At 38.8% G+C, this 64,101-nt stretch overlaps 1 protein-coding gene across 1 annotated transcript; it reads left to right on the forward strand.

Moving 5' to 3' along the window:
• Positions 1-5,548: 5,548 nt before the first annotated feature.
• TRAPPC8 (trafficking protein particle complex 8) lies at positions 5,549-54,325 on the forward strand (the record flags this gene model as incomplete). The annotated part of the gene is made up of 29 exons (XM_009084628.1): positions 5,549-5,743; positions 11,259-11,348; positions 12,652-12,826; positions 13,223-13,376; positions 14,532-14,619; positions 16,406-16,653; positions 18,163-18,278; positions 19,580-19,730; positions 21,044-21,144; positions 22,597-22,702; positions 24,231-24,362; positions 26,286-26,510; positions 27,544-27,652; positions 28,392-28,586; positions 28,780-28,910; positions 29,993-30,067; positions 30,768-30,894; positions 31,936-32,093; positions 32,854-33,296; positions 36,850-36,997; positions 38,278-38,374; positions 39,201-39,269; positions 39,385-39,425; positions 41,073-41,258; positions 41,764-41,865; positions 48,469-48,516; positions 49,868-50,013; positions 51,578-51,667; positions 53,684-54,325. Coding segments are annotated over 29 exons (4,181 nt in total), but the record flags the coding sequence as incomplete, so codon positions are not given.
• Between the last annotated feature and the right edge of the window lie 9,776 nt (positions 54,326-64,101).

Raw genomic sequence — 64,101 nt, forward strand, 5'->3', positions numbered from 1 at the left:
CCCCTTCCCCGGGGCCTGGCGCTGGCCGTGGTTGGGCGCCGCCTGGAGCTGTGACGGGCTGCGCGGAGACACGCGTCTGCCCAGGGATTGTCCCGGGTGACAGCTGTTAAGTCTGCTTAGTTTCATTCGGTCTGGTCGTCTCCGTAGAGCCTGGGAAGTTAGGCTTTTGCTGGAGGGCACACGGCTGAAGAGGAAGGAAGGTGCCTGTAAATCCAGCTCTTCCAGACGGATTTTTCAGTTCGTAGAATGTTAAGTGGTTGGAATGGACCTTAAAGATCATTTAGTCCGATCCGCCCCTGCCATGGGCAAGGACACCTCCCAGCAGACCAGGTTGCTCAAGGCTGTGTCCAGCTTGGCTTAACCTTTTGTTAAAAGGACTGTTACCTGGCTAATACTTGTACCTGACATTTGCTATAGATCTTACTGGATTATCACACCTGTGGTACCCAGGCAGGTCTTTCAGGATCAGTAATTGTAATTTCAGTTGCAAGACTTTGCTTTTTCTTACCTGTAGGTTTATCCTATATATTTTCTTTTGGTTGACATTTCTGTGAGGAAGAGCTGTCAAAGAGGAGGTGGGAATTGAGCTGGTTATGTAGCATAGGTGAAATGACCGCACAAAGTGGCCGGAAAACTGGAAATTGACCACTTAAGGTAAACAATAGTATCTTTCAGTTGTAGTGCTTTTACTTGCTATCTGAAATTGTTTGGTTTTTATCATTTAATTAAGCTATGCCTTTCAGGCTGCTGCTCATCAAAGTAGTGTGCAGGACAACAGTTTGACTAGAGCTGCTTGTCAGAATAGTAATGCTCTGGCACTTGTCAGATTTGGTTTCTGACAATCACTTAGCTCAGACTTCGGCCTCTGCATGTCATGTGCTGAGGAAACAGTGCAGGAAAATGAAGCTTTTACAGTCACTCGAGTTAGATTTTTGCATTTCTCTTTTAAAATAAAGGCACTGACTTAAAGCTAAATATGTGTTAAAAATCTGCCTTAATTCTGTGGTGAGTTCTAGTAATTTATTAACCATAACTTGTTTATGAATATTTTTCACTTTGTTTACCAACAGTCATGAGCTATGTGAGAATTCAGCAGAGATAAAAATAATAAATGCAGATGCTCACATCCTTGGAAGTTCTCAAGTTAATTATCTCTCTAGGTTCTTCGGCAAAGGGCTTTCAAAATGTATGCAGCAAAACAGGCAGACTGTTCACAATGAAGCATTCACTCTGAAGAATACTCAGTCCTTTTGTTGCTTAGCTGCAACTATTTCTATTCCAACTATTGTGGCAGTTAAGGAACTTGCAAACCTGAATCATCCTCAGTGTTCCCCAAGTGAAGCTTGGTATAGTGGGTTTTGTTGCTGCACTGCTTTGTGTGTGTTCTGATTCAACAGGCCACAGGCCTGACTCCTGTTCTTCACTCCATGTGTGACTTCTTCTTCTAGCTTCGTGCAAAAAACATTGCTGTCTCTAACTTTTTGTGCCAGCACGTATGAGGGGAAGGAGAGCAGTAGTAGGTATTTTCTACAGGCAGAAGAGTAGTTCAGTGCAATAAAATTTCTGATGAGTCTGTACAGTGGTAAGCAATTCCTCTAGCTCCAGAATTTCTGGAACTCTATGACAGGAGAACATGCTTGTTGGAATCACAGAATCATTAAGGTTGGAAAAGACCTCTGAGATCATTGAGTCCAACCTGTGACCTAAGACCACCATGTCAACTAGACCGTGGCACTAAGTCCTTCCTTAAACACCTGTAGGGATGATGACTCCACCACCTCCCCGGGCAGTCCATTCTAGTGCCTAATCACCCTTTCTGTAAAGAAGTTCTTCCTAATGTCTAACCTGAACTTCCCTGGTGCAGCTTAACACAGTGTCCTCTTGTCCTGAAAGCACTGTTGAATAGTGTCACTGTTATCTATATCCTGTGCACAAGACGTGAAAACAGGGTAAGTTTTAAAATTGCTCTACCTTAATAGGTTTGACCAGACTTGGCAGTAAATTTTTTCCATGGTGATTTTCATTGGGAATTAAGAGAGGCATGTTTAATGTTCTGATCATGGTACAGCAGGATGTGTGCACAAGCCACCACAACGGTGTATTTCACTGCTTATGATTGTTATGGTGTCTTCATTTCTAAGCACTGTTTTTCTTAAGGGAGCATGGAATACTGTCCTTTTTAAATTAATACTCCTGTCTTTACTTAGTGGCTATTTCATTGAACTTGTAACATGAAATTGGGTTGATTGGTATTTCATCTCTTCAGAAATAACCTGTCCCTTCTACTTCTGCAAAACTTTAAAGTGCATGCATTGCATCCTGAACTCTTCCATAATTGGAAAAACTCAGTTGCTGGTTTGCTGCTGTGTTTTTATTGTCCCGTTACAATACATATTTTTGTCTGAAATTTAGGATTTGCATAGCTTATGAACTTGCTGAACAGCACAGTTATGAAATTAATCTCCTGATTTATGTGCAATGCAATCTTGACACAGAGGAGTTAAGCTGAGCTCTATACTGTGCATGTGTCAGTTGTCCTACACATGTTAACAGAGAAGTGAAGTCCAAAACCACTGCTTGGTTCTCCAGGGTGTATAAGACCACGTGCTGCTGGAGGTTGCTCAATCCAAGGAGGGCAGATTATATTTAACTGCAAGTAGAACCCCACAATGATACGTAATGTAGATGTAGGAGGGTTGCCCTCTGCACTAATCAGTGTTTAATCTGCTCATCAACTTTGGCCTACCAGTGACTTGCTAATGTTGGTGTAGCCAAAAATATCCTTAGAATGTAGCAAATTGTGATGGTAGGAAATCGTGAGCACAGGTTTAGAGTGCTCTGTACTGTAATTTTTAGCTTCTTTCGCTTTTGTTACTGGAGGGAAAAATGGTTAAAAAAGTGAGAACAACTTTACTGTCTCAGTAAGTCTTGACTTTAGAGGAAAGCAAAACCAAAACCCTCCCAAACTTTCAATTTCCTTTGATAAGGAAAATCAGAAGTATATTGATGATGTTATACCTTCGTTTACATTCTTACAGTGTCAGGCGTTCTTAACTGTCATGTTTGTTAGTAACAATGCCCAATTTAACAAATGTATATATTATATAGGTAGGTTTTCTTTAAAACAGCATCCTGCTGTTAAGAATCTTTAAAAATACTATATGAACTAATACTGTCTCGGTGGGAGGGAGAATTGTGTACATTTCAGCTAGCGTCACTTTAAGATAGCCTTGGTTAGTCTTAAACTCAAGTGTTTTACCTTAAACACAAAAAAAAAAAGGGAGAGAAAACTTCTGGATTCTAAGCCTTAAATATGGACTGGATGTAAGGAGGTATAATGGGAACACTGTTTATTTGAGCTTAGTTTGATGTTACGAATTCCTTGTTCATGAGTATCTTAGTCAACATCTGACTATTTTCAACTTCTGATGAAAAAGACATTGTTCTGATATATGTTACTACTACCACTTTTGGCAGAGTACTTTCTGAAACAATGTTATGAACACTCACAGGAAGTGTATAACAAGAATGTTTTTATTGGGGATTAAGACAAGCACTTTGTTGGGTCCTGAGTATGTGCTTTATTTCAGTCTATGGCATTGCACATATGCCAGAAATGTCATCTGCATTCCATATGGAACTGTTTGCTCTTTATTGTTACAGCTAATATATTTTAGGACGGACACCAAAGATGAGTTGTGCTATTATAGTTGCAGTGGTGAAGGCAAACTAGGTTCTTTGTTGTTTGTCCCTCCTACTTTATGTTTGATATTTTCAGTAGTCATTTGACAGTAGAGTTGATAATTTACCTATGTGATAAGATGGGAAAAACCCTGCAAACAACTCCTTCAACTTTCTGATGGAAATGCTGAACTGAATGAATAAAGTTTAGCTAGCACAATTTCCCTTCCCTGTGCTGGTATATCCTTGCGATGAACCAGTTCACCATCTGAAACTTAGAGCTGAAGAAACCCACATGTTTTTAGGTTGTTTTATGCAGGACTAGTTTTCTAAACTGCTTTGCTGTGTTTTTGCATGAGCCTCGGTGCTGGGTGAAGGTTGGGAGTAAGTATATATTTGTGGAGAGTAGAAATATGCCAGTCAAGACTTGAACTGCATTAGAAATCTGCTTCAACATTTAAGATGGATTGTGAAGACTTCTAGTGTGATTTGTTTTGGGCTGCATAGTTGTTCCTTCTGAAAATGTTCATGGAAAATTTGTGGAGTGCTCTCCAGGCTGGAGGGGTGAAGATTCAATTTCAGACATTGACAGTGTGAATTTTGTGGTTAGTTGAAAGATGAGAAGAACAAGAATTTTCTTTTGTGCTGCCTTTCGTATGCTGTGCATGGATTGGTGAAATTAAGATGCAAAGGAGTCAAGGGCTGTGGTGTGGGGCATGTGGTAGCACCAGGTGGCTCAGGCAGCCATAGTCAGTCAGCATGTCCTGCCTGCACTTACTGTCTGGTTTGCTTGGTGGTGGTTGTGGCTTGAAATAGGGAAAAATGACATGAAATATCAGAGCAGGCCAGAATTGTAATGAGTGTTGAAAAATGTCACGAATACTGTTTTAACAACAGATGGCTTGAGGGAGCAAGTTTCACATAGATTGCACAAAGGAAGCCGTAATATTAAAAATTATAGAATGGTTTGAGTTTAAAGGCACCTTAAACAACATCTAGTTCCAGCCCCCCCCCCCCCCCCCCCCAACCCCTCTGTTACAGGTAGGGACACCTTCCACTAGACCAGGTTGCTCAAAGCCCCATCCAGCCTGGCCTTGAACACCTTCAGGGTTGAGGCATCCGCAGCTTCTCTGGGCAGCCTGGGCCAGTGCCTCACCACCCTCACAGTAAAGAAATTTCTTCCTAATACCTAATCTAAACCTATTCTCTTTCAGTTCAAAGCCATTTCCCCTTGTCCTGTCACTACATGCCCTTGTCCCTCTCCAGCTGTCTTGTAGAGCCCCTTTAGGTACCGGAAGGTTGCTCTGAGGTCTCCCAGCACCTTCTCTTCCTCAGTTTGGACAACCCCAACTCTCAGCCTGTCTTCATAGCATATGTTGGTTTTGGGTGAATGAATAATATGCTATCCCTGTCAAGTTTCTTAAGTGCTGTTTATTGTGTACTGGGGTTTTCTTGGAAACTGGTGATTGCTTGGAATATGAGATCATTGTGTGAAGTCCATTTGTGGTTGCAGTAGCCTTTCTGCGAAAGCTGAGTACATTCCACAGAAAGGGGGTGCAGTAGTGTAGGAGGTGCACTTTGAATGCTTTGGTAGCTGGAGTCAATGTTCTGACAAGCTAAGATCCAATGCTGTGTTTTAATCAGTCTGCCTAGATGAACCCTAATGTTGAACATGAAGTAATTTTTTGTTATTTCCCCCCACTCCATTCTTGATACTCAAGTATTAAGGACTATGATCTAAAAATGCTGATGGAGAAGTTTAGTGAAGTCATCTTTCAAGAAAAAATTTGTTGGGAAAAGACTAATTTATAACTGTTTTGCCTATCTGTTATGATCCTTAACAAAGCCTTTTCTTTCTCTCTTTCAGTTCACATGAGAGATCCTAATAATCAGCTTCACATAATTAAAAATTTGAAGATTGCTGTCAACAACATCATTACTCAGCCACCTCAGCCTGGTGCCATTCGAAAACTGCTGAATGATGTTGTGTCTGTCAGTCAGCCTGCTGAAGGACTAGTAGCTAACGTGATCACAGCTGGAGATTATGATCTCAACATTAGTGGTATGTAATGATGGTTTTTTGTACCTTAAACTGAAATTTGCTGTAAGGTTTCTAACCTTGATTTCAGCTTCATGGCATGTATTGAAATTAGTTAGATCAGTTTTCAGTCGTTGTTTCTACTGAAACTTCAGGTTTATCAAATAGTTTGGGTTTATATATAGCTAAAAGAGTGGTTGAACTTAATTAATAATTTTAATGTTTCCTAAATGTTATAATTCTTCTGAACTTGTGTTAAGTCATCATTGCTTTAATGTAGAAAGTACTCATACTTTGATTGTGTTGTTTTCTTGTTATAAAACGGATATATTGACTTGTTACACGTGGCTGAATAAATCTCAGGATTTATTTATGATGTTGGTACTAATGTACAGTACTATGTTGAGGTTAGTCCCCCTGACTTCTCTTTTTTTGTTTGTTTTTACTTATTACTTAATGTGTAGAGTTCATAAAGTTTTCAGAAAAAGTTTCTTGAGGAAAGGTGTGAGATTACTTGTCTTGTTTGTTTGGGTTTTTTCTCCATGAAACTCAGTGATTCATATTTCATTGTCAAAATGACTAGAATATCCTAAAAATGTTGGGGTTGGTTTTTTTTCCAAATGTCCAAGGGATGTGGCATTGTGAATAATACTAAATGAGACCTGATCTTGGGGGCTGAGAAGATTAAACTCCTCCCAATTAAAACCGTAATCCATTAAAGCCTTTGAGTACATACTTAGTTCAAAGCATATATGCAATGCCCTATTTAAACAGTGGTAACTTATTGTATTTAAAGGTCAGCCTGCAGTGAAAAATTTCTCTCTGCTGTAGCAAGGGACTGATAAAACTTCATGAGGATTAGTAACTGTTGTTGTAGTAGATTGAATTTATTTTATTTTTTAATGTTGATGATGGCCAAATGGCATAATTCTTACATCTTCAATACTTAATTTATAAGGCCCATCTTCAGCTTGATATGAAATGTTGGTAGAGACTTGAGCCTAGAAACTCTGGTGTTTGAGAGCTGTTGAAAACCACATGCTTTTCCCAGTTTCTGTGCCCTTGTTTGTCTGTCCAATCAGTGAATTGCCTTTTTTGTGATTTTTATTTTTTTCTTTAAATGGAAAGTTTGCTTCAATTCTAGAGATTGGAAGTCCCAGAGAAAGCAGAATGGTTTCAGTGAAGAGACTTGTCTGTAAGGTTTCTAATGATCTCAGTTTTGAAGTGAGGTATTAGAAGGAGGGAAGAAAAATAGTGGCTATATCAAGCCGTGGTTTGTAATAGTAGAAGGAAATAACTCTCCTTTGGTTTTCCTTGTTTACTGCTGGAACCTCAGATGTATAAGTTATCATATTTGATTATCTTCTTTCAGTGATTAGGTTCTCATTTCCATTCAGCCTGGCTGTATGCTGTTTTGACAGGAGGAGAGATATATAGGCTGTTTAAGATGATATAAAAGGACAAAATCACGTAACAGCTTTGTAGTTCAGTGATACCCTATTTTAGGGGCTTAGCACAGAACACTGGCAGTGCTCTTGGGGAAGAAACTTGTCCTATGACATTGTAGGAGGATGTGAGGAAGTACCTAGCTTGTCAAGTAGGGTTCTGTTTCTGTTTAGTAAACTATGAATGTTTACTAACACACTTAGGGTTTTTTCAGCTTTCTTAGAGCATTTTATTGACACCAATGGAAGCATTCATTCTTGACAACAAAACAAAATCACTTGGCATGGAAATGTGAAATACTCTATTAGTTTGTTCTTTTTTGGGGGGATGAATTAGTTTTCTAGGATAACAATATTAAACAATATTTCCATAATCTTTAATGGTGATCAAGTGCAGTCTGTTTTAAGAAAGACGCGGACGTTTCTGGCACTGGAATCATGATCCTGCTCTTTTTTAGAAAAGTTTTGGAACTGCTGAGGTGTATTAATTTAATTATTTGTAATCATTCTTTATTACAATTGTTGTTAATAGTTTCAGTTCCATAATCTTGCACTGGCAGACTTGGCTGATTGCTGAAAAGTTGTTAGGTTCTGCCGTGCCTGCTTCTCCCATGTACTGGTGTGTGTAGAAAGTGAGGAAGAACGATCCCACTCAAGATTTAACTTACATGAGAGAAGAATAAATTCTTTCAGCTGGATCAGTTCCCTGGTGATGTTTGCTCAGGGCTGCATGATGTTAATGCTGGCATGATGCAATGCAGGAATCTGGTAGCAGCGATGAAGAATGTTTAGGCAACCACCTTCAGCAGCTAATGTATTGAATTGCTACTTTAGCTAGTACTACCGGCTGAGAAGTCTCAGAACTTAGTGTCTTAGATTTAGAGTATCTTCCAACTAGAAAAATAGAAATAATGTCTAGATATAACTTAAATCTTTGCCACTTTGTAGAATTTCCATTTTTATTCAAGCCTAGAATTGGGGCTGAACTAGCAATAAATATTGATTTCCATTAAAGTACACTGTCAAATGTTGAGGAGCCTAAAATGGTCATGATTTAAGGTTAGCTGGAATCAAATGTCTTCAGTCCCTGGTGGCCTGCATGGTACAGATTTTTCTACTTCATGCTAGCAGAGTGTAAAAACCAAGAGTGTGTTTGCACCTGACCCTTGTTAGTATAATAATATGATGTTTTTTCTATCAGATCGCTCAGTTAAGGCTAGTGTTCCTTGGTACAGTAATTGGAAAGAGACACTGATGGAACTGAACACATCCACGTTTTATTCAGGTATTTTTTTGTGGTTGGTGCCAATTTACCAAATTACCCTTTATTCCTTCTCCATGTGCCCCATCCACCTTTCCTTACCATCTGCTACACTGTTTAGCACTTTTCTTGGCGTAGATGTGTGTTCCTTCATTTTTTCCTCCCTAAATGAAAAATTGCTGGTGATGGTTGTTCTAATTTTTCTTTGTCACATTTCTACTCCTGTTAATCAAAATCATTTGGTCTTTCCATACAGTCAGTAATAGTGGTGGTGGGAAATTACCTGATGCTGTAAAAACACTGGATTGTTGATCCTATGGAACTGTATACTGTCATTATGCTGTGTTTCAAATGTACTTTCTGCTTCTCTATAGAACTTCCTTCGCAGGGGATAGTAACACTTTTTGAGTTGGTTCTCAAGTGCTGACTGTACTTAGGGCACAGAAGCCTCTGCTATATTGAGTATTCTTTTTGAAGTATGACTGTTAAAAAATGAAAAAGCTTTATAATACACATTCACCTAGTTTATAAGACTTATTGCTTCTAAACCATATTGGTTATTGACCTCTCAACTTAGTGAGGCTCTGTTGTGGTCTGTAAGGGCCAGCTATTGATGTTTTTCAGTCTCTGATATTAACAAAGTTTATGCCTTCAGTTACTATTAGCTATTCTTTCAGTAGTGTTTGTTCAGATGCTGCTAAATGCCTAAAGAGTACAAACCTTCATGACTTAGGCTTCTTAAGCTGTTATGTGTGAATATGACTTAAAATATTTTTCTGAACAATTTCTGAATGCTTTAATGAGTTTGCCTCAACTTCAGTTCTGCCTGTGTAAGCGTAGTGGGAACATAGTACTGGAAACATGCAAAACATACAGGTTTGGGTTCCTAAATGATGCGGTGTCAGTATGCACTGCAGTAGTTCTACAAAATGTTACATCTGTGAAAAGTTTTTCTAATGCTGCCTTTGTTTTGAATATGTTGTATGTTTATTATTTTAATATCAATTGCAAGTGATTACAGCCCTGTGAGTGCTTGAGTGAATCCTGTTAATGCATGTTGTGATTGTGTAGAGGGAATCCAGTTGTATTTGAGGCCACTTGCAAGGTTCTTAATGGGCTGAATGAGAAAGGTGGAGTCAGGGAGAACCCAGTCCACAAAACAAAGTAGTACTTCCCTGTTTGTAACTGTCAGATTTAAAAAAGCTTTTTGTCTTTTACTGTGATTCTGCTGTAAAGCAGAAATGAAAATATGAAAACAGCACTTGAATCTACAACACGGTTGAAAATTCTGCCTTGTTTGCTTTGAACCGGAGTTACTGCAAGGCTTGTCATACTTGTGAAAAATATGTATGAGTCACTTTCTCATGGTTTCTTTTTAATAACAAGCTGTGCTTTGCTTAATTTAAATAGTCTGCATCTTTACGTGCAGGCCTTACTAAGGCCAAGAACTTTTTATACCCTCTAGGAGTGCTCAGAGAGGAGTGGCTAGAAAGGCAATAGTCAAAAGCCGAGAGTTTGTTTCCTGTTGATCTTTGTGTGATGTGCTGATTGCTAGACTGAGTTAAGTTACGAAGTGTGACTACATCTGATTTCTCTGTCACTGAGGCTGATCTAAGATGACCTGACAATGTAGGCTGAAACAAAATATGTTAACTTAATGCACTAGAAGATAATTCCAACATAAAAAGAAACCTGTTTTCTAAAGTCAGCTTAGGAAATCAAGGTGGTGGTTTGTTGTTGGTTTGTTGTGGGTTTTTTTGAGGGGTGCATGAGAGATTTACAAAGCATTAGAAATTCTTACAGGAGTTAAATCAAGCAATGTGGGGTGTTCTTGGGCTGTGTGAAGTAGATAAATACCTTCAGGATTTTTTATTAATGCTACCCTCTCCACTCCAGTTGCTGTTTTCCAGTTTGCAGGTGAGTTGACCCTGGATTCCAGTTACTTCAGTGTGCAGTCAGGTTATAGGGAGTGGACTGATTTTGCTCTGGGATCTTTTTTTCACTCCAGGGAAGGAGTTGGAGAATTGAAATGGCATGAAACAGCCTTGAAAGGGGAGGTAATAATTCATTACTTGACTGATAGTTGGAGTGGAAAGGAATGATTAGGTTGACATGTTTTTTGGTTGTCCCAGACATTCTTGGTTTCCCTTGATTTGTTACTCTCAGGAAAATGAAATCCTTATTGTAAAAGGGCATTTGAACATGGCAGGTTAAAATGGTAAGGCATTAATGTCACAGCTCAGATCTGAATTTTTATCTGCTTGGATCTTTGCTTTGCCAGCTGACAGCTGAACTGTTTACTTTAGAGAGGTGTAGAAAGGGAACTGCTGTCAGGCCAAGTTGCAACACTTGGCATAAAACTTTACGCAAACAGGCAGTATGGGGCTTTGGTAATCTTTAGATCACCTACATACTCAAAAATTAATTTTGCTTCTTGGTCAATTCTTACATCCCTAGCTCAGCAAATTGAATGACTGTTGGAAGAGTTTTTGATTTTCTTTCTTTCCTGTGTGTGTGTGTGTGTGTTTAAAGGGGTGGTAAGTTGTTAGTTCAGCAAGGACTGAATACATTTGAGCCTACTGTGTTCAGGAATTTGGTGCTTAAGATGCTATTCAGTTTCACAGGATTTGATTCAAAGTGTTACTGTTTCTCTTACTTTGTTTTAGAGGCTTTTTCCTTGGACTGTTCCCCCTTCTTTCCCCTGCCATGCAAACCCTGTCAGAGTTTGCAAACTTCACTTTTAGGTGTAGTCGTTCATATTCCCTTTTCATAAATGGGTAAGCAGAAGTTTCACTGAATAGACTAATTTGTCCTATTTTATTGTGTATTTCAGCTACTACTCCTTGGTTTGAGTCTTACAGAGAGTGCTTTCTTCAGTCCATGCCTGCATCAGATCATGAATTCTTAAACCACTATGTTGCTTGTATCCTTTGAGTGTTACGGACCACGTATGGATACAAAATGTGGGAGACGCCAAAATTTTGCAGTAACTCTTTTGCAATTATGATTTGATGACAATATAAAACTATTTTTCAGTATATCTGACTACACAGACTGACTTCATGAGGGTGTCAGGGTTTTCTTTGTGGTTATTGTTTGGCCTAAAGTTTTTTGGTGCTGATGTATTGTGTTTGCCTTCCCCTTCCCCTCACACTTTCTTGGATCAAAGTGAACTCAGAGCCAATACCTGTAAACTAAACTTAATCATCCTAAAACATTTTCTGCTGTAGCTCTTGAGTTATCTGCTGACTGTCCCATATCTACAACAGGGGTTTGTGTGCTTGGGATGCACTTTCTGGTTTTTATAGCTTTTCGTAAACAGGAGGAGGTCGGGGGGGATGTTTTGGAAAACTGATGAACTTTGAGCTATTTTGGACAAAAAGAAGTCTGAAAAGATGCTCAAATTCTTTCAATTTTTTTGTTTTTAACCAAAACTTAGTCTGAATTTGCTTGTCTGCAGGAAAATTAAAAATATGCACTGTTTCATGATGTAGCTGGTGTTGAGCTTTGAAATTATAATGCTACAGGTTTCCTAACATCTACTCTGTTCCTAACTCTTTACTGTACATTATCATTGCAGTATGGTGGAAAGGTATGTTAATGGCTATTAGAGAGAACACTTTGTGCAGGATTAACTTGGCAAAATAGTGCTTCTGGCTTTCAGCTTCTGAATTTCAGTAACATTTAAAGTACAACTTTGTTTTCTGACTAAATGTCTTTTGATTTGGTGAGTAGATGTAGCAGAGCAGGATGTTCCTTGTTAATGATTCTGTAGTTGCATTGAGGTGAAAATGTGAACGCTTCTGCTTTTTACTCAGAAGATGTTGCTGTGTTTATGAATGTTGGTCACCTCTCCTTGGAGGTTGAATGCTGAAGTACATTGGGGATGAATTTCAGTTACATGCTTCCTATGTGAACATTTGGTCTCTATCTAAAATCTTAAATGACCTATTTATGTATCTACTTAAACGAGGATGCAGTGTCAGTTGGATTGGATCAAACTCCTGTTGCATCTCATGTTACAGGTGTTAATTAACTGATTGTTTAAATGGTGTTTTTTATTGAGACTTAAGACCAAATTCTAATCACATATATTTTTGTGGTAATGTGTTTTACAGGTGTCAGTATTGTATTCATCTGTTTTGTTTCAAACTCTTCCTATTTTATTGTATGGTCAGTGGTTGCCCCTGTGTTCTCTTGATATGTGTCCTTAACAATGAATTTAGGTATGCTTGTAGTTTCTTCTAGTGAACCAGAGCCTGTGGAGCAGTTTCTGAAGCTGTCTCAAGAACAACATCGGATTCAGCATAGTAGTGAATACTCATACCCCAAGTGGTTTATACCAAACACACTCAAATACTATGTGTTACTACATGATGTAAGCACGGGAGAAGAACAAAGGTGGGTTTTCTGCCTGCAGTGAACATACAGATGAGCTCTTTGACTGAAAAGTGTGCATTTATGAATTCTGTTGAGATTAGGCATACAACAGAAGCCATTATCCAGTGTGCTGTTATCAAGGCAGATTTAAGTATTATTTTTAGATCTACTTCTTGTGTTCACATTAAGTGAAAAGAATCAGTCTCAGCTTTTGAGGTAGATGCTTTCTTTGCTAGCTTGCTGAACTAATTCTTAAAGATTCTCAGTTTTATTCTTCCATAAAGGATTGCTTTAAAACCAGGAGAATTTTCCTTTGAATTGCTATGGATAATAGTCTAAAATAGCTTGTTGCAGTACATGCTTTAAATAAAATTAATTTGATATCAAGGCAGAGTAAATGTTGTTTCACTTTTTCAGAGCTGACTCCATTTATGAAGAGATGAAGCAGAGGTATGGTACTCAGGGTTGTTACTTGCTGAAAATAAACTCTCGGGTGTCTAACAGAGGAACAGATGAGCAGATCCCTGATCCTTGGAGTCAGTACCTTCAGAAAAACACTATCCAAAACCAGGTACTCCAGTATTCTAAGAACAATTTTTAAGGTGCATGTGAGAACCCATTTTAGTTGTGTTAAGTTTTGCCTTAGTGTTATCTATGTTTCTACAGAGTAGTCTAATAGGCAGTCAGGATGCTTTTAACATAGTTGTGACTTTGTGAGAGCATGAGTCCTCTCTAAGAACTGTGTCTGTGCTACTTAAATTGACAGTAAGGAGCACTGAAACAGTAGACTGAAGTAGACTGACAAGAACACTGAGATAATAGACTTGTGCTGTATGCACTAACAAGAGCAAGTAACCTCAGAAGTGTTCTATTCATGCTTTCTACCTTCATAATCTTCACTCTCTTAAAAATCGGGATTTTTTTTTTTCTGGGTCTTCTGTACTTCACTAAATAGTGTTGGTGGGTTTTGTGGGGTATTTTGGGGTTTTTTTTGGGGGGGCATTTTTTTTTACTTTTTTTTTGTGTGTGGAGTATGTGTGGGTTTTCTGATAACTTCTTGCAGTCCAGTGTGGTCAGTCATCTGCTAAGATTGCAAGTGATAGTGTGTTTTTTAGTTCAGTTTGCCATAAATGTCTGTATTTTCAGCCTTAGGACCAAAAATATTTCTTCCTGAGTTTGCTTTTGACCAGCCTGCAGTTATAACTGCATCTGATTAAAAGGTTGGTTTGTGGAATCATAGTTCTTCACCAAATCTAGCTGACACTGGAAAGTCAAAACATTTCATGTTCTATAAGCTGAGAGGACCAGAAAGTCATACTCCTCCATAAACTAATTAGATCTTAGTTTTTTTCTGTCCTGTGTCAGCTGCTCAACATTGTTTGGTTTTTTGTGTGTCTGTGTGAGCTTGTTGAGGAACTGCTTTAGGGAACATCTTTTTGCTGCTGTAGGCATTGCTGTGTAAGAGTTGGAGGTGCTTGCTTTAGTTGACAGGGAAGTTAGTTGAGCAAGTCAGAAGGTACTTGCTTCATTTGCTGACTATAACTTCACTGTTACAATACGACACATTCTTAAAGCCTCAAACTACTTAAGAAATTAATATATATGAACAAATACGCTTTCAGAATAATTAATGGTTCTTGAAGTTGACAACTACTGTTTACTGACTTACGTATGTGGTCTAGTAGTCTTAAAATTCTGACTTTTTTTTTCCCCCTTTCTCGGGCAGGATTGCTATGAAGATGGTCCTTATACTGTTGTTTCAAACAAGAGTGCTAATCACTTGATATCAGATGGCTTAGACAGTGAAATTAAAGGTATTGTTGTAACTTTATTGAAACATTGATCTTACAGCATTTGCACAACTGTCTTACAGCATTTACACAGCTATCTACCAACTGTCTTGGACAGTAATCACTTAAGTGATTTGTTAGGGAATTCAAAGTAATAGTTTTCTAAATGCTCGAAGTGTCCACAAAGAAAAATGCGGTGGTACTGGCCTACTGGTGTCAATTGGTAGGTGTATCCTTAATGACATGGCTAATGATGTATTGGGCTCATGTTTTGTGAGATTAAATGTATTGTCTGCGCACTGTGGTGATTAGTAAAAAGTAACATAGGATTAAATGGTTAATTTTCATAATAATAAAAGTTTTGGTTTGTGTGTGCTGGTATCGCTTGGAAGTTGAGGTTTTGAGTTTCTTTTTCCTTAAATCTATAAGTGTCAGCATAGTGACTTAGTTTGTAAGTTGTCTGGAGGCACTTTCCTTGCAGCTCAGCTTGTGGATGGTAGAATATCCTCTGAAACTGAGTGATTAATGCATGAGCTTGTATAAAAAAATATTGACAGTAACTGTATAGGATTCAGATGAGAAGCATCATGAAATAGAGAAGAAGCGAGGTACCCTGCATTGTCTGGCTTGCCTCAGCCCAAATCCCTCATACCTGACTTGAAAGGTATGCCGAGACCTACTCTATGTAGCAGAGTTGCAGTTGCAACTGCAGTTGCAGCTACACTTGCCTAAAAAGTAGCTTTCTAGGGCCTTTCAGCCCAGATATAGTGTGCAAGCTGATGATGGACCTGTGCAGACCCAGCTTTACATTTAATGAGTAAAATCTATTAAGAATTTGCTTTCAGAGCTCAGCTTTGCTCAGTGCTAGCAAGGGCTGCATAAAGCAAGCTGATATTTCCCAAGCAAGGGAAATAATAGAGATCTGTTTAAGTCTTAGAACAAAGTGGTGCCCCAGTCTGGTTTGGATAGTTAAATGCAGTAGTGGTTAGCAGCTCTTCTTGCTGAACTAAGAGCACTTTGGAAGAGGCTATTTTACATGATGATTGATTAGGAGAACATGGAAAATGAGATTTGTATTTTTAAACCTTCAAACATAAGCAGAAAAAAGTGAACGGATCCAATGGAACCGTTGTAGTAATTGCTGTACTTCCAGCTCTTCATGAATATTTCTATTTAGCAACCAGTGACAGGACTGGAGGGAATGACTTGAAGTTGTGTCAGGAGAGGTTCAGGTTAGATATTCGTTCTTCACCCAGACGATGGTTGAGCACTGGAACAGACTCCTCCGGGAAGTGGTCACGGCACCAAGCCTGACAGAGTTCACAAACATTTGGACAATGCTCTCAGGCACATGGTATGATTCTTGGGGATGTCCTATGCAGGGCCAAGAGTTGGACTCAATGATCCTTGTGGGTTGGTCTCTTCCAACTCCAGATAGTCTCTTATCTGTGATTTAACTTTGATTTTAATATTTTCATGATTTTCCTTCAATGTTGTTGATACTAGTCATCATACTAGAAGATTTTTTTGCACTGTAGTTGAGAATCAAAACCATACACATTTAGCCATGTTGCAGTTCTTGAAATTCCCTGAACTTCCTGAAGAATTTCAGGAGTGGTGTGGTACTTGGGTAGAGCTCTGCTGCTGTCTGCCCAGCGTTGTACGTCTGTAGCGCAGAATAATTGATGGATAGCTTTGCTTAACGCATTTCTTAGGAAAGCTCTGAATTAGATTAATAAAAATGCTCTTTAAACCCCAGATGTTTAAGTAACTTCATACTTACAGGGCTTTTGTTTCAATCTTTCCATAGATGGCTTCTCGAATAACTTTAAGACTCACCCCCTTCAACTGGATCATCCCAGCGGCAGTTTGGATAGCACTGATTACATGAAGGCTGCTGCATCGCTGCAAGACTCCAAGAAACCAAATCCTGGAACACCTCATGGTGCATGTTTAACACTCACAGATCATGATCGAATCAGGCAGTTCATACAGGAATTCACATTTCGAGGACTTTTGCCACATATAGAGAAGACAATTCGGCAACTAAATGATCAGGTCAGTCTACTCTTAAGAACTCTAATAAGGAAAAGTGATTGGGGTGTAAATCCAGTTATCCAAAAATCTGGTTTGATAGTATTACTTCTGCATCTAATGGTAAATTGTTTTCCTGAAAACAAAGTAATTTAAGAGAAATAGCTGGTTATAATTTTTGTTCTATTTGTCTTAAAAAAAGATAAAGTACTTTTTATCAACTGATTCAGTGCAGTGTGGCCTCTTGGTGGAAGCCTGTCTGAACTGTTATCAGGGAAATCTGTCCTTGCCCCTAAAGTCTTCATATTCTATGCCTTTGCACGATTGTGGCACAGGAAACAACATGGACTTCTTGTGTTTCAATGTCATGATGCATAACTAAATTTAAGAAATGTATTTCATCTGTAATCATCTGCAAAAAAGTTGCTACTTGACAGGGGAGAAGTGCAGGGACACCCTGAATCATGCAGGTTTTTTTGCAGCTAAATATACTTCTCTCAAACTAGGATTTTTTTGGAAGTGTGATAGTTAATATCATACCCATGTTAAGTCAAGGACATGCATTAAAGTTATTTTCATCACAGTAAGGTCCTTTCTTTTTCAGTTTTATATGCTCTTAAACAGCTGCAGAGATGGATTGGCTTGCATTAACACAATCAAATTACTGTATTTAGCATTAACACTTGGATCCAAATATCAGTGTGTTGTCTGAGCTCTGTGTCTTGATTGAATTGTCTATTCAAGTTCTAGGTTTAAGTATGAGGGTGTTTGATTCTAAGTATCATGTCCAGCAAGGAACACTCACTGCCTGAATTGCCTTTTGGGAGTTTGTATACGCTGAACATGTTTAAGCTTGGAAAGTTTAATGAAGAAACATTTTAAAAAAATGTGCACACAAAGTGCAGCGGACAGCCTTACCATTAGGAATACAGTAATATGTACCTAGTCATGATAAGAAAAACAAGAGGATTTTTGAAACTATCTTTCAAAAGGGATACAGTTTGCCTTAGATCTTGGGAATGGTAATTCCCCATGGAAGATTCCTTGTTAGTGGAAGTTATCTAAAAGAATAAGGATGTGTAACCTTGCTTGCAGGTACAGCTTGTACTTTTGACACTTGAAATTGGTGTTCATAATGTGGTAATACTTTATGTGGATGGGGATGGGGAGAAGGTTCTTTCTTGTAGTATGCACCTACTCAGATTTTGTTACACTAATACCCAAAATCAGGTATTCCATTAGATGTCAAACAGATACATTGAATGTTTCAGTTCTTAAGACTGAGATGGCTGCAGTTTACAGCAAGACTAGTGACCCTCAGCTGTCTGAAATCAATGTGAATTGTAACTTCTAGCTGGGTGTCAGTGATTAATTCTACAGAAGTGTGCTCTTAGTTATTTTGCTGTTTTTATTTATTTCTGTTTTATGGGAACCAATTTAGGGAGCCTTAATGAAGCCTGGCTTTTTATATTAGTTATATATCTCGTGTATATCTCTTGCAATGCAGTGCTCTAATTCAGTGTCTTTTTGCAGTTAATATCCAGGAAAGGCTTGAGTCGATCACTGTTTTCTGCTACTAAAAAATGGTTTAGTGGTAGCAAGGTTCCAGAGAAAAGTATAAATGAACTGAAGAATACTTCTGGTTTGCTGTGAGTAATCTCAGTTCTTACCTTTTAGATCTAAGCTGGAAATGTACCTTTTTCTTTTGGGAGGGAAAGCCTGTGTTTATTGATGGTGTTCTGCCAAGTGAACAAAATCAGCAATTTTGTGAAAAACTTCAATTGGAGAAGTGAGGAAAAGTACTGTGCCTAAATGTGCAATAAAGCAGCAGCAGAACTTTAAAAGGGATAAAATAAACTGTTCACAGAGTCATCTGCCTGCTATATTTACAGTGAGGCTTTCTAAGTTACAGTGAATGCATGTTTCTAAGAGTGATAGTAATAAAAAGAAGCTATGGTTTGCCATGAGGGATTTTTACAAATTAGCACAAGGAGTTTTTTTTGTCATTTAAGGCAAACCCCATGTACAGGTGTCTTTGCTTATGTAGCTATGCAATTTATTGCAGTAGAGTATTAAGTATATTGCTTTTGCAAGTGTGTTCAAGGGATAAATTAAAGGGAATTTCATACTTCTTGCACCTGTGCCTTACACTAAAACCAGGTTTTAAATGTTACCAGATTTCTATGAATGAGGATGTATAATTGGGAAAAGCACTCTCTTCAACTGTCTTAACTACAGAAGTCTGAATAGTTCTTGGACATTACCTAGCTAAAGTTAATGTCCCTCACACAGAAACACAGAGCTTCAGATTTCTCCATGTGTCTTTTGTTTCATAATGAAAGTGTTGTTAATTTCAGCTGCATGTATTGACCTTGTAAGCATAGTTGGCTTTTACTACAAGGTTTGAAAAAGTGCTTGTGAAAATGTATTTGATCATCACTGAAGTGATTCATACATATTTGACTAACCAAAAGTTAAACTGATGTTGCAGAGGATAGAACTTGTGCCAAGTTTTGGCATAAAGCCTAGTTGGTTGTTGTTGGTTTTTTTGGGGGGGAGGAGGGGGGAGATTTTTGTCTTTCAAGAGAAATGAGAAGTAGCAAGTTACAGATAGGTGAACAGTCAAAGTGTGGGTTTTTTCTTCTCTTAGAGTTTCAGGGGTAGTTACATATTTTTTTAGAATTTCTTGGCTAAGAGAAATGCTTTCTTTGAATGTTACTGGAACAGTGAATCTTGTTAATTGGAAAGTAGGGTGTGAAACCAAGTTCCATGTGGCAGAAGGGAAGCAGCTTCACTCTTCTTAGCTGTGTTTTGGGTAAGGCTGAAGCAATGCAGTTTTTATTCCCACTTCGTGAATAGATATCAAGATAAGAGAGGATGGCTTTATGGAGCATGTCTGTTGAATTGCTCTGTTGAATAAAATGATGACTTTGAATATTTATATTTCTAGGTATCCACCAGAAGCACCAGAGCTTCAGATCCGGAAAATGGCAGACTTGTGCTTTTTGGTGCAGCACTATGAACTTGCATATAGCTGTTACCATACAGCAAAGAAAGACTTCTTAAACGATCAGGCAATGCTTTATGCAGCTGGAGCACTGGTTGGTACTTCACATAGCATAAACATTCTGTGAACTTTTTCTAATAATCTCTAATACTTGTCTGAAGATAACGAAGTGCAATCCTTTCCCTCCACCTCCAAATTTATAAGGGTTTCCCCAAACTTGCTGCATATCTATAGCAAATTCTGAAGTGTTCTAAAATCTATTCTCTGCTGTTATATGAAAGGAATAAAGGTGTGAGTAAAAATTCCTGAGTTAATTCTTAAAATGTGCAATATGGAAAGGAGAAAACATAGAATACAGCCTCCAGAAAAACAGGCCTTTAAACTGATAACTCAAAGCCCGGTGTGTAATAGTTTTGTAGTATCTCTCTTAGACTTTGGCAAAATCCTCATTTGCCAGAAAGTCAAGACTAGGTATTTTACCTATTTTGGGGGAATTTAAGACTTGAGTGATACAGTTTGAGTATGTCACTACTGAATTTCCCTGTAAACATATTCGTCAATTTCTCCTGAAATTGAAGGTGTATATGACTGAAATAATTTTCCCCAAGATAGAAGGGAGTACTGGGGAGAAAAACGAGGCTCGTTCTAACAATTTTTAGAAGCTATGTTTTGTAGACTTCAGTCTGGTTCGCTTGCTAAAATTTGAAATTCTGCCTCATAGAGGTATGGAAACATTTGTCTACACTGTCCCATCTTGATGTAAAACTTTTACATAAATGTGTGTTTTTACAATACAGACAGTTGCCTCTGCATTTGGTTAATCTTGAAAGTTATCTTAATTGCCTAATGAATGGTTTGTAGCAGTCTTAATGACAAGGTTTTTTGCAACCTACAGGTCTGAGTCTTTACTTTCTGCAGGAAAACTTTGCTATCAAATCTTTACTCCACAAGAGAGGAAGTAAAATGTCAGAGTGTATGTTTGCTACAGTTTCCTTGGAAGCTGATAATATTATTTTAGTTAAGCAAAACTCAGAAAACATTCCTCATCTTAAAATACACAGTAGTGCTGCTTTATCAGAAAGCTTGTTCCTGCAATAGGAAATTATCTTTTGGATTTGTAATGCAGTATTGAATCAAGGTTTCTGCATAATGTTGGGGGTACTGCCAACTGCAAACATATTTCTGTGTAACTCCGTTGCTGCTGTCTAGCCAATTACAACCAGAGCCATAAGTAGGCTGTTGTATTAAACCTTTTCTCAGTTACAGTGTGTTGGATGCAGTTTTATATGACAGTAGCTGATTTGATGAAGATCTCAAACTAGTAGCTGTTGAAACATGTGCCTTGGTATTTTGAGGTCTACAGTTTGTTGAAAAAAACAGAGTGACAGTACTGAATTTCTCTTGTAGGAAATGGCAGCAGTATCAGCTTTTCTTCAGCCTGGAGCTCCCAGACCATATCCTGCTCATTATATGGAAACAGCAATTCAGACCTATCGGGATATCTGCAAGTATGTGGTTAACTTTTGTACTAATTCAATGAAAGCTGAAAGACCTGGTGACTTAACTTCCTTTGTCTGCACGTTGATAGTAGTGCCACGTGATTAAAACAGTCCTAGAATGATGGTAATGTTTGAAGGGTGAGATATGTTAGTTGATCTAGGATAGCATGAAAGGAGATGTATGCTGTTCCTAAGAGTGCTTATTAAAATTGTGTGTTGAATTCATATGGTAGATTTGGGTAGTGGGGTGGCTGCAGGAAAGGTTTCTGTGAGAGGACAGCAGGAGCTGCCCCTGTGTCAGAGTCAGTTTTCACTCAGCTCTAAAATGGGCCTGCTGCTGCCCAAAGCTGAGCCTGTTACATATTTAAGAAATGGTAAAAATAGCTGTGCAGCAGCTGTGAGAAAGGAGTGAAAAAATGAGAGAAACAGCCCTGCAGACACCGAGGTCAGAGGGGAAGGCAGTGTTTCCCTGCAGCCTGTGGTGAAGACCATGGTGAAGCAGATTTTCTGCCTGCAGCCCATGGAGGCCCACAGGGGAGCAGGGATCTATGCTGCAGCCCACAAAGGTCCCAATGCCAGAGCAGGTGGATGTACCCTGAAGGTGGCTTCAGCCTGTACAGGCAGAGTCTATGCCACAGCAGGTTCCTGGCAGGAGCTGTGACCTATGGGGAAACTATGTGGAAATAATCCATTTCTGAAGGACTGTACAACGTGGAAAGAGTCCATGCAATTGTTGAACTGTGTCTGTAGGAGGGACCCCCCACTGGAGCTGGGGAAGAGGAGGAAAGAGCTGCAGTGTTCTGAACTGACCACAACTCCTTTTCTTTGTTTCACTGCCCTGCTTTGGGGCAGGAGGAGGTTAGAAGAGCTAGGAGTCAAGTTGAGTCTTTAAAGAAGGAGTTGTAGGGGGAAGATGCTTTAATTTTTCTTTTATTTATCACTATCCTATTCTGTTATTAATTGGCAATAAATTAATTTGATCTTCCTCAAATCAAGTCTATTTTGCCTGTGGCTGTAATTGGTGAGTGATCTCCCTGTCCCTGTCTCAGCACATGAGGATTTCAATCTAATCTAATATCTTATTCAGGAGGGGGTGTGATAGAGCAACTTGATGGGCACCTGGTACCCACCAAGGTCAACTCAGTACAACTTGTGTCTAGCTGTTGGACTTCTTGTTCATCAGATCATTTTAGCTGGTTACAAGTACAATATTGTCCTCAAAATGCTCTTTAGCTTTTACTTTTGGAAAGCTCCTGTTATAGTAAGATGGGACGCTTAAAGTGTCAGTCTGTATGTGGTTGGTTTGCAGGGAATGAACTTTCATGTATTGTACCTTAAGAAGGATAAGCAACAACCTCAGTCTGATGCCATAATGGAGAAAATTTGTAAGATTTGAGGTGAAAAGTTTTCTATGGTTTATTGTGTTAAGTGTTTATTAATACATGTATGTTTTTACTTTAGGAACATGGTTCTGGCTGAACGCTGTGTACTGCTTAGTGCTGAAATCTTAAAAAGTCAAAGCAAATACTCAGAGGCAGCTGCTCTTCTGATTCGTTTAACCAGTGAGGTAAAACTTAGTAGCTTTTTCTGCTCCTGCCCTCTTCCTATTTGTTTACTTACCCAAGCACTTCTAGGTTACATTCTGATTCTTCTACAATATTTTCTAGCCAAAGGTAGCAAATGAGCAGGTTTAGAGCATGAAATGAAGAAAACAGTTTACACTGTAAGTGAAGGAACTAGTACAGTTACTCTTTTTCTCATCAAATGACTTGCTTGACTTCTTTAACCATGCTAAATGTGTTACCTTTGGCTTTATAACTAACTTTCTTTGACATCTGCTTAGCTGTTGATGTACTTCCAGTTTAAGAACATGTGTGTTTAAAGTATTAGCATGGCTTGCCAGAGCCATAGTGGATACTATCCCACATGCAATCAGAAGTTCTCTATAGTTTAAGTAGCTAAGGCATTACTGTAGCTCAGTTGTTAGGAATCAGAACCTTACTGTGTAAGTGAAACCTCACACTTCTGTGACATTAGTTGATGGAAATTAAGCATGGAATTAGTTTCTAACCCAAAAATTGTCATGCTTGAAAAGGGCTGAAACAGTATGTAATACCTGTAATAGTGTAGCATCTCCTTTATGGCTTGAAGGAAAGTCTACCTGGCAGTTAGCTCTAACTTTGTGGCCAGCTGCACCAAATGTGATGCTTCTGAGACTTTGCTGGGACACATTAAGCTTGGAATAAATTTGTTCAGTTCTGTAAGTTTTCCACTCAAGAGTCTCTGTAGCTTCATTCTTGCCCTCTCAACCTAAGCCTCCTACCAACTTCTGTGAAAGCAGTAGAAGATATTTAAGCAAGGAATTTAAGTACTGTTGGCTCTGCACAATAATTTTACAACTTAAAAATTACATGTAGTGTGTCTGTGGTGACTTTTGGTAGATGTACGGAAAATCTTCACAGGATACTATATGAGTGTCTCAGAGTATATTTGTGTAGACACATTCTTGGATATCACTGATGGCATGTAGTTCAATTGTGCTAAGATCAAGTAGGTCCTGTTGTGATTGGTTAAAGTAATATAGCTGTGTCTCAGCATGAGAAGAGGGCAGTAATAAGTTGTGCATTATAAGAAATTATCCAGGTTCTTGTGATACAAAGTCACCAAGTTCTGTTGCTCCCTCTGCTTTTCCTTCATCCTAGATTTACTTGTTTCTAGCCTTAGTATCTGCAGGGGGAGGGAGGGGAAAAGGTTAGCGAGTGCTTTGGAGGTAATGCTGAGTGTTAGAAACGGTAGCTTGACTAATTGAAAAAAGCAGAAAATAGTTCTTTTGTCACTCATACTGAAACAGGTTTATATATGAATCTCCCTAGAAAAAATACAAACCTGATGATATTGAATATTATACATTAAAAGTATTTTTCACTGTCTTATTTTTATATGCTCATATATGCATACAATGTTTGTATATAAAGGAGTCTTCAACTTCACAGCACTGTTGCAACTTGCTGTCCCCCTTAGCATTAAAACAAGACCACTGTTATCTTTGTTTTCATTTGACTCTGAGGCTAATTCTCCTTTTTCCTTTTAAATAGGATTCAGATCTTCGCAGTGCACTCCTGTTGGAGCAGGCAGCCCATTGTTTTATAAACATGAAAAGTCCCATGGTTAGAAAGTTTGCATTTCATATGATACTGGCTGGCCACAGGTTTAGTAAAGCAGGCCAGGTAAGTATTATCTTTCCACATGGAAAGTAGGCCTGGTATTTGATACTTACACTGAAAAACATGTTGAATGTGTCATTAGAGTGGAAAATAGATGCTTGGCTTCTGACACTTCTGTGTTAGTCAGCAGTATTCAGCTCTGGTCTTTGAAAATGACTTCTGCATTGATCAGCTTAGCCTTTTAGTTCGGTTTTTTGAAGTAATGCTGAAGATCACTGACTTGAAACTTTAGTGTGTTTTCGTTTCTTGGTCTCATTTTATACACAGTGAAATACAAGACCTTCTGTTTGGGTAAAGGAATATTTTTATTCTTGAGCTAAGAGCAAATTGCAGGAGTTAAGTATTTGCTAAACTCAGTTTAATAAATTAGCAAAATGTAGGTATCTGTTTTTCCTGGTGCCTTATATAATGCTTGTTATTGGAGGTGCAGGTGTATGAACAAGAACTATAAGATGAAGTAAAGCATCTCTTCATGGTTGTTGGACTTAAGTAGCAATTAAACCAGTATATATCAGATTTTTTTTACTTCCATTCACATTCCTTTTCAGGCAGCTCTAATTTGTTGGACAGAGCTTAAGTGCTTTGTTTCTGCCTCAGTTGTGGGATACACTCACTCTTAAGATAGTTTGTACTTGATTCCTCCTGAGCTTGTTATTGCAAAACAATAATATAGGAGAACTCAGGCATCAAAATTCTGTTTGAAACAAGGCCCTGTGGTCTTGGGGGCTTTTATCTTACCCTACTCAATCTCAGTTTCATTGTCCTGGTAATGACTAAAGAAAGTATTGTTGTATTCGTGACTTCTGTGATGTGAAGTATAGTAGGAGAATTTCCTCCCTCTGCACCACTCCTTGGTTTTCTTAATGTAGTAGTTCCTTGTCTGATGTTCTGTTATGACAGTACAGTACATTCAGGGAGCTGTTGATTGGAAGTTTTGATTTATTCTTTTATATCTTGCTCCTTTGCCTGGAAAAGCACATGCATTTTGTGAAGTTTTCACTTTGTGCAACAACTCTCCTGTTGTTTGTGCCTAATATTTGTAGGTATTCTGATTTGCAAGAAATGCTTTTTCAGTGTTACAGGAAATCTAGGTGTTTGTTTTTGTTTTTCATATCCTTAGAGGCATCAAAATATAAAATGCTGCTGAAGAGCAGTCAGCCAGGCTGCTTAGCTGCATTCTATAATACCGTATTTTAAAGTGTCATTAGTACATGCTGATGTTAAGCATTTGCTGCTTGCACATCACCTTACCAATCTGAACATATCTTAGATTTCCTCCCCAGTTACTGCTGTAAGTAAGGGAATGCTGTTCCCATTCTTTAGAAGCTGAGACTTAGCTGTACAGTGAATACCTATGCTGCTATTCAATACCTAGACTTGGGATTGAATGCCCAGGTCCTGATGTATGTACAGAAAAGGAACTGTGCAGCTGTTTGGGAGCAGAACATCTATCTTCCAATGGCTGATATGATTGGTAATTTTTCTTGTATGTACTTTGACTGTGTTTTGTTGGTTTGCTTGGCTTGGATTTTGTCCCAGATATGTCTGCTGAACAAGAGTTGACGGAAAGTGTCACACTGAAAGTTCAGTAACAGAGTGAAATGAAATGTGTTAAATCTAGCTTATGTCCTATGGCTTGGCGGTAGAGCTCTGTAGACTTTATCAGTCCTAAAGCAATATAAAACACTGTTTTAAGAGTCGTATTTTCTTGTTATTTGCTTTTTTGACTTACTGTCAGTTGTACTAGTCTTTGAGAATGTGTACTTTTATTTGGAGGCTATGGTTTATACTGTAGGAGCAAACACTTCTGATGCTGTGAAGTATAGTTCTGCAAACATTACACCAAGCATTCAGTCTTCCTAATGTTATAATTACAGTCAGTGGATTATGGGATCATTTGAGAAATTAACTTTTTTTTTCTTGCAGAAAAAACATGCCTTACGTTGCTACTGTCAAGCCATGCAGGTTTACAAGGGGAAAGGTTGGTCTCTTGCAGAAGACCATATTAACTTCACTATTGGTCGTCAGTCCTTTACGCTTCGTCAGCTTGACAATGCTGTGTCTGCCTTCAGGCATATTTTGATCAATGACAGTAAACAACCTCCAGCTCAGCAAGGAGCATTTTTAAGAGAATATCTTTATGTTTATAAGGTAGATGACTTTGTTCCTTAAGTAATCAGTAATTTTAATACCACAGTTTTTCTATTAAGTCATTAAATGATTTTCTGTCTTACCTGCTTTGTGCCAGGGTTGTTGTTTTTATCTAGTTGATGTGTTGGTTTTTCACTTCGGGCTCCAAAAAATTCACATATGCTGCATCTCATATGTATAGGAAATGCAGTGTTCCTGAAGGGTGTTAGTATCTGTTATTATTACAATAATGGAATGTATGTGTTTTTATTGCAATAAAATGAAGTTGTCTTTCTGAGGGACATGGATGAGTTAGAATATGCTTATGATAGTTCAGTAGTTCTTTAGAGGAAGTGGATCAGTTTTGTTTTGATCAATTTATAATGATTTTTGAGGCTTTTGATAATAAATGTTTAATAAAGACTAGGTAGCTCTGTCACCATCCCATGTCATGGTGAATTTGATTCTTTAATATGTGTATTTATAGATGAAGTGACTCATTGAGGTGGCTGTAAGTTCATGTGTGATTCTGCATTGCAGTATACCGTATACATTATGGGATGTTTAGTGCTGATAGCACCATACAACTTGTAGCCATGTAGATACTTACTGTCTTCTAAAGCTTATAAACAGAATTCCTGTGGTGTTTGATAAGACCTTACTCAAGACTGGTGTTTGAGTCCACAGCTCAGCTTGTATAATGATGGTGGGGTGGTGAATATAGTTTATCGAATTCTGAGTCAAGCTTTGCATCAAATAAAGCTTATAACAGCCATGCAGCCACAACGGTGATTAGAGTGCTGAATTAAAATAAGTATTCTCCTTTTTCTGTAAGTATGCATGAACTTTTATTTCTTACTGAAGGAAAAAAATACTTCTGACTGTCAAAGCAGTTAATTGAAGTTAGTTATTCCATCTTAAAAGAACTCTCTATTCAAACTTTGAGTGCTTTGAATTTAGCTTCCTTATCATGCAACCATTGGTAATGTATAGTATGGACTTCCACATGTTTGCATAACGGCATGACACTCTTTTTTTCACTCCTTTGCTCCAGAATGCAACCCAGCTATCGCCTGATGGGCCCTTGCCACAGCTTCCTTTACCATATATCAACAGCTCAGCAACCCGTGTTTTCTTTGGGCATGATCGAAGACCAGCAGAAGGTTAGAAAATTTTATGTAAACAGATTCAAGTCCCTTATTTAGGAAACTAAAATATATGCAGTAGTTGGTGTCATTTAAAAAAAATATGTCATTACGTAAAACAAATGTGAAAGTGTAACTTCTTAAAGAATAATTCAAAAGAGAAGCCTAAGCTTAGCATCTGCTTGCTACATGTTTTCAGATTTCCTGTGTAAACAGGAAGTTTGTGTATGTGGTTGTGCTGACTACCACGATTTTTCTTCCCTGGAAAGCTCCAATGCAAGTCTGTAATGAACTGCATGAAAGGGATTATTAGTGCTTTAGCAAATGGGAGGCACTAGTGGCAGTGCTAGAAATTAGCTTTACAGTTAACTTTCTCTTGGATGAAATGTGTGAAACACTGATTCCTGAGTGTAAAGAAAGCTGAGTGGAAATTCTTGTATAAACCAGTTCTGTGCTGTGGGGCTGTAGTCTGTCTAAAAGTTACTTTTAACCTGCGTATACCATGCAGCATGCTGAAATCTTGCAACTCCACAATTTCCACGTAGAACTATACTCAAATTATTCTCAGCATTGTCTTCCATGTGTGTATTTCCAAATGTCTTGAAATTCACTGTCTTAAATCAGTTTTTACATAAAAATGATAGTTACCTAGAACTTAAAACATTTTAGCAATGCTTCCCAAACTGCCAGCACAGCCCTAGCCTTGTGATGCAGCTGTTGCATGCCACTGTTCTCCTCTCCACCTTGCTCATACCAGGTGAGAAGCAGGCAGCTACACATGTAAGTCTGGATCAGGAGTATGACTCGGAATCATCACAACAGTGGAAGGAACTTGAAGAGCAGGTTGTTTCAGTGGTCAATAAAGGAACATTACCATCGAACTTTCAGCCAACACAGTTCTGTTTAAATCGGTACTCGGATAACTCCAAATTTCCACTTGCTGTGATAGAAGGTAAAGTTTAACATTTTTGCACTTCAGAAATAAAGTGAGTTAGATAAATTTGTGTAGTATTTCCTGTCCTACTATACCTTTGAACCAGCATTCCTGGGCAAGTCGTTTGCCCATGAATGCTTTGAGATAGGTGAGCCTTTAGTTTGTGATGGGGAAGGCCTGTTATCATCACTCTCTTGCACTTTTTTGATAGAACCAATAACTGTAGAAGTGTCCTTCCGAAACCCTCTGAAAGTTCCTCTTCTTTTGACTGACCTTTCATTGCTGTGGAAGTTTCAGCCTAAAGACTTCAATGCAAAGCATGACGGAGAAGCAAAAGAGCTGGTAAGGAAAGGTTCATCCTTTTTCAACCCAAGCGAAACAGCTGTGGGTGTGGACTGTGTATTTACTAGCCAAATTCTGTAGTGTGAAAGCATTTAAGTGTAAACATTAATGTTTAAGTGTAAATTAAAAAAAAAAAGTAAAAAACAAACCTTAGCTACTGAAATTCTTTATGCAGTGTTTAGATTTTCCTAGATCTGTAGAGCATAAAGGAGCCAAGTTAACAAACATGGTGTAATGTTTATGGTAAAGCTGAATGCAAAACAAAATACTTCCAAGATTTCATTGTATGTGTAGTGCATCTATTTTGAGTCACACTAGCCTTGACCAGCAAAAATGACTTGCGGTGTCCAATAGTTATATTATCCCTTACCTTTTTCTTATTTGAGCTACTGTACGTAGTGAAATGCATGCTGTGAAAAACTGTGCTCCTGTGACTTAGGAACATGTTGGCATCTTGATTAGAAGAAAAATTAAAATTTATTGCGTTAAAAATTAATGCTTTTAATACTTTAGATGAACTGTTTTACTACTGTTTAACTTAACACTTCAGCTAATACTGTCAAAACCTGTGAGAGACTGTTCTTGCATCTTAAAGGCTTTAATATGTTCCAGTACCTAATATTACAGTAATTCTTAAATATTTTTTTTAGCCAAAGTGTTTGGAACATAGTGATCCTTAAAGGTGCTGTAAGTGTTTGCCAGAGTTATAAACATGGTTTCATATAACTGAGTCTCAAGGGTTGCCATACACTTTCCCTTCTGTTCTGTTCTGAACTGTTACTTTAATCATATGATAAATAATTCTGTGGGTATAAGTGAAGTGGACTGGGAATGGTTCCAATTTATAGTGCTAAGTCTTAAATATCTCTTAAATAAATGTTTACTGAGCTCTCTAGCTGCTTCTTTAATTCAGAAAGCCTGAGAAGCTGTGTGTACAGCACCTGCTTGTCCTAACTGTCTGCAGTTTGAAATTCATATGCTTTTTTCCCTTGAACACTCTCAGAAAGCTGTAGAAGGTATTATTTATGGCATATTTTCTGCTTAGGAGTATTAGTATCTAAAAAGCCATTTCTTCTTTTCAGGGGATGTGTGATGAAGACATGGTAGGAACTGAAGCAATAGCCGAGTTTTTAATTAGTAGTGAGGAGACAAAAGTGGTAAGTACTATGCTTTGTTTTAAAAATAGTCTTTTCAATGTTGCACTTTAGGGTGGAATTCAGAGTTGTTATGATCTGAACTTTATGCTAAACTTATGTAAGATGTAACTGATACACGAAGTACTGAAACTTCTGAATCTCATCAGTGTGTATAAAATATCTGAAGGGAGGATGTGGCAGGACCAGAGGCAGTGGGCACAATTGGCTCCACTTGAACATCAGGAAACTTTGTTGGGGTTTATTTTATTTTAAATTGGGATGGTGTTTGAGCACAGGGCACAGTCTGCCCAGAGAGGTTGTGGAGTCTCCATCCTTGGAGATGTTAAAAGCTATCTGGACATGATCCTAGGCAGCTTGGCATTAGGTGTCTGCACTTGAGCAGGCAAGTTAGACAAGAGGACCTCCAGAGGTCCATTCCAGCTTTAACAGAGGCAGAATGAGAATGGTTAATTGTAACAAAAATTAACTTTTAGGATTTTTTCTTAATGTAATGAGCGTTTCTCAGCTGTGAATACATTTGATAAATAGTGTGTATGAAATCCTGAATCCAGGAAATGATCTGTAGTTACTGTGTGCAGTTACATCTGACACGCCTGTAAAGTAAATGTAGCTCTGAGTGTCTTTAGCAATTGGACATTTAAATGCAATAATACTTTTTTTCTAGTAGCAACAACAACAAAAATTTAACATATCTCCACAGGCAAGACTAAAGCTCTTTCCCCATCAAACAGGGGAGCTACATATTCTGGGAGTCGTTTATAATCTTGGCTCTGTTCAAGGTGCTGTGACATTAGATGGGATAGATCCTGCTATTGGATTACAGACAGGTAAGTGTATTATTGCCTGAAGTTCAGTGTCTCTGGAAGGGGGAGACATGGCTTCTGCAGGGCTAGAACAAAATTCTGGGGTTTAATGTTTGACTGTCATGATGCAAGGCCTTCCATCAGGTAGGAATGTAGAAACAAACGAAACAACTTAAATGGGAAAAGATTGATTTGACCACTATGAATCCAATGAGAAAGGATGCCAAACCTATATTTATTATTCCTTTTAAATCTGTGGAAATTCTGAAACCTAAAACATAAAAATGGTAAATATTCCATCTATGACATGTTGAGTGTATATCAATTTTTATTGACACGCTTGCCATTCATTTTTCATCTGGGTTTTTTTTGCTTTGTTAGCTTTGAACTTTTGTCTAAATGTTTCATTGAAGTTCTTTACCCAGATTCCCAAAGTTAAATTGACAAAATCTTTTTAGCATCTTGACTTGATTTCTCTTTCCTTTATATTGCCATATAAACGGCTTGTTAATTGCATGTTACCTGATCAGTTTTGTTGAGTCATTCATCTGAAACTGTTTCACAGGGAAAATTTAGTTAGGTGAAGTGGGGATTAAAGCACACCTTTGAAAGTGTCTGAAAGAAATAATGAAGCTTGTTTATCCACAAACTAGAAACCTTTTGAATAAAAACCATTTGCAGAGTGGTGACCTGTCTTTGATGGAAATAAGAATCCTTTGGGTGGATCCTTTCCACCTTGGCAGAAATTGGGAAAGGAAATAAATGCATCATCTTCATGCACTCTGTCTGCCATCTCCCCCTGCTAGTTGCAGTCTAACTATTGAAGGGCAGAATAAGTCCACACCAGTGGAAAACTGCTTGTCTGAAAGTACAGTAGCCATGTGTTGTGTGTGACAGTAAGCTTTGAATAGTTCTTTGTCAGTGATGCTACTTAATCAATGAACCGCTGCATGGGCCCAGTAACTGAAAATTAAAATGACTTTTGAGGTGGGGTAAGGAGCTTTGGATCGCTTCTCAGAAAAAAAGTTAGGAATTACTTAAATGTTGTAAAAATTATTTTTTCAGGAAAGTTTGTTTCCAATGGGTTATCTGTACGAGGACGGCAAGATCTAGAAATCCAAGGGCCGCGACTTAATAACACAAAAGAGGAGAAAACATCGATTAAATATGGACCCGACCGACGTTTAGATCCCATTATTACAGAAGAAATGCCTTTGTTGGAGGTATGCAGCTACTTTTTATTTGCAGTTTTGAGAAAATAAATGAACTCGGAGTTTATAAATATAATTCTAACCATGAAGCCTTGGACTAGTTTCTGATCTGTCAGTAACAAACTTGTGTAGTTTTTTTCCAAGTGAAGAAGCCTCAAAATGAATTGAGGGAAAGAAATGCTGTATTTTCTTTAGAATTTGGCTTGGCAGCAGCTTTTGCAGCCAGATTTCAAGGTGAGGGGGGAACAGGCAAAGAAGCGCTTTTTTTTTCTGTTTGCTTGCCATTCATCTAGAGCTGTTACTCAAGTTGGTTAATTAAAACAGAGAGCTTTTCCTTACTAGGGTTATTAAATGGTCTGTCTAACTGGTTAAGAGCAACAGTCTATAGAATGGGATAGTTCAGCTGGAAGTGATCATCTAGTCCAGCTGCCTCACCAAGTTAGAGTATGTTTAGGGCATTGTCCAAATGCCTCTTAAACACTGACAGGCTTGGGGCATTGACCACATCCCTAGGAAGCCTGTTTCCTAGGGATGTTTGACCACCCACTCTGTAAAAAATGTATCCTAATGTCCAGTCTGAACCTCTCCTGGTGCAGCTTTGAACCATTCCCATGTGAACTGTCACTGGTTTTCAGGAACCTCCCTCTACACTTGCTTTCCCCAGGAATGACTAGGCAGCAGTATAGTTTGAATGTTAGTGGTTGTTTTTATGAATGTTCATAGCTTGACTCAGTGTTCAGGCCTTTATTTTCTCCTTTTCTCTCCCACACAGGTATTCTTTATAAATTTTCCTACAGGGCTTCTCTGTGGAGAAATCAGAAAAGCCTATGTAGAATTTGTAAATGTAAGCAAGTGTCCTCTTACTGCACTGAAGGTCGTGTCCAAGCATCCAGAATTTTTCACTTTTGGTGGAAATACTGCTGCTCTAACACCCCTAAGTCCTTCAGCTTCTGAGAACTGTAGCGCTTACAAGACTGTTGTGACAGATCCTACCTCTGTGCGAACAGCACTGCTATCTTCAGCTTCTGCTGCAGACTTTGGGGTTGGCACAGGTGGTTCACCTGAAGTAATACAGGTTCCACTTCCTGATGCTATTCTTCTTCCTGGGGCTTCAGTGCAGCTCCCAATGTGGTTACGGGGACCAGATGAAGAAGGTGTTCATGAAATTAACTTCTTGTTTTACTATGAAGGTATTAAGAGACACTCAAAAATGTGGTAAGTTTTTTATCTACCTTTTCTGTCATACTTACTAGACGCATTATAAACATTGTGAGGAGGGAAGCAAATCTTACTGAATTTTTCCCTACTGCTGTGATGATGTAGAAGTGACCTGTTGTCTGCTATTCTATGCAGTCTTTTTTCTGATAAAATTTCCATATGAAATTGTATAGCCTATACTGCTTCCATTGAAGCAATAATTATTAATATAATAGAAAGGAGAGTTAATGAAGTTCTATTAACACAAACTCTGTTCGTATTTCTGTCGAAATATCTTTGAGGCATAGGGTGCATGTTAGCAAACAAAATCTTGTCTACTTAAAAAAGACTTAGTTCTTAGTTAAAATGTGATTAGTAATTGTATTGTGATGAAAGTTACTCTCTTTGGAGGGGTTAAATGCCAAATTTAAGTTGCACTGGAGATGTTGTATAGTACCTTTTTGGATCTTCTTGAGAGTGGACAGTTGAGTTTGACACCACAAGCTAACAAATAGTGCTTTCTTTGAACTTTACTTGAAAGGTAGCAAGGTGAATTTTTTGTCATGTATTCCCAAGTCCCACCCATGTCTGAGGCTCAGGAGGTAACTTTTGAGAAACCTGTTTTTCAAAGATTTTGGGGTCAGTAGGTCTTTGTTCAGAAAGTGAAGAGATCAGCCTTCGGGAGGCCATAGTGTAGAAACCTGCCAAACTGCCAAATTCTGAAATGAAGACTGTTTCTTTTTTTCCCCTCTTTTTCACTCTTCTGCAAATACTTTTCTTATGTTGCTACCTTACAGTTGTTAGACCTCATAGCTAGAGCTGAGAAAAGGTTGCAGCAGGCTTTATCTAGATTTAGTTTTTAGCCCACTAAAAATAATGGCCACAAATTTAGAAAGTTCTGTAATTTTCTGGAAGCAAAATTTATTACAGAGCTGTCTGTGCTGGATTTGTTTGTCTGGAGACTGTGTCTCTGTCCACCTTAAGAAGCTGTGCAGGCTAAGAGTGGACCCAGTGGTGTGGTTTAACTCCTCATACAGCCAAGCCCCACACAGTTGCTTGTTTGCTTCCCTCACAGTGTGATGAGGGAGAGAATTGGAAGGGTAAAAGTTAAAGAACTTGTGAGCTGAGATAGTCAGTTGAACAGGTAAAGCAAAAGTTGTGCATGCATTCAAAACAAGGAATTCGTTCACCACTTTCCATGGGCAGGTGTTCAGGTAAGCAGGACTCCATCATGCATAGTGGTTACTTGGGAAGACGCATGCCATCAGGCCAAACCTGTGTCCCCCTTCCTCCTTCTCCGTAGTTTTGTTGCTGAGCATGATGTCATATGACATGGAAGAACAGGTAAAGCAAAAGTTGTGCATGCATTCAAAACAAGGAATTCGTTCACCACTTTCCATGGGCAGGTGTTCAGGTAAGCAGGACTCCATCATGCATAGTGGTTACTTGGGAAGACGCATGCCATCAGGCCAAACCTGTGTCCCCCTTCCTCCTTCTCCGTAGTTTTGTTGCTGAGCATGATGTCATATGACATGGAATGCCCCTTTGGTCAGTTGGGTTGGGCGGAGAGAATTGGAAGGGTAAAAGTTAAAGAACTTGTGAGCTGAGATAGTCAGTTGAACAGGTAAAGCAAAAGTTGTGCATGCATTCAAAACAAGGAATTCGTTCACCACTTTCCATGGGCAGGTGTTCAGGTAAGCAGGACTCCATCATGCATAGTGGTTACTTGGGAAGACGCATGCCATCAGGCCAAACCTGTGTCCCCCTTCCTCCTTCTCCGTAGTTTTGTTGCTGAGCATGATGTCATATGACATGGAATGCCCCTTTGGTCAGTTGGGCTCAGCTGTCGCAGCTGTGTCTCTTCCTAACTTCTTGTGCACTCCCAGCCTCTTTGCTGGTGAGGTGGGATGAGGAGCAGGAGGCCTTGGCGTTGCACAGGGGCTGCTCAGCAACAGCTGAAGCAGTTTATCAGCACTATTTCCAGCACAAATCCAAACCATAGCCCCTTACCAGCTATTGTGAAGAAAATTGACTCTTATCCCACCCCAAACCAGCACACCTGGTTTCTGTACTATGCATATTCAGGGTGATGGTGAGGAGCTCACGTGAGCTCTAGTCACATGAACTAAATGTCTTGTGGCTGGAGTTTGTTTCTAGGTTAGGTCTGGGAGAGAAGCAAAGTTCATGTGCTGTGAGACTGGTCCATAATGTAAACCAAAGCAGAGTAAGTTGAAGGATGGTCAAGAAAACAGATTAGCAGGATGTTCTTGAAATCTTAAATTGTGGAAGTGCACCCATTGTTTAGATATTTCTCTGGTTTCTGAAATGCCAAAGGTAACTTTTCATTTGGCTTTAGTGTAGCCTATAGGAATAAGGATAATAATGTATAATAATAATGGTAACTATATAACTATAGTTATAGAATAACTATACAACATAGCTATTGGTTTTTTTTTTTTGTTTTTGAGAACTGATTTCACCTAGCATTCAGGAAGTGAGGTGTTTCAGAGATGGAAGATGGTCGTTTAGGGATTATGCTTGTTCTGTACTGTACTGGAATTTCCAGGGGAACTTTAGTGAAATGCTCTGGTTTAACAGTGCTTTTTGTAGAGTAAGCATAGCTTTTTAATGTTCAAAAAATGATTTAATTTGTACCCCCGAAACCTATACAAACATCTGTATTGCTGCAAAGCTATTTATTTTGTTCTGTAGATTATGAAGTAGAGTTTAGCAAGCCACTGATTTTTTTTTTCCCTCCTAAAACAAGTATTGCATATTTAGGTAATGCATATCAAATTTTTACATGCCTCTAACATTTGCAAGTGGAAGTTATGGTAACAAAAGCTTATGCATGGGAAAAGCTCATGTGTTTTGATGGTGTCCAAGAATGGAAGTTCACTCGTGTTCAGAAAAGCAGGAAGATAACGCTTACAAAGGTCCTGCTGTCCTGGAGGTTGAACATGCTGGGAAAAAGGCAGAGTGGCAATGATTTGGTTCCAGAAGATTCTCTGTTCAGGAGAATTTGTTGAATGCAGTGGTTTTCCCAAGTGGTTTTTAGTGATGTTTATGCAAGAGATGTGACTAATTAGTGGCCTAGTTATTTAGTTTTAATAATTTTCAATGGCCTATTTACTCAAAAACTATTTTCCAAAGCATGTGGTAGCATTAAATAGCTTAACGATGTCCCTGTGCCAATACATGTCTGATTGCTTTCACTGTGCCATTTGCCTTACATCTGAAATATTTCTGATGTGTTTTTCATCATGGTAACACCTGAACCTTGTTCTCCAGTATTTCTCCTGGAAACTCTCTGGCTAAGAGACTGCATGTTTGAACTGTAGCTACCCATGCAGCAAACTTGTTAAAATAATACAGTTTTGATAGGAAGCTAAATAGAAAAGTACAGCTTTGGTGGTTGAAATGAATAAATTGTGTAATGGCCTTAATATTGACAAACATAAAGCCAGATTTCTTGGTTTTGTGTTCTGGGCAGCAGTCCTGGTTGTTCAGAATCTTGTCTTTTTTTCCACCCTCCTCCCTTTCTCCCCACCCTCTTCCCTCCCTTTCCTAGTCATAGAGTATTGAGGCACACTGCAGTTATCTGTACTAGCCGGTCCCTGCACATTCGAGCTACTGTCTGCAGAAGTAATGCACTGGGAGATGAAGAAGGCAGAGGGGACAACATGCTGGCATTTGTGGATGTAGAAAATATCAATACTGTGAGTTATTATTTTGTATAATAATGATAATACTGTACTAAAGCTCATCAAATGCATGTCACCAGTGGAACCAAGACTCGAATAAAAGATTTTTTTACAATTACTCTGCAAACAATAAGTAAACCTTCCCTATGTTATTATTCCAATTACTCTTGGAAAGAGTATTAACATTAAGTTATATCTCACCTCTCTGAAAGTTTGTTATCCTAAACACATTCCAGTACTGTAGTTCAGTCATTTTTAAAGGAAGATTTATTCCAAATTGATGAATGTTCTTGATTGCAACTTCCAGGATAGTTCTGAATGAAACAACCTGTGCTCCCTGCAACCTCTCAGTGAAAACACTGGTATAATCAGTGGTAATGTTGAAGTAAAAATTTAAGCTCCAACTTGAAGGAAGTTTGTGTTTACATTTATCACCAAACTCTAAAGACGTTTTTGCTGATGTAATCCAAACCATGTCTGTTGTGATCTCTTGACTTAGCAGACCAGATGAAAATATTTCATTTTTTCATACCATGCTAATTTAAATTTACTCATTTTTTTGGTAAAGCTGCTCCCATTATTTCAACCACAGAGCAAGGTAATTGAATCCTCTGTTCATAGAATTCCTAGAGACTTAGGTGGTAGTGGAATCACTGAGCTGGTGTGTCATTTTGTTTTAAAGGTGTGTGCACTCAGTTTTGGTTTTTTTTTCTTCAGTTACTAGAGTGAATTTTGTCTACTGCTTCTTTGAGGAGGAAGGAATGTTTTTACAAAGTGCTTACCAAGTTAACAGTTTGAGGCTTAGTTGTCCACTACCACCTCACTGTTTGCAACAAAGGAAACCAACCCCGAAAACTACTTTTCATTGTGCATATATGTAAAAACAAAATGAATCTTGAATTTCTGGGATTTATGACCTAAAGTGGTCTTGGAAACCAAGTGGCCTACAGACAATGGATTGGAGTTTAAAAAGCCCAGTTTTTGTTATAGCCATCTAAATCTAAATTATAGTCATCAGGATCTAAATTACTAGCTTGCAGGTATTTTTCTGGGTGATCTTTATTTCCTTTTTGTGTGTCTTTGGAATTGGAAGTTGCTGTGAGCTGGGACTGTTGTTTCACATTACAGTGGGTCTGAAGTGTCTGCTTGTCTCTGCTTGTGTGTTATGGATGGTGTGACTAATGAGTTAAATTAAGATTCTAACAGTGCCACCTTGCAGTGGACGCTTACTGTCCGGTGTAGCACATCCCAGTTGTGGTTGGTCTTACCTGACATAATTTTTGTCTCTTTCTTAGAGTGAGACTGGAGTTAAAGAATTTCATATAGTGCAAGTTTCGAGTAATAGCAAGCACTGGAAGCTTCAAAAATCTGTTAATGTGTCTGAAGACAAAGGTGTGTATCTTTATCACCAAAATGATGGCAAGTTTAGCTTCTGCCTGATAAGAACGGTTAAAAGACTTTTACAAGGTGTTGAATTTGGCTTTCAGAATAATTAGTTTTCAAAACCTTTGTCCATTTCCAACATACCTTCTTTTGTTAGTGGTTCAAGAAATGTGTATTGACAGATAACCTTTTCAGACTTCATTAACTTTAAAAATGGACTTATAGGTTAATTATTTCTGTGACAGAGAAATCCATGTCCGGGGTGGCTGATAACTTGCCTCACAAGAAATATGTTTCAGTGTCCTTTGCTTTTATTTACTTGTCAGTGTTAAATTTAACTGATGAACAGAATATATGACGAGAGCTCTATTGAGCTATTAGCAGTAGAATTGCTAGTGCTGCATCCTGCTTTAGCTAATGCAAGCTGTTAATTTTTTAACTCCAAAGGTTCTGTTACTGTATCTAACAAATGTTAGCTTTACTTGTGTGCTGACATTTTTATGTACTTAAAAATTAGTATAGACATATATTCTTCTTGTATTAATGTTGAGGGTGAACCAGTCAGATGAACTGAATCTTTCATCCTCTGTTGTTTCCTTCTTTTGCTGCATCTCCTAAAGTATTATGACTCACTTCCTGCTCTAGAAGTATAGATGTAAAGTGTCAGCAGGAGGTGCATCTTCTTTAGTACCATGCAGTTTCTGTGCCTGATTACTTATGCTTTTTGGGTATCATCAGTATGTTTCATATTTGTGAACGTTCAAGAGTCATTTTTGGCTAAGGGACTCTGATTATGTTGAGGATGAAAAAAAACCTTGCAACCTTTTTCTTTCAGATACTAAACTTGCCAGCAGAGAGAGAGCCAAGTTATGTTTTAAAGCAGTAAGATGCAAAAACTCAGAAGGTAGGTTCTTTCCCAAATGTAGTAACTTGTTGAAGATAATACTCTTTGGATGCTGTATGCTGGAGGTGTGACTTCTCATGTTGCTGAAATAATGCTTTCTCTTTTTATCCCTTAGAAAATTACACATTTGCAGACATTGTCTTTGGAAATGAACAGGTAGGTGAACTGGTAGAGCTACATGTTTTGCCTTGTATAGGTGTCCCTGCCATGTGAAAGTATCCCAGTGAAAGCCTATTTTAAAACTGAAAAAGGGGAGCAGTGTTTTCATCATTGGAAATTTGAGTTTTGCATGTCAAAACCTCTTTGTCCTGTAAGTCAACTCTTTCTTTTTGCAAAGACAAGGTAAGGTAACATAGGGTAGAATATAGTCAGGAATTCTAGATCCCAGCTCCACAGTTGAACTCCTTTGGGATCACATTGCAATGCAAACCTTTTTGCTAATGCTTTTTCAGCTCATTGGAGCAGTTGTTTTAAGTTTCCCAGCCCTCGAGTTTTCTAGCAGAGATCTGTGGATATCAGATTCTTGTTAATTGTATTTTTTACTAAGACAAGTTGAAAATTATAATTACTTGTTTCAAAAATTTGAAATCTCTAATGGATTTTCAAAACAAATTTCAAAACTACTAGTGAGGTTGCAGTCAGTTCTAGGGGTCTGTTTATTTGATTTTTATTACAAGATTCTGGACTACCATGCTCTTCTAATCTATTTTATGCATACAGGTATTGTCTGAAGAATCCTTGTAGCAAATGATCTTGGTACAGCAAAGGCTTTTCCAAAACCTGAGGAGAGTAGGCCACTTGCATCAGATCAGAGATCTGCACAGTGGATTTAGTTATCTGGATGTCAGATTGCTTATTTTATTCTGAGCGTACATTTTTCCTATATGTATTCAGCTTTTTAAAGCCAAAGAATACCTATTCGCTGCCATTTCATTCCATAGGCATATAAATTGAAGTTAAGACTGAAAATCCGAGGTAGATGATCCTTCTTCACATTTTGAAAGTCAGAATCTGAGCTTCTGCATGAACTTTGCTCTTTTGGAGAACATTTTATTACAGTGGAGGCTTGAGAGGGGGGGCCCTGCCTTCTGGGCAGCTACCCCAAAAGCAGATTGTCTCCCTGGGTATCAGTATCCTGCTGATGCAGCAGTTAGCAGTTCTGCAGCAACATGCTCTGGAAAAGCTAATGGTTTTGAGAGGGAGGGGTTGGGAGGCTGCAGTTTCTTGCTTATCCTGTTGTTTCCAAGTACTCTTGGTGTTGCTTTTGAAACTACTGTTTCCTTATCAAGCTTTTGGTGTTGGAAAAGCTTGGCACAAGAAATGACAAACAGCACAGTGCTTCTGTGTTCCCTGTACATGGGGAATATGCTGTGCAATCGCTAGCAAAATATGTGTTTCTAGTTTTGATAAATTGTTCTAGCTAACCTGAGAAAAATATTGATAAACAAAAATGACTTGCAAGCAAGTTAGCTGGATGCTTCAGCTCTCTCCACTACACTTGATATATCACAGTAGGCAGCTTTGAGGTAAGCGTCAAGGCCTTACTTCCAAGTGTGGTATTTGTAGTTTTAAACTAGTAAGTTATAGCTCTGTTTCCCTATGTTACCTTAGGACAGCCCTTTAGATAGGGCTGATTTCTAACAGGTCACGCCTGGAAGTCAGGGTGTCTGGCATCCTGTAGGTTTGCAAAGGGAAGCAAAGTGAGATAATGGAACTGAAATAAAGTGTTGATCTCTGTTAGAGCAGCTTGTGTCAGCTTGCATCCTGTTCTGAACACTTTCTTGCCTTTTCTTTTTCTCATAGATAATAAGTTCAGCCAGTCCTTGTGCAGACTTTTTTTTCCAAAGCTTGTCCTCTGAAGTTAAAAGAACACATGTGCAATCTCATGCTCCTGGGTCTCAAAGGGCAGTGAAACAGTCCTTCGATGAGACAGTCAGATTGATACAAAGATGCAGTGAAGTTGATTTGAACATTGTAGTGCTGTGGAAGGTAGGTATGCTTGTGGCCTTTGTGCTAATTTGGACATGAAACATCACTGTTAGAAAATAATTTAATATAGCATCCTGAACTTGCAAACATATGCATATGAAATTTATGGGTGAGGGTTTGTTGTTTTTTAAAAACAGGCAAATTAACTAAAGTGCAAGAAGCAAAGACAGTCTTAATATCTGTTACTAAAATAAGTATGCTTAAATGGTCTTAGATTACTCTGGATGCACTCAGTTCAAATAGAAAATTATGAAGTCTTAAACCAAGAGATTTGTTAATGCTTATTTTTATAGAACTGTAAATGACCCGATCTGCTCTGAAGAAGTGGATCTTGTTTGTCAGAATGCAGATATTGAGTAGGGGAAATTGGCATAAATGTCATGCTAACCTCTAGGTTAGAACAGTACAGTATGTTCTACTTAAGTTAGGGGGAAGCCAGTAATTCTGTATTATGAAACTTATGATAGTTTCTGGTCTGCAAATGTCTTTGTATTATGTTCTGTAGGCATATGTTGTGGAAGACAACAAGCAGCTTATTTTGGAGGGCCAGCATCATGTTGCCCTTAATACAGTTGGGAAGGAGGCTGTTTCCTTTCCTCAGAAGCAGGTAATGCATTGTGAACTCTTCCTTTACAATTGCTTATTTCTCAAAATGGACTTCGTGAATTCTCTTGTACATAAGTGGAAGCTTTTGTAGAATCTTACATCAGGTACATGTTATTACTAAATAATTCAGGCTGACTGCAGCTTTGATTAATCATCTGTATTGAAGTACTGCTCAGCTTAAAGATGAGGAGAGCAATATGCAAGTAAGTATATTGCTGGGCAGTTGTGGAGTAAACTGTTCTGTGGTATTTCAGGATAGAACTAAAAGCTTGTTAATGGTATTAAAGGTAATGATTATTTCAGAAGGTTAATAGTAAGATTAAATATTTTAGATGGTTTAATTGTTGAAAGAAAATAGCATCTGTAAGAAGCTAATGGATGTCTTCTGGTACATGGGTTGGTAACAACTATGGAAGCTATAGATAAGTTTGTGTAAAAACACTCAATTCAGTTTATGTGGGTGAAGAAGACTAGTGTGCAAAATAAAAAAATAGGTAAGTCTTGTACTTAGTCTTCTACTGTGCACTGTGTTGCTGTACCTTCTAGTTTTGGTGCCATTCTCTTTATGTTTTTACCAATATTGCAAACATTATATATAGCTTTTAGGGAGCTCTTAGAGTTGCAGCAAATACTACTGTATTTTAATTTTGTCACAAAAGTCACATAGGACAAATTCGTCATTCTATAAAGTCATCCTATAATGCAAGTAGTGAATTACTCTGAAGCTGTGCACTGGGCTTTGGTTCATAAGCCTTAAAGCATTTGTACATTGTTAAGATAATTTTTTCCATTTAGTTCTTTGTGCAATGAAATAAATGGGAATTTGTGTGCAGGGGCTCAAGCTATGCTGAGCAATACAAGAGGCTACATTAGTGTAATGGCAACTGTGCCCCCTGGTATTACCTTTCCTGTCTTGCAGTGTGTGGAAAGCAGTAAGTCACACTGTAGACATGTAAAGTTAAGAGAGAAAATCCTGTGAGCTGCTTCCGATCTTGTTGAGGTCTGCATCTCACAAATGGGTGGGAAGAGAAAACAGGAATGAATCACATCTGCGTCCTAAAATAAATGACTGAACGAGCTATGGGTAAAAATTTGTATTTCTTGCTGACTGCACTGGAACTCTATTTGTCTGTATCAAATACAGTTTCAAACGAAAATAAATTAATCCTGCCACCAGCAACAAGGAGGATCCATAGGTGCCCTCAATTATTTTTGAGGAATACATCCTACTATACTAGCATTCTGTCTATGATCTGTTTTTCATCAAATTTTTATTACAACTACATTCAAATAAATCTGTATTGGCTATTGTATTCACTTTTGTCGGCATGAGGAACATACTTTGAAGCATTCTGTATCTTGGTTGGAAGCAAAAAAGCATCTGCATTGTGGTGCAGTTGAAATCTGGTGTATAAGAGTAATGGTGGATATTTTTAATAAACATGATAATTCTGTGTCCTCATGGTAACCAAAGCTCAGATTTAGCTTGAATTTTAAGAGCCTGTAGTCTCAGGACTGCTAAGAATTGAGAAATTTCATATGCTCGTGTACTACTATTTTTTTTTTTTCAATTGGCACTTTGTACTGTGAGGAGGGTAGGTATACCTCACCTTCCATCTCAGTGATTTGACAAACTAAGTGATTTGAGACTTTTCAGCAGTTTACTTCATTCAATCCACACTTCAGAATTAAGGGGTAAGGCTAGATAGAGAATACATTTAATTTCTTAATTCAAAGACAATATGCAATTCTTACCTTGCTCTCACATGAAATTAACACAAACAGTGTAAAGCTGGGGAGAGTGTAGAAAATCCTAAACACAAACTTCACTGCTAACTTAACATTTTCAGTCTATAGTTTTGTCTTGTAAATCTGTATTTATTTTCTAAGCCATGAACTGGATTGGAAACTCTAGACTGTTCCTGAATGCCTTGTGCTGGCAGTACAGAAGTTAGTTGTTTTCTGAGGACTCGACAGCAGAGGGAGTTGGAGGTGCATTTACCAATGCGTGTTGGTTACCAGTTCCTGAATGATAAAGACCTGCTCAGATATGAAAAAAACAAATGTATTTGCGGATTCTGAACAGGGTGTCACCTAGGAGGACCTCCTCCTAGTCCTCTCGCTGCATTTCTTGTGTTTGGTTTATTGATATTCTTCACTGACTCTCTTCTTGACTTAAAATGCGTCTGCTTCATGCTATTGGAGTCATCCAAGGAATTTTTGGCTGGCAATACAGCAATCTCCAACCAAGAACGGTCTCACAATGGACACGGAGGAAACATGAACAATATTTGTCTTGTACCCCCTTTATTTCTTCTAGTCTGCTTAGAAATGACTCAAACCTTAGCTGAAATAATGAAATAACCATGTTGAACAAATTGGCATAGCTTGCTTTACATTTTGGTTAAACTCTGTATACTGTTTGGCTTCTGCTGTTTTGTGAATTATGGTATATCTCAGATTAATTCTTTGCCAGCTTCTAAAGATGTAGTTTGGATTTACAGAAGCTTCTACTGCTGTTCAGGGAAACAGAGCTGCAGTAAAGCACTGTAGTGAAGAGATTGGTATTCTTTGGCACACTTATGTTTAAGTTGTTCCAGCAGTTGCTGGTAGATTGGTAGTTGGGTGCACTGGTATAAAGTCATCTGTTACATACATGTACAAGCTAAGATGTCACACTGCTGTCTGAGACATGTGGATGGGTGGTTACTTGTGCTTGGTTTGTGGGACATGTAATGCATACAGCAGGGATGTGGAACAGAACAGGATGTGATTACTCCTATATTGCAGTAGCATAACTTGCTGTAGTATTCGATAAAGTCAAGATAAAACCTCTGGTTATAGTGGGGCTTGGAGGAAGGTTAAAATAATTTTCTGGGTAAAATTTCTGTGTGTACTACCAGTATAAAAAGAAAGTAAGCAACAGTAAAATTCTGTACAAGTTCTTGGCTGCTCAAATGCATGTGCTTCCTTTTCTTCCCATGTCTGTTCCAAATAGAATTATGAATTCTATTCTTTTTCATTCTAACCAAGACAGTAACTATGACTTTGAAGCTTACTGGTTTTCTGTCACTGAATTCAGATTTTTTTGTCATTGTTTACACCACATGGTTTGTTGTTTAACTAAGTAGCACTGCTTTTGAGCATAGGTTACTGGGCACAGTAGCCTTACCAGGTGATGTGATTAGCTACTTACATCTTTGTTGTAGAGTTTTGGAATTGTAACACGTAGTATACTGAAGGAACACTTAGTGAATACTGACTTTGTTCAAGCATTTATTTGTTTCATATAAGAGGCTCTCTGGATAGCACAAGAAACATTTATCTACCTATCCTTTCTCTCATTTGTATCTTTGAAAAAATGTCCTTTTGCTAAGGGTAGGGAGAAAAACGCTAGACATAGTTTATTGCCTCAAACCAGAAACACTGAAGTTGCCACAAAGGGATATGTTACAGTCACAGGCAACAATACGTGAAGAATAAATCACATAAGGTGTTTGTAAAGTTAAGAGTTGTTGGGGTTTGTTTTGTTTTGTTTGTTTGTTGGGTTTGTGTGTGTGTGTGTTTTTCATGGTGGTTTTGGTTTTGGGTTTTTTTTTGACAATGATACTGCTATAGGTTCTGTTTCTCTTCTGAAACCTGCTTTCAGGAATCAGGTAGTTTTAACTGAAGGTCAGCACGTGAAATACATACACGTGAAATATTCTGTCTCTTGTTTTTGACCTCTCTACCTTAACTTAGAGAAAGGACAAAAACTTAAATGAATTAAACATCCAGCCACAGTCAGGGCTGTTGATCAGTATTATTTCTTATAGCTCTCTTCTCTGTTTTCCTAATCTGATGAATTCAATACAAAAGATTCCAGAGGAGAAGCACGGTGTAATGTGGTGGGATGGAGGTAATAGTGTGGTACTGGGGCACTTGCCTCACTTGTGATTTCCAAAGACTTTGTCCTGATGTAAGGTGAGAAGCAGTGTAGAGGCTTGTCACTTGAGTGTCAGCATGTTGGGAATAAGCATCCATATTTCTGAAACAGATTAGCATGTCAGTGTAAACTCAGTTTTGACTGACTTCTAGATGAGATAGTGCCTATGAGTGTGGTTTAGATCGTATGTATGTTTACTTTTAAGGTACTGGCCTCTTTCAGGCACTTTGATTTAATTGTGAAGTGGTCTTGTAATGCATGAAGTGGATACCTTCCAGACAGGATTAATCCAGGTGTGCTTTAGGACTGCACCTGATGTGCTTCTAAGCTGCTCATTCAGTCCTGTGAGTTACACCAGCACTAGCTCAAAAGCATAATCCATAAAATGCATCCAGCATGGATGCAGGCTGTTTGGCAGTGTCTCGCTTAGAGAGGATAATTTTTGGGTAACACTGCTTCCTAAAATAGACGTAACTTACTGAGTCAGCAGCAGCTTGGTTGGAAGCAGGAATTTTTGAAATGTAGGAGAGGGTAGGGTTTAAATAACTCCATTTTTCCTAACAGTCAATTACTGGAAGTAAAGTCCTGTGCTAGTCCAGGGTTTTTTTTACAGAATATGTGAGAAGGGATGCTTGAATCAAACACAGATTGTTGAAATGGATCTAAAACTTTGTTTAAACAAGCTTGGTGGTAGAGGGAAAGCAAATTTCTTCATAGCTGAGAGCTAGAATGGATCTAGATGAGTCACATGTTGAAGGAGGCAGTTTAAAACTGGGGTTTTAAAATGGGAGTTCTCAGATCTAAAATGGGAAAGGGAGGAAAACACATCACTTAAGATCTCACTGTCTCACTCTTACTCCATTGCTTTTATATAGTCTGCTATTACTTGTGCTTAGCTTCATTCAAGAGTTTCCTGTTTAGGTTTTTTTCTGTGCTGTGTGTATTGGTCCCTCATACTTGACTGAGCATGTTAACAATCCTTTGGGCTATGTGAGACTTGTGATTTATGGGGTAAATTTGCTGATTTCCCATACAACTTGGAAATGAGATTGTGGTGTTTAACTTTTTCTGGTGTGTTTAAGAGCACATTGACCCAGTCATTGAGAATATTGGTTTTGAAACTGAAGACTTTTAAGTTGTCAAATATTTCATAGAAAAATCTTTTGAAATGTCTGCACATGAAGGTGCCATCACTTCCATCTGCCTGATGGTAAGGAAGAACTTTTCAATTTCAGAGTGCATTCTGAGATATTGAGGAATGTATTTATGGGTATATCTATTACATCCATCAGATACAGCAAAAGATGCTTTGAATGGTGTAAATTTTAACTTTTTCCAATTTTTAGCTTAGTATGGTTGCAGGGGAGATCTGAAACCAGTGTGAATGACTCATGCAATTTCAGAAGTATATATAGGGGTGATATGTAATCATTTCCAAGTAGCAAAACACCAGGCACTAAAGGTCCTGTCTTTTTTGTAACTACCAAATAAGTGAACATGTTGAGACTGTTCTGTTTGCAGCAGTGTCTAGGTTTAACTGTATTTGTTTGAAGGTGGCCTTTGTAAATGGCTTTGGGCAACAAGAAGCTTTCTGAAAGTAGAAACAACTTTCCCAGCACCAGTTGCACAGTAGTTCTTGAAAGGTAACTGAGGCAGCAGTGTGGTTCTGGTGCTAATGCTTGTTGTGTTTCTAGTAAAAACCCCAAAAACTTCAAAATGCAACTATAAAGCTTAAAGCAATAACAAAAGCACACGTGCTTCTTCCAGCCTCTTGTTATGATGAAGTCTCTCCCAATCAAGCCTCTCTACCACTGCCAATATGTATGGATGAGATAATCAAATTACACCTTAACTATTACTTTTAAAGGGAGCATCTTAACCATTGATGTGGCCTCCTTGTATGTAGTATATGGTGCTTGCTGTCTGCTGGAGCTCGTGACACTTCTGGAGGCTTTGCAAGGAACCACAGTGGGTCACCAAGCAGACTTTACATGTCAGAGCTTCTGGGGGTTTTGCCTTTTAAAAGGCAGTACCCCATTTGGGCTGATATTTTGGAATTTCAGCAGCAAAATATCACCTCATTAAATATTGGTTTTCTTTTGCTTTGTTTCTAAGTATAAATAATCAAAAGTCTTGAGGCTGTTGCTGCTTGGTGTGTATTGTGGAAAGGAAGGTACAGGTGCCCCAGGAAGTATGGGCATGTCTTTTTGTTTGGTTGGTTTTGTAAATTTTTATTGTAGCCTTGATCTAATTTCACAAGCTCCAGACTAGGACAGGAGTTTAATGCATTTATTGGCTGTCTCTTGGCAGCTGCCTCATGGGTATGGACATCTTATTGTGGTTACCGTTTGGAAGTGCTTAATTCTTTCCTAAACCACTAAATGTCATATCTTAGCCTTTATTCCAGGTACACAGTCATGAAAAACCTAGACTTTGAGCAGTTGAACTTGGAGAGACACGTCTTTTCTGACACCCCAAAGCTGGCTCGAATTAAGGTTTAGCTCTGATGGTGAATGGTTCATTTTGCTACTTTTGAGTCCTTCGACAGAGGTGTAATGTTAGAACTAAAGGTTTGAAGTATTAACAGCCCTCTGCACTTTCACCAGTAAATGTTCCTGCTGCAATTCATGATGTTCTTGTCTATTTGTAGAGATAAATATTCGTATTTGTCTTTTGTAGGGTTTTAAAAAAGTACTCGGGAATTCTGATTGGGAGGACTTGGAACAGGTAATTGACTCTAGGGCGAACTATAGTATGTAGGATATTGATATGTGGTTGGAGACAGCCTTGAATAATTGGTTGGACTGTAATTTGAGGGGAAAGATCAACTTAAATGAAAGCCTGTAATCTTTGCTGTATCTCAGGCTGTCAGTTTTCATTGATAGATACCATAGGTTAGGGTGGAAATGCCAAATCCATTCAACACTTAAAATAACCTTATTGTTACTGTGAAATGTCTTTGTTCTTCTCAAATTACTTTTTAAGAAAACTGCTCTTCCTTTTGAAGAGAAGGATTGCAAGCCTGGTGTCTTCCTGGTATTACCAGCACAGACAAACAATGACGAAGATGTTCATACACATTGCAGAATGCTCAGTGTGTTTTGATTTTAAGTCAGGTTTTGTTGCTGGTAGTGTTTCTTTCCAACTTAGGAGGTACAATCCATCCCTCTTTAATGAAAAGTATTACTTTATTACACTGTACTGACTTATTGGTGACTTTTTAAAATCTCATTTCACATACTCTTAGTAGGGAGCTGCACTTATTGCTGAAAATTCTTTTTTTCTTTTAAAGATGGACTTTTTGCAGAAGGGATTCATAAGGGGATAGTAACAGGCAGCCTCTCCCTGAATGAATCCTGCTCACAGAACAGATTAGATCGTGTTGTACAGAAATGCTACCCCAAATGCAGCCTGTTTGCCTCATTTGGTGTTACAGCTTTCTGTATCACTTAATTTGTTCTGCTGCAGAGACTGATTCTGCCCACGGGGTTAGGGTGAATCCCAAATAGTGTGTCAGTGCTTGTCTTGGCCTTTCAGCTGGGGACAAAGGTAACTTTCATATCTGCAAGTGCTTGTTACGCAGTTTTGAAGATAGTCTGTTATTAAATCCTTCTGTCAGTGTTAGCTTGTTCCTGTAAGTTTCTGTTTGCTTTACTTTGGACCTGTTCTGAGAACTTGCATATTGGCTTATCTGTTGTGAACTTCCCAGGGCAGGTGATGAATTTATTTTTTTTTTTTGTTTGTTAGGTACAGCTGCTGAATAGGGAACTGTGTATATGCTGCCCCTTTTTCTTACAAGCAAACCAAACCCAAATGCTAACAAACCACTGCAGCAATAGTTTTGTGAAACTTTGCAGAGATAGTGTAGCTGTGAAATCTGTCTCAAAAGAAGGTAATAGATGAATCCTATCAGTTCCTCATCTAGCATGCTTCACTACAAAACACATGGGGAAGAACTGTAAGCTTCCTGATGCTGCAGACTTGTTTCCCTATATAGTTCATAGTGGAAAATTGCAGCTTCTGTGATTTCTTGTACCTTATGTCACTATTTTGAAGGTTATCCTGAATTGTGTTTCAGGAACTACCAGAAACGGTTCTCTTAAAGTTTTTTCGACCAGAAAATACACCGGTACCTGCAAGACCAACACCAGAACAGCTTTCTAACCTTATCAAGACAAGTCTTCATTATCCAGAGTCTTTCAGTCACTCTTTTCATCAAAAAAGGTTAGTGGAACATTTTCTTTAGAAACTTAAGGAATATTGGTAATTGGGACATAAATCCTGTTGATAGATGCTGTGTAGGTTATGGTACAAAAGATAAGTCTGGTATGCAAGGGTGAAGTCTTGCTTAATTTCTAAATTCACTGAGAATTTTATGGGTAAAATGAAAGTTTCATTTAAAAAATGGGCTCTAGTCTCACAGTTCAGAGTTTCAATATTAACAAGTAATGTTAGTAAATTTAGTGGAAGAAAAATAGTCTGCTGCCTTTGTGCCTGTTTATTTTTGGTGTTAGAGTAAACAGTGTGATTTCTTTGAGAAGCTAGAAAAAAAGTGAGAGGTACTTTTAAGTCCAAATAACTGTTACATCTACACTATCTGACTTGCCAAGATTAGCTGCACATGGCTCTGATTATGTCAGAAAGAAAGGTGGTAGCAGTTCAGGTCACTGGAGCTTGTGTCCTGAAATTCTGAACATCAGAATTAATCTCTGTCAAAAAACATACTGCTAGAGTGAGTTAGTTGGAGCCTGTAAAGTCCAGGAGTCTTTCAAAATTAGAGTGATAGGAACAAAACTCCCTGGATTAATTTCTAAATGTTAAATGAATTATACTTGAAACATGAAGAAGATACCTATTTAAGTTTGAGTTGTTTTATCTGAAAACTCTACCGTGTTATACTGCTTTCTAAAATTTCAGTTAATGTAAGTTGCTGAAAGAAAGGGATTTCTTTCATTATAAAATCCAACATTTAGGTATTTTCTAAGGTGCCAGATTTCAGTGGCAGTTAGAGAGCATGCGTTATTCCAGTAAGTTGTTCACCTCTTACTGGTTATAGTTGCTAATTGTTCTATTCTTGTAAGTCAAGTTTAGGATATTTAAACTGTTAAGCAGTGGCAGGGAATTCCAGTGACAAATCATAGAGCTGTTTCAGCTGCAGCAGTTTGTATTCTTAGCTGTCAATATCTTGGTCTTTCTTGCTGCAGCATATTGATAAAAACAATTATACTGATTGTAACAAGCAGAATAGCAACTAACTGTATTAGTTTTATTGAGGATAAAGGCTTAAATTAACAGACATGTATGTGCTCTCTGTTCTGTTTGGGCACTGTTCAGGCTACAGCTTTAGCCTTTATGTCAGCAATTCCTCTACTGCAGGTAGTGCAGAAGAAAAGTATCTAGTCAAAATGTGCCAAGCAGGGGTTCAGAGAATAGCCTACTGCAGCATGTTATCCCATTCTGAAATGTCTCTGGTCATAAAAGCAGATTTCCTGTAAACTGAGGTACTATTGATGCTTTTGCTAGCCTTTCTCAGCTGAATGAAGGAAGCTGATGACCTCATTTGGCTCAAATCAACCACTGCTGTTTGCCTTAATTGACAGCTTTTATTATAAGTAGCTCTGGTTGATGTGATTAGATTGCTATGTACACTGTCTGACTGTTGCATAGCTGACAACTGCATGGTAGTTCTGTGCTACTGGAAGTTCGTTGTAACTGTGTAAGAGTATAATTAAGACCATCCAAAGTAAGACTTTTTTTCCTTTACTGTGGAACTCTTTTCTCTTTGCAGCCTCTGTCTGGTGCCTGTCACTCTGCTACTTTCCAATTGTTCCCAGGCTGTTGTAGATGTGATGATTGATTTGCGGCATAAACCAACAAGGTAATGTGCGAATGTCAATGAAACAGTGGTTTTTGAGATCACTTCCTAGTTTGGGGAGCCTTGTAATGTTTTAACTATATTGAATATCTACAACAGGATTTTTGCAACAGTAGCTTCTTTGAAAGAATGGAAATTGATAAAGGGCCCATATAGTAAAATGGGAGTCTTCAGGCAGTGCTCAGTCTTACTTTGCCTAAGACAGAACCTTGAATTCTGACTCATGAATAATTAAACCTCTGCAGATCTTTTTTTAGGAAAGTGGAAATGCTTTTCAACTAAGGGAATAGGAGCTTCAGCAGCCTTATTTTATTAAACATGTTGTTGTGTTTTCATTTTTAAAATATCAAGTAATTTGTAGAAAGCAACTTTGGAAGTTTAAGCAAGTACTTTGTCCTGCAATTTGGCTTAGTATAAAAATTTACAGAACCTTTCATAAAAGGATATTTTTAAGACTTCCTCTAGGTTTAGCAGCTGATTCTTATGGTTGCCTTTTTGCCTAGAACTGTGGTTATTATGTGCGAAAATACTAGTACCAAGGAGATGTTTTTGTGAGTTGTTTCTAAAAGTTTTACTAAGGATTTTCATGGGAGAGAGGATTCAGTAGCATGATATACCATTGTAATTCTGCCACTTCTGTTACAACAAAGCAACTTTAATTCACGTCTAATTCAGGTGACACCCCCCACTTCCTCCCTTCTGCCCCCTTAGACATAACACTACCTGGTCTTTTTATAATGAAGGGGGGGAGAAGGACTGGGAAGACACTGAGAAGTAGGCTTAGTCATGGGGAAACATTGGCATTGTGCCAACAGTCCATGTAGGCAAGTAAGAAACTAAAAGCCTGGATCCTAGCACACAGGTTCAGAAATGGAGGACAGAGGACTTAAGTGTGGATTACCTTTCAGTTGTGATCAGGAAGCTATTCACTGCTCTGTTGCTTTTTCACAGGATGTTCATGTTTTGTAACATAGTAAGACATGTCTTTGGAAGGATGGTGTACACATGTGTCTTGAAACTTAAAAATAAACAAAACCCCAGCACTCCTCCTCCCAATTATTAATGCAGTGTCTCTAAAGCAGTGTATATCCATGTTGATTATTCCTCTGTGACATGCATTCTGATTTAGCTCTAGCTCATGGGACAGGCCTAAGAATTTGAGTCTTTTTACTCCATCTATTAGTGTTAGGTGCCAGTTATGTAGAAATCTGAGAATATACTGAATTCATACTTATACCTATATGGATAATTAATGTTCTGTGTATGTTGTACAGTACATTAGGAACCAAAGAAATGCTGTAAAGATTTGTGATGATGCATCTGAGCTAAGGGCAGAGCCATTATAAAGAGTGTTAAGTGTGAGTCAGAGGACAGTAAAAAGTATTTGGTAAGAAATAAGGGCCTAGAGTTAAACTGAGCTGATGGGTGGACATAGGCATCCATAAATACACCCAAGGGTAGCTTAAGTACTCTCTCAGAGTGTGTATATGTTTGTGGGGATGGGTATGTGTGGATATGGATGCAGTAGGAATGAGGACAGATAGACCAGACCCTGTTTTTTGAAGCTGCATTTAATATCTTGATAAAATGCTAAGCACAGTTCTGTCTATAGCTGTCACAACTGTCATCTTCACAAAGTCTAGCTTTGTCTTGCTTGGGAAAACCTTAATCCCTTAAAGGTAGGGAGGGTGTGTGAAGCAAAGTAAGGAGGATGTATTTGGGGGAGGGCAGTGATGATAGGCAAGCAGTCAAAAAGAATCAGCAACTTCCAAGACCAAGACAAATGACAGTGGGCACTCCTGCATCCAAAGATTGCTGGAATAGGAACTTAAGTTCCCAATTCTTAACTTCTGAAAAGAAATTTTAAGAGACAATAAAGAAGCTTAACTTTGTAAGGGGCTGGTGATGGGAACGCAGTGGATTTTGAAATCCTCGGAAAACTTGAGGTTAGAGAGAGTCATGTAAATTGGTAATACATGCTTCAAGTGCAGAGAATAATGTATTTACCTTCTCTTTCAGCTCCGAAGCACTAGAAATACATGGATCTTTTACGTGGCTTGGGCAGACACAGTACAAGCTTCAGCTTAAGAGCCAGGAAGTCTATAGCTTGCAGCTCAAGGCTTGCTTTGTTCATACAGGTGTCTATAATCTTGGAACCCCCAGAGTATTTGCCAAGCTAGTGGACCAAGCTACCTTGTTTGAAACGAGTCAGCAGAACTCCATGCCTGCACTGATCATTATCAATAATATCTGACCACTTCCGAAAAAAAGAAAAACAAACGCACTAAAAGACAAAGTAAATGGGATTCTTTTCTTATCTTGCTGGTTGACATTTTGCTGCAGTTTTTTTTGAAATAGCACCTCAAACATCTAACTTGTTACTAAAGATCGTGTAGAAAACAAAATAGCAAAATACTCAGATGACTTGTCAATTTATTTCTCGATGCAATGCACGTTGGACTGAGAATACGTTTATCCTTTTATAATGTATTTCTTCTCTGGTAATTAAGGTATTCATAAGACAAAATACTCTTTAACTCCAGATCTGAACATACTTGTATGTCCTATGCCCTGTCAAAAATGCAGCTTGACCGCTGTTACAACTTCCAGCATGGTGTGTTTAATATTTGTGGCTGTATTAGGATATGGTTCAGGAAGAAAACCTCATTGGCTTTTTCCTGTCTGAAGCCATTAGTCATGGTAAATCCCAACCTTACTGTGAAGTTCAATAAGGTCTCTCAAATCCATTTCTGGTTCTCAGTTCTTTAGTTTAAAATTTAGTTTTCATATTTATGGAAACTAGTGACCTTTCAAGGTTTACATAAAAGTCCCACCTAAGGTGTTTGAAAAAATAATTTCTTGAACCAGTTTGAGTATTTTCTCATTCATCTCAACACAGAATGCACTATTTCACAACTATGAGATTGTCACTTAAATTGTCACTTACTTTATTATGTAACTATAACAACTGATCAGTTTTAAAAAAAAATCTACTCAAGATTTTCAAGAAATGTATTATATTTATAACAATTGTACTGTAAATAGAATAAAGCATACACCATATTCACTGTATGGACTAGTGGCCTTTTATCTTTCCTTTGTACAGAGCCTCAGCAGTCTGCAGATGCTGATACTGTGTGTATGTACGTACTGTGTACTGTCTGTGTTGTGGCATCTTCTCAGGTGAAGTTCCTGTCCTGTTACCACATGTAGTGTTGGTATACATTCATGGAATCACAGGATCATTAAGGTTGGGAAAGACCTCTGAGATCGTCAAGTTCAACCTATGACCTAAGACCACCATGTCAACTTAGACCATGGCACTAAGTGCTACATCCAGTCTTTCCTTAAACACCTCCAGGGACAGTGACTCCACCACCTCTCTGGGCAGTCAAAACCAGTGCCTAGTCACCCTTTCTGTAAAGAAATTCTTCATAATGTCCAACCTAACCTTCCCCTGACACAGCTTGAGCCTACATCCTCTCCTTGTCTGGGAGAAGAGGCCAGCACCCTCTTGGCTACAACCTCCTTGCAGGTAGTTGTAGGTAGCAATAAGTTGAAGTGCCTTTGAAGTGTACATTGAAGCCATTGTAGTGGCTGCTTTTTGGCATTTAAATTCTTATCCAATGTTCCCAGGTACAACACTGAATTCAGCAGTCTGGGAAATCTCAATTACTTGTGTTCTGGGGGGACTTTAATTTGAGTAGTAGCTGCTGTAGGTAGGGAAGGCTGTGTGAGGCAGTCAAGCGCAACAAAACCAGCTAAGAGTTAGGAGTTAGTGTTTATGATGGGTTAGCTGAGTACAAGGAAAATGGAGCACCTAAAGACTTCTGTTAGTCTGCTCTTTCTTGTGCCTAAAGGAAATTTCTTCATAAGCGAACACTGGTGTATGAGACAGTACCTCGCCTTCTGATGCATTTTTTTCTTTCTAGGTAAGGTTTCCAATTTTATTTGTATTTGGTACTACTGTATGACTGCCTCTGGGATTTAAGACTTCCTGAAAGTCTTAGAACCCATTCACAGTACAAGACCTTTTATAATCACACTAAATAGGACTCTGGATCATGTTGGTAAATCAATAGCATCCTGAAGTATTCCCTAACAAGGAATGTGTTGCTTCAGGGGTTGAGTTTTTCTGCTGTTGGGTAGATTGGAGGACTAATCTAAAATGCTTGGCACTGTAGTCTTAAGCTATGTCGTCAGTCCTCTGTCTCGATACTCAGAACATTGTGGCCTACAGCCACACAACTGAATGTCATCAATTATGACTTCTCTGTTCCTAGCTAAGTCACAGTTGCTGTATATTTAAGACAGTCTGTCCAGAGCTCCAGCAGGTTATCAAGAAAATCCCATTCAGAAACCCCCTGGATAAACAGAGGCGATACCATGTAGAGGGAACTAGGCTTGTCCCATGGAGGTGGGAGGTGATCCAAATGGCAATGCATGGTGAGATCTGGCCATTGAGCAGTGGCTGGCAGGTAAACCAGGCAAGGGTTTGAGAGTCTTTCTGAATGAGATGAGATGATGCAGAGCAAAGCAGCTGCTGTGGCTTTTCCGTGCTCCAGGCCCAAATGTGTGAGCTCTGACGCTCACCTGCGTGTCTGAGCAGTTGGTGATTCATCAGTTAAGCTCAGAGCCAGTGAGTGATGTGGGTGGTTGGGGGAGGAGGGTCCTTGGCAACCCACTTTTGTGGATTTCAAATTTAACAGTGAAGCTTTTCCTTTCTCAGGGAATTGCAGTAACAGTTGTTTGCTAGAGCCGTGCTCTTTGTCTTTCGTGGTGTGTCATGAGAAATTCTAAGCGTGGCTTTAGGTGGTTCAGATACAAATGGTCTAGTGTCCTGTACCTTAATGATGATTATGTGTTCCTAGGCTAATTTGCTTTTAAAAACTTTAGTCCTAGTTTTGTTTACTAAATAACTTTGGATTCCTTCTAGAGTCATGTCTTCCCTCTGCACAGGGAAGGTCTATAAACTATAAGTATTGGGGGAAGAGTACTTAGTACTGGCAAGTAATACTGTTTCTTGAAACATAAACTCAACTGTGTTTTGATTTCACTTCTGAGATAGGGTTTTGCCAAGCTCAGTAGCAGAATAAAGAGGTTCACAGTAGCCATTCTCTGACAGTCACTTACATTGTGTCTTGCTCCAGAAGAAATGTACAGGGTGCCAAGATAAAAATAGAAGAATTTCATGTTTGGATTCACTGACATAGTTCCTGTTCAGCAGAAATAGTATTTGATACCCATGGCCTGTGTGGGTCCCACTGCACAGGTGGTATTTTGCACTGTTATCAAATTTTTTTCCTTGTGTAGCACAGAGCCATATATGTATAGCATGTTTGTTAAGATAAAAAGATAATTATTTTAAGTTGTGAGAAAAATTCTGTCAAAGTGCTAGAGTAAGTGGAAAATGCTTATGCCTTGTGTATAATGACCATGAAAAGAAATTTTTTTTTTATGGTTTTCACTATTTAAACCTAAGGTCACACTAACTGCATAACATAAAGATGCTAAGTAATATACCAAAGCTTTCTTACTGATATAAGGTTAGGTTTTTTCTCCATTGACTATAAACCCCCAAATTAACATTTTTGTTACTCTTCAGCTGTAAAGTGTGAGTACAGCTGCCTTACTGGAAGCAGTCACCCTGACAATGAGACTGCTCGGTGGAGAATGAAATTGTGTGGGTCAGTGATGGCTATGGTCAGATTAATGGTGACAGAGTTTTTAGCTTTAAAGACTGACTTCTAATTCAGTATCTACTGTGACACAGAGCTGTCTACACCAAAGGGTCTCCTAGCCCAGGTGTATCAAAAGTCAGGTCTCTGAGTTGCAGTGGATACAGTAGGGACCCCTGGATGTTTTTCACTTGTTTCTCCACTGAGATAAGGGATTATTTCCGAGTGTACTCAAATATAAAGATGTCTGCAGCAAGGGAAATCCACTGGGGGAACTTCAGCCTTTCTTCGTATGCACATTGCCATTACTTCAGTCCCTTGAAATCTTAATTTTTGCTGTCTTTTCGAAATTACACTTGAATAATTTCATGCACAAAATTATTTCTGTAGAGTAGTATAAGCTAAACTGGAACAGAAGATAATAATTTTCTCAACACTTCTGTTTTAAAGACTATGCTGATTAAACATTCTAGGACTGAGTGGTTTTCTGATCCCATTTAACTCAAGATTTATTTACTATTCATTTCTATGAGTTTACAGGAGTAAATCATTAATTTGTGAAATGTCACTTGGTTAATGAGTTCTGCTAATTGCTTTAGTGGTAGCTGAAGAAGTGAAAAATTACCATGCTTTAAAAACTGTTGCTTATAGACTATAGCTGTGTATAAATCAATTCAGCTGATGCAAGTGTTATTTCTCTGGGTTTTCTTCTTCGTAAGTTAGAGTAGATGTGGTGTTCTCCTCCTGATAATTGTGGTATAGTTCCTTCCCCATTTCCTCCAGGATGGTGAAAATTCTGCTAAACAAAGACTAACTGTAGATTTTTACTTACTGAAGGAAATAACTTAGTGATAATCTTTAAACAGCTGCCACAGGTATTTTGAAGCCCTAGGATGAAGGAGGTATATCTGTATGTTGAGGAGTTTGCAGAGAAAATAAGGGCAACTTCTGCCCAAGAAAATAAATACTTCTTGAAATTCACAGGCAAAATATATCTTGGAGGGACAAAAATGAGCTTGGGACATGGGCTTCTCTTCTTGTTGTTGCTGACAGTTGTATTAGTGACATTTTCTATTAGCTGCAGCTAAAGTCTGAGCTGTTGGACCTAGCAGATACTTTGAAAATATTAGCTTTTTGTAATATGCATTGTTAGCTCTCACAATGTCGGGGAAATACTCGAAAACGTGATCTGATTGTATCAAAAGTTTTGCAGCCACAAAACAAGTTTGAAAACAAAACCAAAGAAATCGCCATAAAAATCCTTTCCTATTGTAATGACATGGGCAACTGAAGGGAGCTGCCAGAGAGAGAAAAGGGCAGTGGCAGCTCAGAGCACTTCTGGCTCTGCTTGGGAGAATCAGTGGGAGGCCTACAAGGGAAGACTACTCCAGAAAGTTCTCCTGCTGTGACAGAACTGATTGAACACATCAGTCAAGTTAAGGGGACAAGGCTCAGGAATCACAGCTGATACTATTTTTCATTTTAACGTCTGTCCTCAAGGATCATAGTTTTTATTCTCCAGAACACAGAGGGGAGTTGTCACTGCCTTAGAGGTTCATGTTCTGTTTCTGGCTGCTTTTCAAATCCACTCTCTTCATCTGTAGGTCACAGGAGCCCTAAGCATTCTGGATTAATTGTATCCTCAGCTGCACTAAAAATGCTATTACATTCAGTCATTCTGTTATAGATGCAAATTAGAGCAGAATATTTCTTTAACTTACTGAAATGCCACTTGGAAATATATATATTTTTAGAGTAATATCTAGAACTTTTTCAATAACAGGACTGCAAAAGATTGCAAAGGGGATTAATTCAATGTTGCTTGTCATCACATTTTTTCCTACTAGCTAAGATATTTTTTTTCCCCTCTTCAAGCCAGAGTTCAGAAAACATGAGAGGGTGTTGAACGTACTCCTCAGAAAGGTTTTCTTCTGTCCCATACTGTAGTTTTGTTCAGGATGTTATCAAACTGGCTACAAGCTAGAATTTTTCTGAAGACTTGGTAGGTATTTTTAGCATTTTATAATATAATTTCTGAGCACGTGAAACTTGACATTGATAAAGGTTGTCATGGAAATACACTCATTTTCTTAGCATTGAGAGGTTCCAATTAAAAATGGTATGTTTAACCCCCTTTCAGTGAAGGTCTCTGCACAATGGCCACAGTGGTAAGCTTCTGTTACACAGGACAAGCAAGAATGTATGCATTGGAATGACAGTGGAAAGGCAGATCACAGAATCATAGAATTTAGGTGTTGGAATGGACCTCCCTGCCATGGGCAGGGACATCTCCCCACTAGACCAGGATGCTCAAGGCCTCATCCAACCTTGCTTTGTACACTGCCGGGATTGGAGCAGCCACCACTTCCCTCTGTAACCTGTTCCAGTGTCTCACCACCCTTACAGTAAAAATCTTTTTTCTACTATCTAGCCTAAACTTCTTCAGTTTGAACCCATTACCCCTTGTTCTATCATTGCAGTTCCTACAGAGTCCCTCTCCACCTCCCTTGTAGGCCCTTCAGATGTTGAAAAGTTGCTCCACGATGTCCACGCAGTTTTCTCCAGGGTAAACAGCCCCAACTTCCTCAGCCTGTCTTCATAGGGGAGATGCTCCAGTCCTCCTATCAACTTTGTGGCCTCCTCTGGACTTGCTTCAACAGTTCCATGTCCTTATGTTGAGAACACCAGAACTGCATGCAGTATTCCAGGTGGGGTCTCACGAGATATGGAATGGAAACCTTCATCATTGTGCTGCCTTCTTCTTCCTCACTTTGGCTGCTAGGTACTGGTGGAAATGAGGAGTTGTTGTGAAAAAGCAGTTTTGTTGCCTTCTAGGGTTTCTTTTTTTTGTCCTGAATGAAATCTTTACAATGAAAACATGTCAATTTCAGTGTATAGGTTTGAAACTAACAGCCTTTATGTGAGCTGATGCTCTGCCTGAACTGTCAGTGCTCTGTATCTCAGTGTGAGCGAGGAGAGCACATGACAGGGAGGTGCCAGCCTTGCAGAATCTCTGTGGTGCCAGGCAGCTCTGAAAGAAGAATATGGAAACAAGAGCTCAAGCACCTGCTCTTCTGCTGATCACAAGAAACAATCCCAGAGTGAGCTATGGGACCAGCACACCTGCTTTAGCAACCTCAGGAGCAGGAGAGACAGTGGTCCAGAATCTCCTGCTTGCTAAAAGGGCTATATTCCCATGCTGTTTGGTAGCATATGAAAAGAGGACTATGCTCTTCATATCCTTAATTAGAGCAGTTCACCCAATGGCATTATCTCCTGCATGTGTAGTTGGTGTTGCTCATTATGAATGCCCTGCATCTACTATCTTGGTAAAATTCCTCTATGCTGCTGTAGACAGTTAAGTTTGTTAAACAGGTAATTATTCTTGTCAGGGGTGTTTAGTCAGGTATGGCTGCTTATACATTATACAGTCAGGTATGGTGTCACTTGTACAGTAGCTGTATGATGGATGCGTTGGCCAATGGAGCATTTCCAAAGACACAGAAATGAGAAATAGCAGCACTGACAGCACTGCAGTGGGCACTGGCTCCTGGCTGAGGAGAAAAAAACCATCAAAGTCTTCATTTCAAAATGCTGCTTTTAGTCATTAGTAGTCCAAACCCAACTGTTTGACACACTACTTTGGTTTGATGTTGGACACCACTGATTAGTATAGTGTCTGTATTTATGAAATTAATTGAAGTTTTCCATATTTCTTTGGGAGCAAGGGCAAAAATACCCAAGCCTGTATTCTCGTTCTGAATCCAAAGCACAGTACTATACCAGATACTAAGAAGAAATGAACTTGATCCCAGGCAAAAGCAGAACAGTGACTAGGCAACTGAAAAGGTCTGAGGGGGGAATAAAACCAAAATAAATACTTATTCCAAATTAAATTTCTTCTGTCCTGATACTAGAACTAAGACAAAGTGATAGAGAAAATGAGAACTCCGAGCAGTTATTGTACCTGTGGATTTAGGAAGATAAAATGGTGCAAAATTGTATCTGAAAATTAGCATAGGTTTACTATTTAAAGTTGCCTGTTCCCACTTCATTATCAGAATTGAAGAAGGAAAGATATAACTGTTGTTTCCCAGCTTGGATGGGAAAGGGAGGTAAGCATAAAAGCCTTGGGCTCCCCTCTCCCTCAGATTCCTGTAGAAATATTAGGAAAGACCTGTAGGGACAGATAGGCTCTGATGGCTATTTCTAGCAAAACCCGAGGAAAATGCTGATAGAGCTGAAATTTCAGAAGCTAATCCACTTGTATATGTTTGACTTGTGTCCTATAATAGAGAGCTTTAGGATTTTAGGGTATTTTTGAGATTAAATCTGTATTATCCTTTATGCTGCTTTAAAGAATATTAGGCTGGAGGTCAGAAGGCTGCGATGGATAATCACAGAACTCTAAAATTGTTAGTCATGATGACTGTCTTTTGCAAAAGCAAAATGAATCTGGAAAAACAAATGCAAAAATTACTGAAGGAGAAGTATTTGTATTGTGACCCAGACAGAAATCTGAGGCAGGCAGTTAGGGGCAGAACTTCAAAAGGTAAAGGGACAGATTAAGAACCAGGGAAGGTACTGACTTTCAGGGTTCCTTCTTTGTATTTAATCAAAGTATTGCTTCACTTTAATCATCAGTGCAAATCAAGTCAAATTCCCTGACTACTAATTGTTCAGGTGAAAAGTGACCGTAAGGTTATATAGTTTCCTAAGAAACCCAGTTTGTCTGAAAGTGTTACTTTATGGGAGAGAAGAGGATGCTTCAGGTACATGTTGTTACTTTGCCTGGAATTGTTATTTTTGTTGAATCCTACTGTGGAGATTTCTCCTAGGTGTCAAGGTCCTGGAAGGACATGAAAGGAGAATACTGGTGATATTTTTGGAAGTCAGTTGTTAGAGTCATAGAATCATAGACTCAACCAGGTTGGAAAAGACCTCAAAGATCATCAAGACCAACCCCACCATGGTTACTAGACCAGGGCACTAAGTGCCACATCCAGTCTCATCTTAGAAACCTCCAGAGATGGTGAATCCACCACCTCCCCGGGGCAGCCCATTCCAATGCCTGATCACTCAGTAAAAAAGTTTCTTCCTAGTATCTAACCTAAACCTCCCCTGGCAGAGCTTGAGTCTGTGCCCTTTTGTCCTCCTGCTGGTTGCCTGGGAGAAGAGACCAACCCCCACCTGACTACAACCTCCTTTCAGGTAGTTGTAGAGGGTGATAAGGTCTCTCCTGAGCCTCCTCTTCTCCAGGCTAAACAAACCCAGCTCGCTCAGCTGCTCCTCATAGCACTTGTGCTCCAGTCCCTTCACCAGCCTCGTTGCTCTTCTCTGGTCAAGTCAGAACAGTTTCCGGGTGTGAATTAGGTTTGAAAACAAGATTTAAGTTTTCTAGGAGATCTGCTTTAATTTGGGAATTATATACTATGCCATAATTATGCTTGTAACATCAACAGTCTATGCAACTTCTTTGTAGGAATGAGAATAAAGTAAATTAAAGGCATGTCTCAATGGAGGGAAAATAAAGCATGGAGAGAGAGCTTTGATTTGCATCCTTTTCTGTTTCAGTATTGTATTTTGATAGGGAAGAATGAAATCTAAAAGAAATATTTCCCTTTTTTTGGCACAAAAATCTGTGTACAAATGGTTTTAGGTAGAGAGTTGGGGTTTTTCTGTAATTGGGATCTTTTTTCTTTTAAATTTCTTGGAATCATATGGCTATTTAGAAGCAAGAATTTCAGCTCTTTGGCTGTGAGTTGTGGCTTAGAGGACATTCAGAAATGATGCTGTGTGGTTGGTGGTGTTGCTGACATGTCATCTCCACTGCCCTCTGCCTCAGCACCATGCGCTGCTGTTTTGGGGACAGTTTCTAGTTGCAGAGACATTTTGGGTTGAGCGTGTGCTAAAAGTGTGACAAACCCATCTGTGCTTGATGCCAGATGTGTGTGTGGATGTGTGTGTGCTACTTCTATAGCTTTCACGTATTTGACCCAGTGGCCTCCTATTGCACCTGGGAAGGACAGACAAGGTTATCTCCAGCAGCCTCTGAGAGCTGTGGAGAGCTGAGTCCCCGCAGAGGCAGTAGAGCAGCCTTGGTTGTTTGCAATGGGCTTGATATGTGGTGAGTCCCAGACCTCAATGTGGCAACAGGGAGAGATGAAGTGTAAATCAAGTTTGCTTTAGATCTGCCTTGGTTAATCAGATAAGTTGCCTCTTCACATCCCTGTATGCAGAAGTAGATTTTGAGCGACGAGTTTATTACTGGTGAGAAGACACCAGATTTTATGGTGGAGTTAAAGGGTTTGGGTTTGGGTTGGTTGGGTGTTTTTTCACTCCAGGGCTGTGGAGTCCAGCATGGAGATTTTTCCTAGCGAGATGGAAACAGCTACAGCTCCGTGCTGCGCGTGTCGTATCGCGTGTCACATCTAGGGGCATCGAGGTTTGGGATGCGCTGGGACCTCGAGCGGCTCAGTAACCCAGTTCTCCTGGGGCTGCTGCGCCGGGCGCTGCTCCGTCCCACGTGGCTGGACCCTTCCCGAGCCCACGGGAGTGTGGGGCGACTGGGGGCGGTGGGCTTCGCGGGTCGGAGGGTCAGCTCCCCTCCTCTTCCTGTCCTTGAATGCCTGGCGAACCTGCGGGGGATTCCAGCTGCACAGCTGAAGCAGAGCATCTGTGCTTTGGAGGGACCGGTTGCTCAACTGCAGAATGCTTCAGGATGGGGCTGGGGCTGTCAGAGTGTTGGAGAATGGCGGG

This window comes from Acanthisitta chloris, unplaced genomic scaffold (assembly GCF_000695815.1).
Source record: "Acanthisitta chloris isolate BGI_N310 unplaced genomic scaffold, ASM69581v1 scaffold2710, whole genome shotgun sequence".
NCBI lineage: Eukaryota > Metazoa > Chordata > Aves > Passeriformes > Acanthisittidae > Acanthisitta > Acanthisitta chloris.